General features: G+C 47.4%; 8 protein-coding genes across 9 annotated transcripts; 5 read left to right on the top strand and 3 right to left on the bottom strand.

Annotated features, from left to right (window-relative positions):
- The first annotated feature begins 9,660 nt into the window (after window positions 1-9,660).
- Window positions 9,661-12,417, top strand: LOC117836017 (probable N-acetyltransferase HLS1-like). Its single transcript, XM_034715374.2, has 3 exons — window positions 9,661-10,579; window positions 10,880-11,040; window positions 11,190-12,417. Exons 1-3 carry the CDS (start codon window positions 10,388-10,390, stop codon window positions 12,037-12,039), a joined length of 1,203 nt encoding a protein of 400 aa, XP_034571265.1. The 5' UTR covers window positions 9,661-10,387; the 3' UTR covers window positions 12,040-12,417.
- Window positions 12,418-18,634: 6,217 nt separating this feature from the next.
- Window positions 18,635-19,960, bottom strand: LOC117835446 (zinc finger protein 1). Its single transcript, XM_034714791.2, has one exon. It carries the CDS (start codon window positions 19,813-19,815, stop codon window positions 18,979-18,981), a length of 837 nt encoding a protein of 278 aa, XP_034570682.1. The 5' UTR covers window positions 19,816-19,960; the 3' UTR covers window positions 18,635-18,978.
- Window positions 19,961-21,731: 1,771 nt separating this feature from the next.
- On the top strand, window positions 21,732-26,341 carry LOC117838221 (uncharacterized). The gene is made up of 4 exons (XM_034718165.2): window positions 21,732-25,413; window positions 25,497-25,562; window positions 25,648-25,713; window positions 25,803-26,341. The coding sequence occupies exons 1-4, from the start codon at window positions 24,589-24,591 to the stop codon at window positions 25,893-25,895; spliced, it is 1,050 nt and encodes a 349-aa protein (XP_034574056.1). The 5' UTR covers window positions 21,732-24,588; the 3' UTR covers window positions 25,896-26,341.
- A 507-nt stretch (window positions 26,342-26,848) lies between these two features.
- LOC117838220 (mitogen-activated protein kinase kinase kinase 5) lies at window positions 26,849-33,920 on the bottom strand. Its single transcript, XM_034718164.2, has 11 exons — window positions 33,225-33,920; window positions 31,739-32,380; window positions 31,564-31,651; window positions 31,186-31,248; window positions 30,933-31,096; window positions 30,480-30,555; window positions 29,794-29,853; window positions 28,355-28,474; window positions 27,798-28,031; window positions 27,622-27,698; window positions 26,849-27,528 (listed from the first exon to the last, which is right to left on the bottom strand). Exons 1-11 carry the CDS (start codon window positions 33,764-33,766, stop codon window positions 27,273-27,275), a joined length of 2,322 nt encoding a protein of 773 aa, XP_034574055.1. The 5' UTR covers window positions 33,767-33,920; the 3' UTR covers window positions 26,849-27,272.
- A 1,955-nt stretch (window positions 33,921-35,875) lies between these two features.
- LOC117839094 (uncharacterized) lies at window positions 35,876-41,756 on the top strand. The gene is made up of 6 exons (XM_034719345.2): window positions 35,876-36,323; window positions 38,297-38,408; window positions 38,530-38,701; window positions 39,286-39,348; window positions 39,426-39,589; window positions 41,444-41,756. The coding sequence occupies exons 1-6, from the start codon at window positions 35,959-35,961 to the stop codon at window positions 41,564-41,566; spliced, it is 999 nt and encodes a 332-aa protein (XP_034575236.1). The 5' UTR covers window positions 35,876-35,958; the 3' UTR covers window positions 41,567-41,756.
- A 7,508-nt stretch (window positions 41,757-49,264) lies between these two features.
- Window positions 49,265-51,294, top strand: LOC117840747 (myb family transcription factor EFM). The gene is made up of 5 exons (XM_034721267.2): window positions 49,265-49,637; window positions 49,726-49,859; window positions 50,014-50,404; window positions 50,508-50,584; window positions 50,709-51,294. The coding sequence occupies exons 1-5, from the start codon at window positions 49,424-49,426 to the stop codon at window positions 50,940-50,942; spliced, it is 1,050 nt and encodes a 349-aa protein (XP_034577158.1). The 5' UTR covers window positions 49,265-49,423; the 3' UTR covers window positions 50,943-51,294.
- A 6,561-nt stretch (window positions 51,295-57,855) lies between these two features.
- On the top strand, window positions 57,856-62,744 carry LOC117839584 (serine/threonine-protein kinase SAPK8). 2 transcript variants are annotated; one of them, XM_034719957.2, is made up of 9 exons: window positions 57,856-58,276; window positions 60,337-60,411; window positions 60,494-60,595; window positions 60,676-60,729; window positions 60,827-60,919; window positions 61,166-61,258; window positions 61,523-61,627; window positions 61,846-61,944; window positions 62,088-62,744. In XM_034719957.2, exons 1-9 carry the CDS (start codon window positions 58,085-58,087, stop codon window positions 62,373-62,375), a joined length of 1,101 nt encoding a protein of 366 aa, XP_034575848.1. In that variant the 5' UTR covers window positions 57,856-58,084; the 3' UTR covers window positions 62,376-62,744. The 2 variants fall into 2 exon arrangements, with proteins under 2 accessions (XP_034575848.1, XP_072146891.1); XM_072290790.1 differs by lacking the exon at window positions 57,856-58,276 and adding an exon at window positions 58,910-58,933.
- Window positions 62,745-66,590: 3,846 nt separating this feature from the next.
- LOC117836626 (uncharacterized) lies at window positions 66,591-68,241 on the bottom strand. The gene has a single exon (XM_034716091.2). It carries the CDS (start codon window positions 68,188-68,190, stop codon window positions 66,862-66,864), a length of 1,329 nt encoding a protein of 442 aa, XP_034571982.2. The 5' UTR covers window positions 68,191-68,241; the 3' UTR covers window positions 66,591-66,861.
- Window positions 68,242-68,709: the final 468 nt, after the last annotated feature.

The following is a 68,709-nucleotide window of genomic DNA, read 5'->3' as shown; positions in this document are numbered from 1 at the left end:
CATCAAGTTAGATATACTAGTATAAATATTTCTTTTTCTGCCCGGATCGTTTTGAAAAAAGGCATTAGTATGGTCCTGTTTGGTGGGGTTTATTTTAGTTTCGACTTCACCTGTTTTGCGCAAAACGAGGTACTGTAGCATGAAATCATTTTGTAAGTCGAGACTAAAATAAATTAAAAGCTGAGTTAAACTACTATTTTTGACTTTATCGGCTTTGACTTCACCGGTGAAGCCGTTTGGGAAGCCCTCCCAAACCGAGCCTGTATATCGACAGTACACCAACGACAACATCTTATCTCTTCGTACCCTTGTCATTTCAATTTTGCTGCGTGGACAAACTCTTTTGTCTCATACGCTTGGAGCTCATCGGTCAAACGAGTGACCTGAGATAGATGAGGGAGGCAGCGTGCAGACAATAGACGATGCTTTTTACTGTTGAGCCTTTTCTATCCTCACACAACAGATACACATGTCACCGGTCAGCGTCAAAGATATGGTTCTCTGGCCGTTCGTGCTTGGCTACCTTCGTACCCACGCCGAGTGCGTACGTTGATTCTTCCTGAGCCTTTGTCACAGTGGTGAAAGTGAAACTTGACTCTCACGCAGCTGCCCAAAAGTTACCCGGGTTTACCGCCCATACGTGTCGCATGCCAAGCGCAGGACAGGAACGCACCGTTGAATTCAAGTTGAGCTGGGCCACTGGCGCCTCGCGTCATCTGCCTGATCTATCTGGCTCCTCCCGTGCATGTTGATCCTCGATCACACACGCATGATGGATACAAATATGGTTGCATGTATACTCAGAGAAATGTTAGGATATGAAAACAAGAGTAAACTGCACTGCCGGCCCATAAACTTAGCAACGAGTGTCATCTAGGTCCCAAACTTTCAAAATGCACATCTAAGTTACTAAATTTGCTAATCGGTTCGCATGAAGTCCAAATCACCATTACCCGTATTAAATCGACAACATGGCATGCTGACTATTGCGCTGACATGGACTGACTTGTGGGGCCCACATGTCAACTCCACTGCCTTCTCCCCTTCTCCCCATCCCTCACCTTCAGGCCAAGAGCGTCCCGCCACCGTTCGTCCAAACGCCGCCCCAACCAGCCTCACCCATGCGACCCCACGCCCCGAGGCCGTTGCGCCTCATGCGTCATCTACCCTAGCGGAGCAACTGCTGCGGGGCGTCCGCGGTCTGTCGTCCACTCCTGTATCTGCTGCTCCAGCTAGGCCGGCCGCCGTCCCCCTACCCCACCGGGGGCAGCTCCTGTGGGGCTGCCAGCCATCCGCCCCATGTGTGCCGCTCCTGTCGGGTCGGCCGCCGCTGCCTATGTGGAGAGAGCAGGTGGGCGACAAATCGAGAGGAGAGGGATGGCGAGCTCGGGCGGTCCCCATAGTGGAGGATGGCGAGATGGGCGAACGACGAGCTCATGCGGTGACAATCAAGCATGGAAGGACTGCCAGCGACCTCACTTGCTGTTGCCGAGAATTCACCCGCCTCTGCGCCATACTGTTGCCGCCGTCGGCACGTTGTACCCTGCAACCGCCGCTCTGGCCGTGCGCGCCCGCGGATGCCACCCACCGGAAGCGCCGACATCGACCGCAGACTCCAGCGAAGGGGGCATCCTCACCGTGCACTCACGTTCCTCGTCATCGTGGTTGGCCTGCGCGCGGGGATAGGGAGGTGAGTAAGAAGGAGATCAGACATGTGAGGCCCACATGTTAGATCCACGTCGACGTACAGTCAGCATGCCACATGGGCGGATTAATCCTGATTATGGAGATTTGGACTTACTGAGCTACCCTAATGTGCATTTTAGGCGTTCAGTATCTGAATGACACCTCTTGCCAAGTTCGTGGGCCGGCCGAACTACGCTCCCCTAGCTTAGCGTTGCGAACGAATACGTCGAACCAATACGCACAACAAAGTTGAAAGGTCTCTCCCTGCAGATCATCACCGGCCCGGGCGAAAGCTCACCTGACCAGCACGACAAAGCCGCATGAACATTCCAATCACCACCGAATGAATCACCGATTCAAAGCGGCGGCCAAATCCGGGAGGGGATCGAACGCTCACCCGGCCGTCGCAGGCCGACCGCGACGAACGCACACGTTCCACTTCGCGACCGTGCCTGTCGGGCGCGGCCGCGCGTCGTTGTCGTACGTGGTGGGCGCACTGCGCCCGCTGGCCCCTCCGGCCGGCCCAAACCGCGCTCGTCTCTAGCGCGCGTACCCCTCCTCCTGTCGCCCCGCCCGGCCGCGTCGCTCTGGCTTCTCTTGCTGCCCGCGCGCGCGAGGCGGCAGCCGGCAGGGGTGGGGTGGGATCGGATCGACCCGCCGTGCATCACGACGCGCGCGCCTGCCACCGCGGACACGCAATGTACAACGGGGCATATCGGCAGGAAGGAGGCGGCATGTCGGGGTCCATACAGAGCCGCCGTGCCGGCCGGGCGCGCGAGAGGGCCGGCCGGCCGGCCGGTATGGAGGCCACGTACGAGAGCACCCAAAATTAAGGGCCGTCTGGTCGCCCGCCCCGGCCGTGTGCCGTCCCCATCGCTAAGTCCACGCCACCACATCGCCTTGTCCTCCGCCATGCAGGACAGTACGACGTGCGCTCGATATGCACTACTTCGACCGAATTCCTTCGGCTGTACGTGATTCTTCTCATTCTCAACGTGGCATCTAACCCTCTCTAGCAAGAACAGATCAAAGTCTCCTCCGTAAGAAAAATCGATCGATCTCACCTCAACAGAGCTGCGGTGAAGGCCGCGCCGTGCTCGTTTATTTCTCGTACGTTCTCGGCACGCGCGGTCCCTGCACTGCATGGTCAAGTCAAGTTTTCTTGCCGGTTCCATGTGGTTCATGCAGAATATCGCAGCGAGTAGATCATGGCGGAGTTGGTGAGTTTACTAGGGTTAGGTGCAGCAATTTAGGCGGAGATTACTGCCACCATCTAGCTTAGCTACTCTCCGCTAGCCTGCGACTGCGATTAGTTTGACTAACTAACCGGCAATGCAAATCGAATCGACACGCTTCTTCGATTCCCATGCGGCCGTAACGTGATAAAATTCGATCTCATCGTCTCCCGGCATCTATCATTCGCCAAGAAATCAACCAAGCCGAGAGAGCGAGGTGCTAAAGACCAAGTGGCAACTGGCACGCATATCCACCAAAAACACACAAGAACACTGGCGATGCGTGCATGCCCCCTCCGCTCCGACGAGACTTCTATGCAGTAGCTGCAGTTGAGTCATGACATGTGAACCCGAACCCACGCGTCAATGACTCAGCTGCAGAGAGCTGCGGAGGATATGCTCCCCTCCGATCACCGGCCATCTGCCGAAATGCGCCGCCCGTGATACTGTCCGAGGATCGACCGGCACGCTGTCACAGACCTGTCCGAGACGCCGGGACAAATCGGATCGTATCACCTACCAGGCCTTATACAATGGGACGGTTCACGCATTTGCTCTAGTCCGGCTAGCCTAGGGTTCAGCAATCAAAGGAGCACAGTACAGTGCCGCGCTTAAGCTAAGCTCGCAGCGGTACTACGTGCTGGCGTCTGACCCGTCGATCTCCCTGTTGTTGCTAAAAGAAACGTACGTGTAACGAAAAACACACCGGCGTGTATCGGTTCCGACCGACCAAGCCCTGAAGATGTGGGTGTCATTAACTCCTCTCGTCAGAGTTAATGTGTAAAGGGACTAGTGGCAACCCGGCAGATAGCCAGATACTATCATCGATCGACGACGCGAACAAGTTTTCAGCGAGCACGGTCTCGATCGGGGTCACTTTTTTATGGTCTCGATGCATTATGAGAGACAAGTGCAGCGTTGGTGATGGTCCACAGGTCCAGGACACTTGGCCATGCACCTGATTTGCCGCAGCCCGATCTACTACAAGCTGGGACCCCGTCGTCAAAGTAACTGTTGTCCTAGACATTGTGATTCGATCTTCAAAACATGGAGCTCCGGCTAGCAAAAAAGTTCTGCTTGAAATTTCACTGGTGCTCACTGAACAAATTAAACGAGATGAGCCTGCAAAGACACCTGATTTTTATGGATTTTCCCGAATCACAAATATAAGGAGCCAAATAATGGCTAGGTTGTACGCGAAGTACTCCTCGTAGTATCGATGCTAGTAGCAGATTAGTGACGGAAGGAGAGTACTGCCCAAATAACCTAATCCATGCATGCCTCGAGCCACTTAAAGGGTAACCTTTTGCGCGCTTCTCCATGCCACTGTGGAGTCAAAGCTTAACTTGCTCGTCGGATCACACCTCTCCATCAGACCAGACAATCCATTTGGCTGTCAATTAACGTGGATTTGGTCCGGGCTAATCCGAGATTAGCAGGACACTAATCCTAGATTATCGCGAGCCTGCTTCCCTGCCTGCCTGCTGTCACCCGGCCGGTAGTGGCTTGGTATCTGCACCCCTTGGGGGTCATATATATGGTCCATGTGATGTTTTGAAGCTCGAGATCGAGCCAGGGCCCTACATTTCCGGCACGACGACAGCTGCGGCCGTTCCTGATCTCGTGTCTGGTAACTCCGTAACGGTTTTCTGGGGGGCCTGATAAAACAAACCAGCAGGATCTAACGTTTTGTATAGTGCCATCGAGGAGATTGTCTTGAGCTGGTCCTTTGGATGCACGCTAGCTAGCAAGTTGTGAGCATATATAGTCTCCCAGGGCACAAGATCGATTGCAGTGTGCGTGACTATAGTTAGTGTGGTACTTGCATTGGTTGCATACTTGCATTATTGTTAGATTCGCTACATGTAGACATTAGTGAAGTATTACGAGAAAGCTTAGATTTGCATAGTTTCATGCGATGATTGATGCCCTAATCTTTCAAGATACTCCTGCCTGTGAATGAAATTGGTGTGAGTGTGATGGCTGTGATGATAGTTATTACGTCTTGTAAAGAACAGTTGTGCTCAAAATATCCTGAGGGGCTCTTATAACAGACGAATTTTACCGAGGTTTCAATATATTTATGCTTAAAGTACGAAGTTCTTTTCAGAAAAACTATATTTGAGTTATTTAGACGGAAATATGTAGATTTGTTTATTTTTGTTTACAACGAATAGTTTCTTCCATCTAGTATAAATGAATTTTCGGCGTCGCTATACTCACTTATTCATACTTATGACTGGCTATAGCCATTGTTTTTTCACCAAAAAATGTTGATATATGTATATTCATTCTTCTATGCTAGCGCAGTTATTAGCTCCATTAGTTATTGACTATATATTTTGCATCAAGATTTGTAAAAGAATCTCAAAGAAGCAAACGAAGCAAATACCTGTTTTTTCTTAACCTTTCCTAACTACGTATATGCCTTGATGGAGCAATGCCTACACCATACAAAAATATATCATGAATTTCAAAAGAATTAAAAAAAGACATATGATGGGTTTTCTGAAAGAACCCAACGCCACGTTACAATGCAAAAATCATACTGTACATGGTTGGGACTTGGGAGAAGGAGTTGAGACAAGACAATGATGTGAATTCTTTCGATATCTCTCTGCCAGTGACCCTTTCTCTCGTCGTCCTCAAAAATTGCTTGAAACCGAAACTGGACTGGACCGACCTTTTTGAGAGATCACAAAAGCTTACGTGCAGGAGTGAGCGACAGAGATTGCACTGATGGTCACGCATCAGCCAAAGCGCTGCGCATAACCATTTGAAAATGAAAGCACCTCACCAACGGAGAGTACCAACAAGAGATCTACTGCGTATCTCCAGTTGAAAGGACGTTCAGAGAAGATTTTTACCAGGAGTTGAGGATAACATCATCATGCAAGGCTGTTTGCACATAGGCAACAGATAATCGCAGTGGTTATTGCTTAGTCCAAGTGCGCCAAAACCTAGCAGAGAGCTTGTAGCAATCCATGGATCCACGCAGCACCCCATCAGATCGATCTCATGAGGAGGTTAGTACATCAAGCGAATGCCGACGCAAGGGGAATTTATGAGATTATACCGCTATCCAGTACCGGTCGTTCTCGTGTCCCCTCCTCTGGAAAGCAGCGTGTCGAAATCGACGGCTGCGGCGATGCCCTCCATATACTCAGACGAGCTAATTGACCAACTATGCCTAGCTTAACCCCCATTGATGATTAATGTTGAAAAGAAAAAAGATCCAGTACGTGCGGGCCGTGGGGGTACTATCTCTACCCCCATTCAACTGCATGTTAACAACCACGACGTAATGCCAACAGCTCTGATTGCATCACTTCTGTGTGGCTGGACGCCAGCTGCTGCTCAAATTAAAGTTTTATGAATTGTGCTAGCTTAACGGGATGAAGCCAATTTGGTAGTAGTACGTAGCTCAGTGAACAAAAGAAGACAAATCAAAGTGGTAGAAACGGAGCCATTTTTTAAGGAAGGAAAGCAATAACCTCTGTACAAAACTAAGAAGTCGGTACACATAGCTATTACAAAAGAAGAAGAAGAAGAAAGGAAAAAGGAATAAAATAGTTTGCTTGCCCCTATTTATCAGCCATATTTCTGTTGCATGCACATGCACACACCAAGACCAAATAGGGTATAATGACTTATATTTTGGATATTTTTTATCCTAAAATGACTTTTTTTTTTTACGGAAGGAGTGAAGGTCACAAGTTCTACCAACTCTGTCATATCCTCCTAAAAAAGAATGTGATGATCAAGACATCTAAAGCATCCCACATGTTTTCTTTGACCGTCGGTCCTTGCCAAACGAACACCTAGTAGCACTTGAAGATGACCGACAACCACGACGGTGATAGACGATGCAGGTTTAGACTACTCCCATATAAGGCACATTTTGTTTCTTTAAGACAAGCTTTGACCAACAATTCCATTCAAATTTTATTTATGTGGTACAAAACTATACCTTTTAGAACGTATTTTTGAATATGAATCTAATGGCATCAAAGATGTGTTATAAAATTATGTTTTGATAGAGTAATTGTTGGTAAAAGTTTATTCTAATGAATGAAATACGCCTTATAATTTTAAACAGAAGGGTAGGTTTTCCTTGAGTAACAGTTGAACATCTTCTTTCTATAAAATCCCAACAAACTATAGAGTGTCTCATCGGAACGGAACGTAGCACGGATGAATATGTAGCATGGTATAATATATCTAGGACAACGTAGTCATGGAGGACATGACATCACCGCAGCAGTGGCGTAGTCAAGCCGGCCCGATTTGGCGTGCTATAACAAGGTTTTCACCTAAAGATTCAACATGCAAAGCATGAGGGAACATGAACACCTCGACAATACCCACCAAGGAAGGCAATCGAAGCATTATCACTGCTGGCATGAACATAAGTGGAGGCGAGACAACCTTCCGTTTGGAGACACATGCCACCATGTCGCAATCCGGTGGATCATAACCGTCACGAAAGAACACGTGTCTATGTAACAACTTCAAATTTCAAATTTATCATGTGATCCATGCAATAACTATCATCCAGACCCACAAGATGTGCCTTGCCTCCCAACAGCTCCTTAGCATAAAAGGAGCTTCGTGAAGATTGACTCAACGGTGGTGAGGGTATCCCACCACATGCATGCCGCCATGCTAAATATACAACCCAAGCATCATGACGAGAGCGTGGATACATAAATGGAAGGGAGGGTTATCTTTACCAACACGCTTATGGCGAGTCGCGCAGGCGGACAGAGGACGGGGGAGGGTGTAAGGGTGGACGTAGCCAAAGGACGCAACCACTCCTGATATCTCCTAGTAAAAGTTAATCAAGTGATTAGAAGGAAGTGGTAATTGACGATAATGATCACAGCATCATGTCGTGTCTTAAATTGAACGGCGACGGCGCGCTGTGGAGATGAATACGGCTCATGAGAATGACGGCGCCATCATGCCGCTCCGGCCATTTACCGCAGACCCTATCAACTCCCCCGCTGGCCCGCTGCTGCTCTATCTCTCTCCTGAAACCGGCCGCGCGCACTGCGCCGCCACGCGGCCTCATGCCATATGCTCTCTCGCTGCCCTCTCGAGGCTCGCCGTCCGTTCCTCTCTCTCGTCGAGAAAGGACGCGCCTTTTCTTTTCGCAGCTTTTTTGATACCTTGGCTCATGGCCGGTTGGTTGTGCAGGGGTCCACAGATGTGCTCTGCCGGCGCCGGGGACACCTTGGACTTGCTCTGCCGCCGATGCTAGCGCTTTCCCCGGGCTGATCGCGTCGAGGTCCCATTCAGAACGGCGGAAAACCTCTTGGAGCTAGGACTTCTCAGTTTCATGTAACGGCTCTGAGCTTTACGTCCAACTTTTATCACATATATTCGCATGCTCGACGTTAACATATTCGCAACTCAGATATTCCTCAGACTGAAAGCCACCTGCACATTTGCGCATCATACAGTTTATCACTTTGTCCTTTTTTCTCGGTCGGTGCCGTATGGTCGTCTTGTGTTGTGCTGCAGATAACTCAGAGCTCAGTTCCGGCGTGCAGGAGTGCTGTTCTATCGCCGTATAACACAAACTTGCTGAAAAGGACACGGTTGTATCTATGTCAGTTAGCAAACGTTCCTTTTGCCTGAACTCCTTGTTGGGTTGTCGAAATATTCTCTCGACTCCCCATTTGCACCTACTGAAAGTGAAATAACGCATCCAGATAATTAAGCAACGGTGTTTTTTTTCTTCTGGATGAACGACAAAAGAAAATTCCGGCGGGCGCGGTAACATGGTTATTGGCGCTCGATACTTTTCGCTGTGCCATGCATGGTGATCACAATATATGCGTGAAAGGCAAGAGCGTGTAAGAAGAGTGGAATTGAAATAGCCTTCATGTTCTGCTCTTTGAGTAGCTCTCTGATATTTCCTTCTCTAAAAAATTCTACCGTGTGGAAGAACAAAATTTAAGCCCATTGGTACAGACAAGTGTTCCCTATGATGAAACCAAGAAAACAACCCAATGAGCGTTGGAGGTAAGTGATCCTTTTTTTTTTTTTTGCGAGGAAGGCAAGTGATCCTTTAATTTGGAGCCATGCACGCAGTGGCATGCTCTGGACAACACCACAACTCTGTACTTCATTATTGCTCATCATACAGCAGTTTTATCGGCTTATTCAAGCCTTGTAAGCATGCAACACTACTCAAGGTTCACCAGCATCATGTTCATCCAAGTACCTAGAGGGCTAGAGCCACCCTCGTCACACATGATATATGCCACGGGTTAGCGTCACACTGAATAGCAGAGCAAAAGCCTCTGGCCCGCGCCAATTGCATAGCTAGCACGTATCCCAACCCTCGTGCAACTAATTCCCTCTCATGCACTGCTCTTAAATAAATTGCTCCTCCATCGTTTTTTGTCAGTACAAGTAGCCTTGTGCAACAACGCTTGTATTATCACTCCGGTAGCGACTACTACTGTCTAGGTTGATGTCAATGGCCATATGGTCATCAGGCATTCAGGCTTCTATTTTCTGGTGCATCTGCCTCAGTTATCTTCCATGACGCTAGCTATGTGTGTTGTTGCCTAGGGCTCTGCCGACGCCAAGAAGCATGTCGTCGCTAGAGGAGAGCTCCCCCCATACATTCATAATAAACCAAAAGGATAAAGTGGGTTTTCTCGAAACATCACCAGAAGATGAGAAGATTAACCTAGGTAAAACAAAGTGGGAAAAAATGGGAGACAGCGGGGTGGATGCATGGCCCACACAGAAAACCTTTTCACCTGGTGGGGCCAGCTACGAGGTCAGGTGCAAAACCGCCGGGTGTATATAAATAGCGCCGCAACCCGGGCTTCACGCCATCAAGCAGAGGGCAGAGCAGAGAGCAGCAGTGGCCAGCCGCCTTCCCCTGTTCTAGCTGTGGAAATCGCTACGGCGCCACTGTCACCACTCACACCACTCGCCAGTTACTCACCACATCCATCCGCGCCCAGCTCTCGCATCCCATAGGCTGCCCTGTTCTCTGATCCCACCGGTCTAGTCGTCTTCTTCCCTGCACAGCCCGCGGCTCTGCTACAACGCCCGCGCTTTCCTCCTCCGAAAGCGGCGCTGCAGCAGTGTCCTCCTGCCCTGCGCACGCAATCGAGCCCCGGCTAGCTAGGCAAGCTAGGCGCTCGCCAGTTATTGCACCGGGGATATCGCTGCCGGGTGGGCGGCGGATAGCTGCGCTGCGCCGCTACTCCGTGCGTGTTGGGGAGGAGTAATTGTGGAGGAGACAGGCACGCAAACGATCGCCCTTCGCCTCCCGCCGCGCGCCCTCACGTGATTCATACTTGCCGCCTCCTCACTTCGACTCTCCTCTCGCAACCATACCAAGCAAGCACCAAACACACCCAGCTCCTCCCTTAGCCGGCGGCGGGGGTCTTCGTTCCTGCTCCCTGCTCGAGGGAGGCCGCGCGCGCCGCCGGGAAATGGTCGAGGCGACGGCGGCGGAGATAGTGGTGGTGCGGGAGTACGACAGCGCGCGCGACCGCCGCGGAGTGGAGGCGGTGGAGCGCGCCTGCGAGGTCGGGTCCTGCGGCGGCGGCAAGATGTGCCTCTTCACCGACCTCCTCGGCGACCCACTCTGCCGCATTCGCCACTCGCCGGCCTCCCTCATGCTGGTACGTACGTGCTCGATCGCTCTGCTCCTTAAGTGGTGGCCTGGCTGCGGCCAAGCAGCTAGCAGGCCCAGCCAGATGCAGGCGAGCCGCTGGGCTCGCTCGACGTAGCTAAGCTAGCCTACCACCTGTCCTCCGCCCCGTCCCCCCATGCCTCCCGCCATCGTCTCCTTTCGCCTCGTCGCGTTTCGTTTCGTTTCGTTTCCTCTCAAGTCTGGCCGGGCGTGTGGGTCCTGGATGGAGGAACCCAACTAATTAATGGACTGCCCGAAACGCATGTTTGAACCACGCGGATATGGAAAGGTCGCGGAGATAGCAACCGGCCCCAACACCAACAGCACGGAGATCGCCGGCCTCGTCCGCGGCTGCGTCAAGACCGTCGTCTCCGGCACCACCCAGGCCAACGACCCCATCCACACCAAGGTCGGCTACGTCCTCGGCCTCCGCGTCTCCCCGAGACACCGGTACGTACGTGAAAGCCCAACAAGAAACGTACTGCACTGTGTACTCCCTGCTGTACATGATGCCATTAGTTATACCGGTCTTCGATCTGCCAATGTCGTTGTCACGGATCCTGACTCGATGTTGCTGTTGCCGTACATGGCTGCTGCAGGAGGAAGGGTGTCGGGAAGAAGCTGGTGGACCGGATGGAGGAGTGGTTCCGGCAAACGGGGGCGGAGTACTCGTACATGGCCACGGAGCAGGACAACGAGGCGTCGGTGCGGCTCTTCACCGGCCGCTGCGGCTACGCCAAGTTCCGCACGCCGTCCGTGCTCGTGCACCCGGTGTTCGGCCACGCCCTCCGGCCCTCGCGGAGCGCGGCCATCGTGCGCCTCGAGCCGCGGGAGGCCGAGCTGCTCTACCGCTGGCGCTTCGCCGGCGTCGAGTTCTTCCCCGCTGACATCGACGCCGTGCTGTCCAACGACCTCTCGCTCGGCACGTTCCTGGCCGTGCCGGCGGGGGAGCGGTGGGAGGGCGTAGAGGCGTTCCTGGCCTCGCCGCCGGCGTCGTGGGCGGTGCTCAGCGTGTGGAACTGCATGGACGCCTTCCGCCTCGAGGTGCGCGGCGCGCCGCGCCTGATGCGCGCCGCGGCGGGCGCGACGCGACTGGTGGACCGCGCGGCGCCGTGGCTCGGGATCCCCTCCATCCCCAACCTGTTCGCGCCGTTCGGGCTCTACTTCCTCTACGGCCTCGGCGGCGCCGGCGCCGACGCGCCCCGGCTCGCCCGCGCGCTGTGCCGCCACGCGCACAACATGGCCCGCGACGGCGGCTGCGGCGTCGTGGCCACCGAGGTCAGCGCCTGCGAGCCCGTCCGCGCCGGGGTGCCGCACTGGGCGCGGCTCGGTGCAGAGGACCTCTGGTGCATCAAGCGGCTCGCCGACGGCTACAGCTCCGGGCCGCTCGGCGACTGGACCAAGGCGCCGGCCGGGCACTCCATATTCATCGACCCGAGGGAGTTTTAGGCTGATATAAACATGCTTAGGTCTTTAGGGTTTTTTCCACAGCTCCTAGTGAGAGTGGCTTTTCCAGCTCAACATTTTGCGTTTCAGACATGTGCTGGTACGTTTAGGCGTAACTCTTGCTAAAACCTAGCTAGTTAACGTTTCCTTTTGTGTTAGATGTGAATACAGCTGCTATTTCCATCTACTTGGATGGAAACGGGAGCAGCTGCCTAGTTGTAACCGGTTCCTATGGGACCAGAGTGGAGACCAGCCTTTGAGTACCTTCTCCTTTTTTGTCCTTTTCAGAGAACTAGAAAGGTTCGTTAGATTTGTTTTTTTGGTTTGAAGGATATATGCATCCTTCTCCACAAAGAGACGTTGCTTGTGATCTTTGGGATTCTTTGCAAATCCATGGTAGTTTGTGTTTAGCTTAGTAGCTTACGTGTGACGTAGTGGCTTCTCGCTGGTGTCGGATCGAGCAAAGGTTAGCTGAGATCGTCGAGGTAGATGAGAGATCTCATAATGAAATGAGAATATAATCCCGAGATTTTAGTTCTGTTTTCTTTTTCATATTTTGTTTCTTAAAATGATTTGAGATTGTTTCAATATTGAATGATTGGCTTGGCGTTAGTATTAAAAATATAATTAGACCGTTGCTATCAGGAGTAAAGCTATCCAACAGGTGTACCTTTATTTGAAATGACCGGATATATACAATAGATGCACTTAACCATAATAGATGCACTTAACTATATAGATGTTGATTATAATTTAATTTATGTTGGTTCAGTTGTCAATATTATATGTCAAATGTTGGCTTTTGAATATTACTGCAACTGTAGCTGGTTTGACACTATATTAATTGGTTGAATCGGTTACATTTAGCTATGATCGGTTATTTTTGTGACATATGTGCGGTATACGCTGTTATCATAGGGATGCGCCAAGATATACAATTGTTGAAAAAATTACAATACCAAAGGACTTTTATAGGTGTTTGCCATATTTGCTTGGAAAATTTAGCCGTTAAGTTAGTTGTGTAGATGGTAATACACGGAGGATACCGTTGCATGGACTTGGATCTGATTCAGGTTTCATCATCGTCAAAGCAACAGACGACGGTTCCCTGTCATGGCAATCAAGAACCAGAAACAAACACTAGTGCAAGACTCCAGTCCTGACCCAGTCAGTCAGTCACCCGACGGACGAATTGACTTGACAAGTAGGAGACTTTGAATGCGGCAACTGTTGCGGACAGCAGCGTGAAAGGTTTCCGGCCGGGCTTATCATGTCAGGTGCTCGGTGTTCCGGCCACCGTCGATGGGCCGAGCTGATGCCGCGCGCAACATACAGGCGCGCGCACGGTCGTGTCGCCGTCACTCGTGTGTGTTTTTTCCAACGCGAAAGGACGGGGCCGGAGGTGAAAGCAAGCCAGTGGATGGGGGTGATGGAGCGGGAGAGAGCGCTGGCTGTGCGCGACAGCGTCTCCGGCCGGGCGCTCACGGTGTGAGAGCTCCTTCCTCCTCATCTCCTACTGCGCGCCTCGCCATCACATCGCGACGTGCATGTTAAAGGCCGTCACGGCACTGTAGCCGTCCGACGTGATTTGCCGACAAGGGCCGGCCCTGGAATTCACTGCACCGGTGTCACGGCGCCTCCGGCCATGTCATGCGGACGCGAGGACGCCGTACGTGTTTAATTTAAGCCCGGTGTTTTGACCTAATCTCTAATGGCACCATAGCGATCGCTACTCAATGATCATGGTGCCTCTGCAAGAACTGAAACGAAGCTGCTCGCAGAAATGGAAATGTTTTGATCCATCTGAGTATCTGACCATCTCCTAGACCTACTCCGACGCTACCCTGATCCTGGCCTTGTCCACGGACAGATGGCGAGCTCTGTTGAAGGTCAATCATCACTGGCCTTCTAAATGCAGCTCTGAAAAAGCTAGGGCTACATTGCCCTAGTGCATGTGCGGTGATGTAACTTGTGATGACCTCACATGCAGAGCTAATTCACAGAGAATCTTGACCGGGTGCCGATTGTGGAAACCGGAAATATGGGGCTGATCTGACATGTTCGTAGCCTCGGTCGTACTAGGTCAGGCTTAGTGGGTGGATCAAGTTAAGTCCGGATCATATTGATGTTTAGATGCTAATTAGTAGTATTAAATATAAATTAATGATAAAAATAATTACATAAATGAGGATTAATGCACGAATGAATCTATTAAACCTAATTAATCCATGATTAGCATATGTTTACTGTAGCATCACATGTGTTAACTATGGGAAACAATTGGCTCAATGGTTTGATCCGGTTGGCAAACTGCTCGCTGAACGAGTAGGATGACGTGTTTGTTTGGAATCTGAATAAAAGCAATAAATTCACAGTTAGGTCCATGTATACAGACCTAATGAGGACTGAGGGAACACTATCAAGGTGTGTCTTATGGAAGTTAAAATACCACTCAATTAAAGTTTCCTTGTGGTCTTTGAAGAGGGGGGTGTCATTCTAACAAAGGATAACCCGGTTAAAAGAAAATGGCAAGGCAGCACCAAATGTTGCTTCTGTAGCTGTAATGAGACTATACAACATTTGTTTTTTGAATGTCATATGGCAAGGTTTGTTTGGAATGCTGTGCATATTACTTTCGGTATTCAACCACCAAGTAGTGTCTCTAATCTATTGGGTTCTTGGCTTAGAAATTTCTGTATGAAGCTTAGAAATCAAATTCTTGTGGGAGCTAGAGCTCTTTGTTGGGCTATTTGGTTGAGTAGAAATGATGTTATATTCAACACAAACACCCCTAACTCTTGTATGCAGGTCATTTTCAGGGGACCTACCGGATAAGAAGTTGGTTACTTCTATCTAAAGAAGAAGAGAAGATTAATCTAAAAGAAAGCTATCAAAAGCTGGAAGTCACAGTGATGGAAATTTTTAGCAACTTCGGTTGGAAAGTCAAGAATAGGCTTCAGTGCTAGAGTCTGTAGTTTTTCTTTCATTTGAATGCTATGTTCTGCCATGCATTGGCGGTAGCCTAAGTGCTAATTTTTGTTTCTATTCCGTTTGGCTGTAGACATTCATTGAGAATGGTTGAGTCGGATATTTTTCCTTAATCTAAAAATGTGCTAATCATGGACATGTCTAATTGTGGTGAGTTTTGATGTATCGTGATGGATAGAGCCATGCAGAATTATTATAACGCTCGGCTTTGGACTTGGGAGTTTATGAAATACAAACTCGCCTTATTTTATATATCATCAATTTTTAAATATATGACACCATTAACTTTTTCATTCCTTTGATTGTTCAATTTTTTTCTACAGATACTTGCACAAATAAATAGTACTGCAAGTTAAATCTATGATACGATGGACTAATGTAGTGATTTTACTTTATCCAACTAATTTTTAAATAAAATTTATTGATTAAAAATTCAGCAAAAAGTCAACGATGTTCTTTTTTTAGCTTTAGTTAATTGTTTCCTCGGCGGTGTTCTCACTGTCTTGCAAGCTTGTCCATCGGCCGCCACGGCGCCACCCATCACCACCGTTGGTCAGACTTGCTGCCGATCACTACCTGGAAGCCCTCTGGGAAGAGGCAAATGTTCCCAATATATACATCATCCGAGAGATGAAACAGGCTCCCTCGTGCACATACAGAAAGGAGCAAAAAATAATGCTAGAGGGGACAAAAATGCTTGAGGACGTTTAAGATTTTCTAAAAGAACGCTGTTTGCTGGCTTGTGACTCATCTAAATATGAGATGGCTCATAACCACAACAACGAACGCTCCTGTGCGCCGCTGTTATCAACCGGACTGTACGTGGCAGTCTCTGCCACCGACCGATATTTGTGGGTCCTAATCACAGAAGATCCAACACTCTACCGACCATACGATCTTTCTGCAACAGTATTTGTAACACAAGCACATGTGGCATCTTCTATCTCAACAACGTACAAGGAGAAGATCCTCTAAAGATCACATGCCGCCTCAGATCCTGTACGGCATTATTCACTCGCTAGAAGAATCCATTTGTGAAACAGCAACGCCTTTTATCTGTGTCACACTGAGGCCCATTTGGATGGCTACATGTTCATTTGCATTATTAGTTGCATCAAAAGGGTGTGGCTGTGGCAACTGGCAAGCAACATACACAGTTTGAGGCAACCATGGCAGCCACTAGTTTTGGCTGGTTTTGTTAACGAATTTGGGTTGTAAAATTAGACTGTGACCAAAATTTAAACTTAAATTTATCAAAGATCCACTTAATTTCCGAAGGAAGACATTTAAATTATGTTAAGATGCAGGGACCCTATATGACAAGCTACTCCATTTAAAGTACAGTTGGAACACTTCTCCTAGAAAGTGTGTTTTGCTTAGAAATTATTAGAAAAATGCAGGACAATTCTTCTCGAGGACCATGAACAGATGTCCAGATAGAGAATTCTTTTCAGGAAAACTGCCGGCATCTATTGATAGAGAATAGAATGTCCAGATAGAATATCATTAATGTAATAAAAAAATAGAATGAATACACAACCAAAATCAGACAAAACCACAAGACACTAAGATTTGAGTGGACGTCACAGTATATTCTAATAAAAAGAAGCATGAACAAAATCACTAGAGATGCACCATCGCAAAAGCTTTACAATTGAACTTCGGCGTGGCTGAATCGAAGAATAGAATCTTGTAAAGCGGGTAATGTTTGGTCTTTAGGTCTATTGCACATCTTCCACGTTTCAGTGCTGCTTTCTTCATTAACTCATGGTTGTGAAAATTGGCGCATTTCTTGTGCTGGTAAGGCCTATTTTCTGACATTGATCGTGGGTTGCTGTATACAAGGTATAGAAGCGCACACGTACTACTCTTCATGCTTACAAGGCCGTCTTTAGGTTACTCAAGAATTTTTAAAGCGGGGTCCTCGCAAAGAAAAAGGGTAAAAGGAGCGGGGGAAAACTTGAAGCATCCAGCAAGCGCAACTTGAAAGAAGGCTCGAACTGCTATTGTTACTTGGCTACTCGTTTGTAGCCCATATTGTTCTCCTGTCCCCCAACAATTTGTTGGCCTATTTGCCAAGCGTTGCCCACGACGTGTGTGGACGACCCAACTCAAGCAACTGGACTAGATGGAGGCCTCTGGGGATGGCGCGGGCCGGCGGCGTGCGTGGATCGCGAGAGGCGACGAATCCCGCCTGGGGAAGAGAGGCCCATACGACGGAAAGAGAGGAGCCCATGTCGTCGTCAACGCGCGGCACACACGGCCTTGGCGCGGAAGTCCGCCCCGCCTGCGTTTTGATCGTATCGGCTAATGTAAGGCCTTGTTTGGCCCAGCACATGCGCCTCCAACCCGGAAGCCTGCAATCGAAAGAGAGACCACAGCTCAGAGCGACGTGACACTGACAGGTGGGGCAGTTTGGTATCGAGTCCTTTCCACGTCTGGCAAAGCTCGTGAGATCAGTAAGGAAGTGTATCAGAACTCTCCTTTTTTTGGACTTGCCATGTTTGGCCGGCTTTCCTTTGGCTTATCCCCACTTTAGCTCCAAATGGCATCTCCAGGAACCCCCATCGTGGCAAACCCTCACCTATCTGCAAACACAGCGCACGTCACCGTGGCGTGGACCCAGGGGATCTTCGCTGCCAACACGAAGCCAAGCCCGGGACGAAACCGGTGCGAACATATCCCCCCGCATCCAGAACGCGCCGGGCCGCCGGCCGAACTCTCCAGGACGTGTGCACCGTCGCGGACCGGTGGCGGGTCGCCCACGAAATCTCCAACGAGATCGCTCCCCGCGGGACGCGACGCCGCCACGTGAAACATGCCCAACCCCCGCCCCGGCCGCCCCGTCGTCTACGCACGCTTCCCCTTCAGTTCAACGCCCGCCCATACGCGACCGAGCCGCGGACACGCACCGGCGCACGTCGGCACCACGGTCACCCACGAGGCCACGACGACGCAGCAGCCGCGGTTCGGCGTGGAAGTGGGCGGGGGCGGAAGCATCATGGCACGTACGTACGCGCGCACGGGCGAGGCCGGCGCGCCCCCAAGCTAGATTTCCGGGCGGCTTCCAAAGTCCAAACCATGCGGGCGGGCGGCCGCGGGGAGTAGCGAGCTGTTGCGTCGAAAGCGATTTGGGCGGGCGCGAGTCGGCACGCACTTATCGGCACCGGCGGGCGGGGGGCCGGGGCGACGTCGCTGTCGGCGGCCGTTCCACCCGCTAGTGGGCGCCGTCCGTCGGCGTTCCCGAAGCCGCAACGGCCCCAGGGTTTGTTGTTCCCACTTGCGGCGGTCGTAGGGCGTCTCCGCGCCGTCCCGCAACCAGCAGGGCAAGTGGTGGGAGCTCGTGGAATCCAGGTCCGGATCAAGTTACCACCGGGATTCACGTCACTGAATACGTGAGGAGTAGTGGCCGAGCCGGCGAAAACTCTGCGAAAGGTAGAGGACGTTGCTTCAGAGAGGAGAAGCAGTCAGCGTGCTCCGTTTCTTCCTATGAAAGCAAGGGAAGGAGCCGGATGGATTGAGCTGGCAAGAGTAACAAGAGAACATGAATCGATCGACCTACTAAACTTCAACCAGACATGAAAGAAGAAAGTACTGCGGAGAAGGCACCTGATTCCAAAACCCTCAATCCATTTATACTATAAGTTTATGTTACAAAGCAATCACTAATTCACCAATCATCTCGATCTGTATGAGAATGGAGTATGAACTACGGTAGTATACTACTGACAGCTAAGGATACAGGTATTCTCTTCCAATTGGAGGAAGACACCTACGTATGGTATATGTGTGGCTATGTATGTATCTCTCACACTCTTTTTCTCTCTGTACAAGAGCTGTAACAACAAATCAAACAATAGTGCTGGCACCATACACGAATGAATGAACGAATAGTGTTCCACCGAACTCTGCAGCTAGACCAAAATCTTGGGAGGGATCAGATCCGGTTCTTCTTCACGCGGTCATCAGGAGGCGGGGCTTCTTGAAGGCGAGCGGGCTCTGCACCTCCTCGTCCTCCTCCCACATCTTGCCGGCCTTGCCGCACCGGAACACGAACTCCGGCACGGCCGGGAGGTTCAGATCGAACGCCCGGGCGGCGGAGCTGCCGTTGCCGGAGCTCCCCACCTCGGATGTCTCGGCGGCCGCCGCGGTGGCAAGGAGGTCGGTGGAGGCCGCGGCGCTCGCGCCACCGTCGTAGTGCTTCCTCTTGTGCCCGCCGAGCGCCTGCCCGGTGGGGAACTCCTTGTGGCAGATGGAGCACCTGTGGACTCTGCTCGAGGCCGCCGCCCCGTCGGAGGACGCGGCGGTGGATGACGTGGCCGGCTCGCGGACCTCGATCGGCGGCGGCGGGATGGCGGTGATTGGGGCGGGGGCCTCCACGACGGTCACTGCCGGGGAAGCCGCGGAAGCAGGTGGGGTCGGCAGCTTGACCCGGTGGCTGGTCTTGTGGCCCCCCAGCGCCTGGTAGGAGCTGAAGGACTTGCCGCAGACGGAGCACTTGAACTCCGCGGCGGCCGGCGCCGCGGCAGGGACGACAGGGGGCGGCGCCTGGACGCGGTGGTTGCCGCCGCGCGAGAGCATGAGGAGGCAGAGCGCGAGGTTCTCCTCCTCCGACCGCTGGCGGCGCGAGCGCTTCCTCTTGGCCCACCCCTGCGGCACGTGGGCGCCCTCGTCGCCGCTGGTGGCGGTGGCGCTGCTGCTCGTCGTCGTCGCTGCCGGCGCCAGCGCGGCGGCCTCCTCCTCGCGCTGCTTCTCCGGGATCACGGCGTGGAGGAGCTCCATGGAAGACATGGCAAGGAAAGCGTAGGCTTTTCTATGGAGTCCGGAGACGAGTTCTTGGCCGCTGCGACTTGTTCTCGCGGTGGCTGGCAGGCTGTGGAGTGGTGGTTGCTTGGGCGTCTCGCTCTTCGCTGTGGTGTGGTGTGAGTGGCGAGAGTGAAGCTGTGAGGAGGAGGTTTTAAAGCGGTGGCGGGTGTGCTGGGGCGTGGGAAGTTGCGTCGTAGGTGGGCGAAGTGAGGTGGTCGCCGGGGTGGGCGCGCACGCGGCACAGTGACAGGTGGGGCGCCGGGCGCGGTGGGGGCGGGGCGGCAGCGGGTGGGAAGCCGGTGGAGTGGCGGCGAAGGAGTGGGGTAGGGTGGGGTTGGGTTGGGCCTCGTCTCGCTCGGGTGGGTGGTGGAGTGGAGTGGAGGAGGCAGGCAAGGCAGGCGGGCAGGCGGCAACGAAAAAGTCGTGGTCAACGTGGAGGGGAAGACACGGGGAGGCGAGGAGGAGGAAGGAGGCGAAGCGGAAGCCGGGCAGCCCAACTTGCCCGCGCTGAGCTGAGCGGTGGTGGAACGAGAACGACGACTGGGTGCTAGTGCGACGGCACTGTGGTAGGAGAGTGTGGATGTGGGAGGAAGTGTGTGTGAGGACTGACCGAGGCGGCTGCGTCGTCGTGGATGGATGCGAGTGAGATGAGGTCGTCGTCGTCGGTTGCGGATGCATCTCGATGGATCCAGGCATACCCGACCCGATCTGACCAGTTAAGACGCAGATCATCTCGCCGATGAACGTGGCCAGGTGGGCTGACGAACCCCGGAGCGGATTAATGAGCAATTAACATTTAACAATGGTTTTTTTAAGCTTTCATAGTTCAAATAGAGTGAACACCGAGTAATCTCTAATCTGTCACGAACTTTGCTGGTGCCTTTTGTTGAACGGAAACTTTGCTGGAGCTTATACTATTACCCGTCTCCTTTGAATGTTAGTACGGCAAGGCAAGTAATTTCGTACTTTTCGTAGGAAAAACGAAGGTAACTTTTGTGTTTGAACGAGCGTCACGCTTATCTCAGAGCTTCGTTTGCTTCAGAGCCTGAGCCTCAAATGGTGTGCTAGTTTCTTTTGCTCCAGGTCAACAACAGTGCAAAATGAAAGCGAGCTAAGCGTTCGCTTATATAATAGTGTACGCCAGTAGTGGTGGAAGTGGACGAGACTGCGCAAGTGTGGAAGCATTTTAAAGCACATGCGTAATGAACATGCCAAGAATGAAATGGTCTTCGCCCCCTGTTCTCTGGCCTGGCGAGACGGTTCCATCTTCCAACAAGTCCAAACCAAACAGAACCTCCGACCCGGTAGCAAGTCAGACGGAGACCACGCGATGGGGGCCTGCGGCGGGTGCGTGCATGGAAGATTCCAGTTTCCAACAGACTGCTGCTGGTCACCTCTGAGGGGTCAATTAAAATAGCCCGTTGCCTATGAGCTTCCGTCGGCTGAAGTGGCATCACTTGCACGCGCGTGGATCTTCTGCACCAACTGGGTAGGCAAGCCGCGGCGCAGCTGCATCAACTGGGATGGCACTGGCACCAGCAGCTGATGCGCGCACTCCCACAGTCGGACGTCATACACGTAAGCAAGTGAAGAAATTACCGAGGGGGATGTTAAATTAAACCCAAGATTTTGCCTTCTCTTCAGAAAACCCCCCGAAGATTTTGCTTCCTTGGCGTTTTACGTGGCGTTTCCAGATTATCCTCCCCAACAGTATCTGTGCCTTTTGGAGAACATAACACGTGCTAACAATGGCAACTAAACATATGCGACTTTATCCTCGCGAAGCCACCTCATGTGGTCAATTAGAAGATTGCCACCACCACTAACAGATAAGCCTCTGCTATCACTCGATATGTCACGTTGCATACCACGCACCTAACACGCCGCGGATAAAAGTCGCATCCGGATTAGTAGCGGAGCAGCTAGGCAGGCAGCGGCAGGTTGGCACATGCGTGAGATAAAACAAGCCCTCGCTCCACACTCCACGGAACAGACCATCCCCCCATACGTCCCCGCAGACGCCACGCCAACGTACTACGGCTGCATCCAAGACCCGACGTCCCGCCCCGGCGCATTTGTTCGGCCGGCTGCCTGGCCGCGTCCCCGCGCGCGACCCTGATTAGCTGCCCGGCGCCGGCACAGGCGCGAGCGAGTCCTCCCCCTTGGTCCGTCCGCCCCTGGACCTTTTCCATCAAGGCGGGCGGCGGGCTTCGGTTCGGTGCAGCACGGCTCCGCGGCGTCGGCGTCAGCTTCCGTGCGAGGGCGGACGCCAGCGGGCGGGGGGCGATTCCATTGCCCCACGTGTTCCTCGCGCGTCTTTCTTTCTCCTCGCGGCCGGGTACGAACTACGAACGCACGCAAAGTACGTGGCCCCGCCTAATCGATCGAGCGATTGGATCGGTGGGACACTGGGAGGGAGGGAGAGAGCGGCCGGCGGCCTAACCACCTGCCTGCCTGCCGTGCCTTGGTTGTTTATCGTTGGGAGCTGGCTCTGGCTGGATTACTCACTACTCACTACACTGGAGTAGTAGTGGCTAGTGGCGCCAGCGCCCAGTGGCAGCTAGCAGCTAGCCACAGCAACAGCCGAGCGTTCCGTTCCGCCGGTCGGTCGCGGTGGTTGCGCGCGGGGCGACGTGTCGAGGCGTTGGATCTCACAGGCCGCGGGCGCGGGGGGTGGTGGCTCGCGGGTGCCCCACCGAGGCCGCGATGCAAATCTGAACGGGAATCTCGTGGTGGTTGCGCGGTTGGCGCTCGTGGCTGGTGATCTAGTTTTTGATGGAGAAGGCACCTGCCTACCTGGCCTGGCTGCCTATAAACGGGATTAGTAGCAGGAAAAGTCTGGGTTCGTTCGAGAGTACCAGCCTGCTCTTAAAGCACACCAGCACAGTCTGTACTTAGCTCCTTTTCTCTGTCCTGGAGGGTTCTCTTTCTTCCTCCTCTTGTTTTTTTTGGAACATTTTTTAGAGGAACTTTTTGGAACTAATTGAGTATATCGCATGGAAAGCAACCGACAACCTCAAATCTGGCCCACTATGTTCTTTTCTTCGCCGTCGGCCCAACAAGCCTGGACCAGATTCCTAAGAGGAAAAAAAATAATTTCACAAAGTAATGTATGATTTTTTTTTTGAAACAAAAGGAGGGACCGAAATGGGTGATTACCACTGTAATCATCTTTGCGTGATTACCTTTAATACCGATCCGGAAAGCTACAGACTACACTAGCTAGCTGGATAGCAAGTGTGTCGGCACCTGAGTGCTTCAGTATGTCCTAAAGGAACAACTAGAAACTTCTTCTTTTTTTCCCCTTCTTTTTCGTGGGATACTACTAGTTGTTTCAGTTCGGCTGTTTTAGTGACTGTTCTGTTTGGGGTTTTATTTCGTTGATCTCTAGTACTCATAACCTGGGAAATCAGAAGGGCCAGCAGTAATGTTGGTTGGGGCATTGGTACTAATGGAAAATCAGGAGCAAACAAAATATATGACAGCTACAGAATCTCCAGCATTGCAGTTTGCAAGACTGTCAACATGTATACGTGCTTCCAACGCCTAGGTCCAAAAAGATATAGAATTGTGCTCCTTGATGCAAGTCAAAAGAATTTAGCCAATGGAACGTCCAGGACAACATTTTCTTCTAATTTCAGAAAAAAAATAAAACACTGTACGATTATGTGCAATTGCAATTTAGGTTCAGCAGTTCATAATCGCAAACAAAAATATATTCTGTATCAATGATCTAACACAATGACGCGTTAGAATCTGTTTTTTTAGGGCGATTTGATCTGCAGGACAACTTGATCATACAGTATATATCAATGGTTGCCCTTCGGTTGGTTCGGTAATGCATTGTTGATTTAGAGCTCGCAAACTTTAGAGAGATCGAAGAGGCGCTTCCCGGCGGCCCGCTAGTCTATGTACTCCACAATAAAAAGTTTTAAAACTACACAAAAAATGGAGGTTTCGGTATACGTTGTGTGTAGGATTACCGGCCTGGCCGATACAAGTTCAAGGTTGGACGGCTCTGGCCAATCCTGGTTCTGATTTTGCAATTTGGACGCATGGACTTGCCATTCCTAGATGTTCCAAAACCAGATGGAGACAGCTATGGAGATCATGTCGAGCACAACTATATGGGCTTTGGAATGCTTCAGCGTCTGTGCTTACAGCTGACAGACCAATGATCACGCTGAAACACACACTCCCTCTGAATTTTTTTTGGGAAATAGAGTGACCAGCTCTGCATGTGCAGCTTAATATATGCGCATGTAAATGAGGCATCACAATCACCATGCAGCTGTCTCTATTTCCTTTTCAGTTTACTTGCCTCCACGATCTCTCCTCCTTTGGATTATTCTGACAAAAAACTTGCCCTGCGATTCAAACTGCCAGTTTGCACTCTCTCTTTTTTGGGTCAAACCGATCGTTCTTCAGGTTCACAAACAAGCCATTCCTGAATCAGAACCATTCCGCGTATCTTGACCACTACTCTCCCATCCTCAGACGACGAACATCTACGCGTGATTTTCTTGTCTGAAACTTGTTCGGATTTTTGTAAGCAGACTCTCTCCCCGAGTTGCACCTAGCCAGCTACCTGAGCTGTATCAGAAACTGTTAAGTTTTTGTCACAACGGCCATACAAATACTCACTGATCTCACGAGTCACGACATCCGGCCATCCACACCTACGTGCATTCAACCAAGACCAAGCCTCGATCAGTCACTCCTGCTCTCCCTGCTCAGTTGCACCTCGGTCCTCGCAGAATGTCGCAAGCCGAGCTCTCCACCTGGCTCGAGTCCCGAGACGCGCACTGGTGCTCGCAGTACCAGGCGGCGCCGGCACCGGACGAGGAGTCGGAGATCGTGGCGCAGTTCCTCGCGGCGCCGTACCCGTACCAGAACGACGACGGCGGCGAGGAGCAGGAGCAGAAGCGTCAGCACCATAAGCTGGGCGAGATCAGCGCCACCAGCTCCACGTACTGGCCTGATGAGCCCGGCCATGTCAGTGACCCCGGCACCGGGGCCTGCGACTACTGGCCTTCCAATGGCGACGCCAGCAACAGCAACAGCAGCGGAAGCGGAGCCTACTTTGATGGCAGCGGCTGCTGCTACTACTACCTCGCCGAGCCGGACGTGTCCCTCGGGATCAACACACGCACGGCGCTGCCGTGCGCGTCTTCCATCGACCTAAACCTCCTCGGCGACGGGGAGGAGGAGGGAGCCGCGAGCCTCGTCGACACGGTCCCTCCCAACCCTTCGCCCGCCGATCACTCTCATACGGCCAGCCACCGCAATGTAGGCGATGACAGCGCCGCAGCCCGAGCCGCGGTGTCGGCGCCGAAGCGGAAGGCTCAGGCCGGCAACGATGGCGGGGATCTTGGACGGCACAAGAAGAAGGAGAAGAAGACTGCATCCAAGGCGGCGCAGAAGTGCAGTCAGGAGAGTGCACAAAGCAAAGGCAGCTGCTCAGCCGACGAGTCCATGCCCAATTGCTCCGCGGTGAACCGCCGCTCGGGGGCTCACGGCGGCAATGTGAAAGCCCGGGCAGCGAAAGGGTCGGCGACCGATCCCCAGAGCCTCTACGCAAGGGTGAGTATGCTCAACAGTGCAGATTGATCATCACAGTGCCGTTCTAGTCTATTCTCAGTTATTGATTCCTGTTTTGAATGCAGAGGAGGAGGGAAAGGATCAATGAGAGGCTCAAGATTCTGCAGAAGCTGGTGCCCAATGGAACCAAAGTAATTGATAATCTTGCGCGCAATTCAGCGATGTCTAATTGGCAGTGCTGGAGTTCGCTAACTGTCATGAAACACATTTCTGCAGGTTGATATCAGCACAATGCTTGAGGAGGCAGTTCACTACGTCAGGTTCCTGCAGCAGCAGATCAAGGTAACCCAAGTAGACACGCTTTTGTTCTCTTTGCCATGCGCATTGGCTTGTTAGCAGTGTCTCACAAGATTACTTGTGTTCATGATCAGATGCTGAGCTCTGATGAGATGTGGATGTACGCACCGATCGCTTACAATGGCATGAGCTTAGGAATCGACTTGAGGATCTCCACTCCTCAGTGACCACGAGTTAAAACTCAGTTATTAAGCGCGATCTTTTGCAGACGATCTTTGTCACTGACGAAATTAGGTCTATTTTTTGACCTAGGGCTTGCCACTGCCTTGCAATAGGGCCATCGTTGTTTGTAAGATGCAATATTGATGTCAATTTCAGTCGTTTTCTTGGAGATATTTCTTTGGCTCCTCTTTACCAGATTATTTTTCACACTTCATCCTTCCACTACGTACATCAAGAGTTAACGAAATCCATAGAGGTGAAGACATGCAAGACGTGTGGCCATTTTTGTAATGATATCCTGTCAGGTACACTATTGTTGTAAAATTGATACAATCTTTTTTCCTCACCTAATTGGTGTTGACGCTGAATAATGGAGAAACGAATAATATCAGATTGCTGTAATAGAACATATCAGTCTTTGAAGAATAATGGAGCGTTCGGCAAGTTTTTATGCTGTATAACTTTTTAACATTACTAATTGGCAGCTTGGTATGTTGTTGCTTTTTGTAAGTAATGATTAGAGTTATCTCTGTTAGCCTCCAGGGCTCCAGGCTCGTACAGATCTCATCATGGATGCTGATTGCCACTCCTTACCCACTACTTACCTACGTCTGTTGAAATGAAACCTGCGTGATCAGTTAGCCTATAGCTTTCAAAGAAATACATCATATAAAATCAGTGGCGCCAGCACCCTTCGCTGTCATGTTCAATGCGCAAAAATGTTGCTTCACCTGGTAAGCAGTAGACACCAAATGGTGGTCAAGACATGGCAGCCACTGAATCAATTGCCATTGGATGAGTATTACCTCCTAGGTGACATTCCCAAGGGAATATAGCATATAAATCCTTTCGCTAACAGTCTAAAAACAATCTCCACTAAAAAACTAAAAAAGAACACACGAATGAACCCTTTCAACAACCAAATGAGCAGTCAGCCACGACGAAGAAATTCAATACGTGATATGCAACCTCGATCCCCTCTTGCTAGTTGACATATTATTGCTTGGCCCCAAAAAATCATCAACAATGATTACATCAAGTATGATCATTACACAACATCAACAACAACACATGCTACAACTACAAACCTAATGTACTATGTGTCGGCACAATCAGGACCATTAGTTTTACCTAGAGCTAGACCCTAATAAATATGTTACATGGGAAATGCAATCACTCCCCCCGAAACGAAACATTACAACATACTTCACAAGGCCCCTTCATTAGCAGAATTTCCCTGTGATCATACCGTGGCGATCTCCTTTACATGGAAAATACTTTACAAGGCCCAGAAAATCGTCAACTATGACTGGCAATACAAGGGTCAGACTGTTTACCGTGTGGCCCAGATATTGTGATAGGTGGCATGCTGTGCTTCAATGCTAAATCAAATTTATTGCTTCCTTCCCGTTAGGCTTTCGCAGAGGACTAGGCTGAGGGTATGCGACTGAAAAATGCATACCAGTTGGTGTATGGGTTGCAACGGAAAAATGCATACCATTTGGTGTATGGGTTGCAGAACCAGAACTGGAGGCTGAACTCAAAGGTGGAGGTGACAAGCTATTGGTTCCCAAGTGGGGTAGGGGTGTCGTCAATCGATAAGCCAATGACCCTGAAGACCGAGCACTGCTTGTTTCACTACCAGAATAAAGAATGCCAAGGGTTAACGATTGACAGTCTCAAATAACAACCTTTCATCAACAAACAGTGCAAGGAAACAGAAGTACTCACCCATTTGCATGCTTCCCTCTCACACATGAATCATTCTTCCAGGGTATTTTATCTCTTGCACCGCTGTGCCCAGTATCCTGTCATCAGCAAGCTTAATTATAGAAGTGCATAAAGCTTCAAAGTTGAAACTTTGGATATCGTGTGCATGTAGGAAGGAGAAAAGGGGGAAGGCTTACTGGGGATTTAATTGCTGCAAATGAGGGTGTAGAGCCATGTTGGTTGTAGGGTGTAGAGCCATGCTGGTTGTAGTGATTTGAACTTTGGATAAATGGGTGTTCAAGCAACTTGCTTGCTGTTGGTCTCTCAGCAGGGTTTCTCTTGAAGCAGCATCTAAGAAAATCCTTCCCTTCAGGTGACAGATTATCCGGAATCGGCGGGTCCGTGCGCAACACCTTAAACATTGCAGCAGGCTGTAGCACCACAAAACATATATAGTTCATGATTAAGAATCTCAAGACACCAAGTTATTATTCAGATAGCTGATGAAACCGCTCCCCATAAATGGAAACACTGAGTTATCTCACATGGCTATATTACTATTATGCAGGCAATCACACATGTACAAATTAAAAAATGCACTATTCGTTTCATACTCACAACTTTGATCAGGTCAAGGTAATATTTAAGACAAATTATTATCATTCATCAGATGAACCAAAGGTAAAGAAAGATGATCTACTCTGATTACATAAATCTAACTCAAAACACAGGGAAGCCTCCACAAACAACTTACCCCTTCAAGACCACTCCAAGGTGGCTTTCCTGTAAACATCTCAATTATCGTGCAACCAAGGCTCCAAATATCAACAGCAAGATCATACCCTGCACTTTTATCAAGCGTGGCCCGAACAACCTGCAATATAAAAATGTGCTAGTGTGACTACACATGATTACACCTCTAATTTGAAATAAGCAAGTAATCTATTCAAAACAAAATAAAATAATTCATAGATGTTTACAAGAGGTCATCACAGTATCTAATGTGAAAACTAAGATAAGTATCCACTCCACACATCAACACATAAATATACCCTACCTTGGGAAGGTTAAATGGTGATTTTTTATTACCATATTTCCCTAGTGTCCATTATTCTCATCAGATTGAAGGCACGTCTTTCTCTTTCTAACTCCTGCCCTACGATGGTTTAGGGTAAAGCAGTAGGTGATGTGTTCGAGCGCTTCTGCTGGCATGTTGTGTCAAAGTCAGAGGCAGGACAATGAGCTCCTCCTACAGCGATATAAGGTGTTTTCCCTTGATTCATAATTAAGCAAACATAGTCCATGCTAGGAAACCTTCCATCATAAGAATTCTCAGTCAGACTTTGAAAATGAAAAATATAGGTCCCCACTCCTGCTAGACCATCAGCTGGCAGCTCTTGCTGCAGTCCAGAAGGCCCGTCTCCCATTGCACCTTGTTCCAGGTTTTCTCTCCCCTCCCAGTGCCACGAGATCATAGGAAGGCCGTTCTCTCCCGGGAAAGTCAATTTGACTGTGCATGCATGCAGAGCTGTTAAGAGTGCTCCAGGCACTGGGCAGTGACTCAGCTTGGATCGTGTGGGCTTTGGGTAAAGTTTTTGCATTTAGCTTTGTTCACCCAGCATCTTTGTATTATTCTTCCCACTTTCAGGGAAATCAATTGCTAATTTTATTTACCTTTTATTCCAAATTCCAGCTAGTTATTAGAGTATCTGACAAGGACTCTTTGGTTTAGTACTTTAGCCTAGACAGTTAAAGGATCATACAAATTAACAGTGTGGACCCTTTTTCTTTTTCTTTTTTTTTGATTAACATGGTACTTTCTAGACCTATAAGAGAACGTGGCAGCTTCTTTTCATTTGCTTAACTAGGATGAAATTCTGGTGAAGACTGACTGTTTATATAAAATAGGCCTGCTAAGGTTCTCATTCACACGGGCAACTTAAGTCATTTAGTGTTGCGCCAACTTCCTGGTTCAGTTTCTTTATTCCCCTTCACATTAGACTTTCTAACAAGTACCGGTAGACTACTAGATTAACAAGTTCATTTTTTTTGGTTTGTGACAATTCATACTCTGAATAATGTATATGAAAATGAGTAGGCACATCACATGAGAATAATCAGCCTCATCGCAACCACGACTCCACGAGAGAGAAGAAAATGATGAAATTAACACGAAGAATAACCAGCTTGCACCTCAGGAGCCATCCAGTACGGGGTTCCCTTCAATGAAAGATTAGGAGCTGCAGTACTCAACTGAAAAGAGAAGAAAATGCAAGAAAGATCAACTATAAATACTGAGGGTAACTGATAATACATATGTCTACAGGACAAAAATGAATGCTATATTAATAAGGAGTTGCCCCACAGAAAGTAATGCAAAACATGGAAAACCATTCATACAGTAGATCATTCATTTGGACTTCATTTTTTAAAGTAGAAGCATTTATGTAAAATTGTATCGATCATTGTTGAAATGCATAGTAGACTTTGGATAATATATCTTTGATATCAGGTAGGATCTCGGACTCTGCAAATCGATCCTATAGTCCAATCCTATTTGAGCATCTCCAATGTGATTCAAGATCCTAATCATAGGTGGCTACTCCATATATGAAACATTCATGTTGAGCAGCATATGGTATGTATACAGCAATCATTATGTTCTCAGTTTCTCACGCGCCATTTAAGAGAGAGAAGCAGTTGATGGATGAACAAACTATTGTTGCCATGAAATGGATGAACATACTATTGTTATCTTGAATGCGGTAATGACAAATTTGATGTGAGTTTTCGCCAAATCAAATCCAGGGGTGTGCTGACTACTGGATAATTGTGTGTAATAGTGAATAACATAAACTATAGGTTAGCTTGGAACTCACATGCTTAGCCATTCCGAAATCAGCCAATTTCACTACACCATTAATATCCACTAACAAATTTGCCCCCTTGATATCCCTGCAAGAGCAAAACTATATTTACATACACAAGTACATTTTCAGCATGATGCAAGAACCCGATAAATGCAAAATTCAGCAATAGCATAGTCCAAAGAAGATAGGGTGCTTGCAGATTGGAAAATAAGAGGATACTTGCTAATAGACAAAGGTAGGGTGATGACAACCAGCCTCCAGAAGAATTTAGATAAAGCTTTTAGCTTAAGAAAACACAATAAAGTGAACAAACACTGAAACCAAAAGGGCAACAGAAGAATACTCTGCATGGATGTGTTGAAAAGTAAAGAGCTATTAATCTGTTAGGCTAAATTTAATTAGTAGGAAAAGTTGAGATATTGTTAGTTTAAAAATGTGAAAACAAGGAAATGGATAGGTTACCTATGCATTATCTTTTGGCTATGTAAGAAAGCAAGACCCTTGAGGATATGACGCGTGAAGTTACGGATGACTGATTCTGTCAGTGATCCACAATGTTGATGAACATACTTATGGATTGAACCAGGATGAACATATTCCAGGTATATGTAGAATCTCTCTTCAATCTGCAAGGGTTCAACAAATAACCATTACATATCACTGAAAACTATCACGGTAAATACTAATGCACTTAATGTGACAAAGGAGAACTTACAGTTTCACTGCCGTAGTACTGCACTATGTTTTCATGCTTGAATTGACTAAGAAACTTAATTTCCTGAAACAAATATGGGAGCCAGTCAACAAAAAAGTGTGTGCTAGCATAATCTTTATGCGGAAGAAGATAGTGCTGGGCACAACCAATTTAGCATTATTCAATAAAACTATTATCATTGGTTTGAACTTGAGAAGCATACAGTATGTAGGATAACAGGAGGTACAAAAGGAACGCAAAGAAAATATAAGCAGAGGCAAACTTATGTTACTTAAAACCCATGAAGCTATGCAAACAAATTTGGTACGGAACAATCATATAGATCGATTGTAATGATACCATTAGTGCAGAATAAATAGCAATGAAATAAGACCAAACCTGTTCTAATTGCTTCAGAGACTCAGCTGATTTAGCATCGTCTGGAATTATATTGACCTCTTTCATGGCACAAAGAGCACCAGTGTGCCTATATGTAGATGAAAGCGAATAACATTCAGAATCCAAAATGAAGCAATAAGCATGAATTCATGATGATAAAAATACAATGATGTACCTATTGGTGGCCTCATATACACATCCAAATGTGCCACTGCCTAGGAGTTTTCCTTTTTGCCATTGACCAGCCACTGATGGCGTCTCAACTTTTGGAACTACCTGGTGGCTGGCATTTGTCTGCTTTGGACTTACAGAAGCAGGAGGGAGAGGTAACGGGTGAAAACTGGCACTTCCATTGCCTTCAGGACGAGAAACATGGTTCTCCGGGAACAACTTTGGATGCATTGGTGATGGAGGTGCACTTGGATTTCTTGATCTTAAAACTGGACTTCTCAGTGGACTTGAGCGAGGAGAACGCTCCTGACCACCCGCAAATTTGTCAGGTGAGGCAGAAGGAGGTGAAGATCCCATCAGATCAGGAGACCAGAGAGACCGCGCTGACCATACATTGGTATCTTGGATGGATATTGCAGCAGATGAGAAGTCTACATTGCTCAATCTTCGGGGACTTTGCACAGGGCTCGAAAACCCACTGCTTGGTGCGCTTCTAGCAGGAATGTTCAATCTGAAGTTCAAAGTTTCATCTGAGTTCTTATCCTGGAACTTCTCTTTAAAAGCTTTTCTCCGTTGACCACAGGTAGTCCCATTTAATTGAAAGTCATTGTGCTCGTGAGTCTTTGGTAGAGTTTGGGCCACCACTCTATTATCATAGGCATATCACAATAAACATCAGGATCAACACAGCACTATTAAATTAGATTATTTCAACAGTAATTTGATGTAACAATCCTAAACTTGTTGAGTATTTCAGTTCAGCTTAGAAGCTTCACAGGAATCCACTTCAATCAAGTAAAATAATAGTGCAGCACTGAAACAACCTAAGTCGCTCATTTATTAAAATCCCATTCTAGCTACTTCTTTCCATCATGTTAATATCTAATCAAGTCACCAAGAGTTTAGAGAATCATTGTGTGCAATTTTGTGGAATGCTATATGCAGAAATCAATAGTGAAAGCATCACGTCCACATATCGTCACAACTCAAATACGTGCCAAAGTACACAAGAAATATAACTATATGGCGTATCATCCTAATACAACCAGACATCATGATCTCCAATAAACATGAGTTAGTAACATCCTACAAGGCTACAACTACTCAAGTTACTAAAAAAATCACAATCCAACTCTTATGTATAATATCTGAAATCTCCAGTCCCTGAACCCTGATATCCATATCATTAAATCACTGTATTCTACAGCAAAGGATACTATCCCTGATCTCTAAACCCATAGGCACCCCCAAAAGTGTTCTTATTCACTGCAAGATAGCCTGTCCTACTAAGTGTTTGGTATCTCACTGATGCCACAGTATCTTTTTTGAAATGTGCAGATTGCTAGTACTCATAATTCATAAACTGGCTCTGGAATCCTCAAGCTGTAAGGGTGACACCCTTGCTCGCTTCATGATCAAGCACACTAATTAATTTAGGGGTGAATTTGGCTAGCAAGGATCAAACATACTAAAAGCTATGAATGAATCACCTCCGTGTGAGCAACGGCGGCATCCTTTCACTCCCAGTCTCTAAGACTCCGGGCGCCTCCGCTGCAGGCAAGTTCCACTCCCCGTCGAGCACCCTCGTCGTCGGCGACGGAAGCGGCCTCCCGGGCCCGCGGCACGAGGACTCCCCCTCGCCTGGCAGGGGCAGCGGATGCGCCAGCATCACGGGCGTCGATGACGATCTCGCCGGCGCCACCTCCATGTTACTCGGGGACCTCGAGATCGGCGTCGAGCTCACGGTCGCAAGCCCGAACCCCGCCGCAGCGTCCCTCCTCGCCGGGGAGTCCACGCCGATCGCGGCGACCCCGACATCGAGGTCGTCAACGACGTAGCGCATCCGCCGCGCCCTGCTCAGTCGCGGCTGCGGTTCGCCGCGACCCCCGCCTCCATCGCCGCGGGAGCTGGGGCCGCTGCCCCCGCCGCCGATGAGGCGGGAGGTGGAGGCGCGCGCGGGGGACGCGGGCGTGGATGCTGAGGAGGAGTGGGAGGAGCGGGAGGGGGAAGAGGAGCGCTTCCACCAGCGCATCGGGACGTGGGGGGCTTATGGGGAGAAGAGCGAAACCCTAGTGATCATGAAGTGGCGGAAATGGCGTCGCTGGGGGAGGGGATCGCTGGGAGGGGAGACGACGACCTCCCCCCCGCCATTTGGGCTTTTTTAGTTTCTCACAGGGGGGTCTCGGGAGTCGGGGTTGGTTGGTTTTGTTTTTCTGGGAGAGCGGCTCCGCCTAGTGGCTATCGGGGGCCACGCGGCTTTGGGGCAAAGAAGTCCAGCGAGTCAATGCCCCTCTGATGCACACACATCACGTAGTGCACTGTACACGGCTTCCTTCCCGTTTCCTTTTCGCTTGCAGCTTTTTCCATCAACCTTCCTCTTTGCGGACTTTGCTAGCCACGTTCAAATATCTTTGCTTAATTTTAAGATGATTTTTGCTACTTTATGTGGTAACCATCCCGAATAATGATGTAGAGTCTAGAGATTATAAACTAATAGCATGTCATCTTGACTTTTAAGGTTTTGGATCAAGGCTCTTCTAATATCATTGATATTACCTGATTACCAAAACCATCAACCAAAACCATCAACCATGAAAGCAGAAAACTATAAACATGATAATATCATCTATACATACAATACTCATGTTATGTATATACTAGTCAATCAAATCCATTTTTTTCTTAACATATTCCTTATTGGCTTATCAATTCAGAGTATTGTGTAAGACTATTTTCAATATTTCACCGCATCATGTAGTGTTATCTAAATGCTAAACAATCGGCCACATATTGTTTATGTATTTATTCATGCTAAACAACCATTTAAATGAGTTTAATGAATATTAAATGGGGTAAATAACTGATTAACTTACGCGTATAGCAACTAATATATGTGCGCCATCATCGTGATATAGTATTTCCTTTATTTTCCTTTTTTACTTACGTCTATGGGATACACTGTATAACAAGAAGGGAGACGTGAATTAATGTTTAAGTGAAAGCATATGGAAGAAAATAGCATGTCTTTGGATTTTTTTTATGTGATGGTGGTATGAGTAATTTAGAAACAAACATTAGGGGTATTTTGGGCCAATATTTATAGTGGAAATTGGAAGTGGACACTAAAGGTATTTTGGGTTATTTTTTAAATAACAAAGGTCAGTAATCCAGAGACATCCTATATCCGTGACTAGCGTGTGTCAATTGTGATTAGATCACACAATATTGATGCTAGGTGGTTTACTTTTACCATGAGAACATTTATTAATTATATCATTTTCTAGCATGTTTCATGAAGAGTAACATGAAAATTATAAGATAAAATCCGATTTGTAATACTGCCTCCGTCCCAAATTATAGGTTGTTTTGGTTTTTCTATAAAATGAAACGGAGGGATTAGTATTATGTCTTATAACACAGTATAGGCACACAATAGAATTGATCTTACTTTTACGTAGTTATTACCATAATCTTCTTATTCAACACACGTACGGTAAGTTATGCACGAGTACTACTTGGATAGGAACTTTGAACTAATCATTTTGATAATATCAATTAATGCCATGCAATAATCCATCCAATAGGTACAAATAAGATTAACTTCATTTGAACATATCTTGGATGCGCAACGTCATGCTAGCTCTTGGGGATGCACCGGCAACCTCATCGCTAAGATAAGACAATGGATGCGCTACTTTTGGTGAGCTAGGTGGCATTGAGTTTTAGATCCGTCCTTCACTTGACTACCTAGCGCTATCTATCTATGTATCTCTCTATCTATCCTTAACGTATAGTGTACTAAAAAAGGACGTCATCAAAAACTCATTATATGACCGATCTTAAAAAAAAGGAGCGATGGCCATGAGTTCCGAAAACCATCTTGTTACTAAAGACTAGATCGTCATGAATTATTTCACGGCTACATACATATCAAGTGAAGTTATTCGCGGAACCTAGTGCACATACCATATCATGTAAGTCATACTTGCTACCAGTTCAAGGCCATACTACTCTTCCACTTCCATCCTCCGGTTAACTTGACAATTCCGGGGATAAGGAGAGGGAAAAAGGCAAGAAACCCTCTCGCAGGGCACGTGAGTGACGGCGTATTTGGGCGGCCCAACGCCCCCAAGCCGCCTCATTTCAGCCCACGCAAACCAAACCAGGCGAAACCCCGGCACCCGTGCGCCAGCCAGCCACAGACCTCAAACCGACCGGGCGGCGATGGTGTCGGACTCGGAGCTGGTGGAGCGGCTGCAGGAGGTGCTGCGGTCGTCGGACCTCAACACCACGACCACCGCCGCCCTGCGCCGCCGCCTCGAGGAGGAGTTCGGCACCGACCTCTCCCACAAGAAGGCCTTCATCCGGGAGCAGGTCGACCTCTACCTCGCCGAGGTCGCCGCCAAGGCCGAGCCGGAGGAGCCCAAGGAGGAGGAGCCCGAGGAGGCAGCGGTGCCCAAGGAGGAGGAGCCGGAGCCGGAGACGGAGGAGGGCGAGGGGGAGGAGGAGGAGGGCGAGGGGGAGGAGGACGAAGACGAGGAGGAGGAAGACGAGGATGGGGATAGCGGCGGCGCCCGGAAGAAGCAGCGGTAAGGGGCTTTTGCTCTCCGTTTCTCCCCTTGCATTTGCTGCTATGTATAGGGTTCTGTGGAAGCTTCGTCCGGGCGAATCGTGAGGGAATGTGCCGGCACCGTGCGTTTGTGGTGTTTTTTCGATGCGAATAGCGATGGGGATTCCGGATTCGAGGTTCCAGCTCGGCATTCCTTACCGGAGTTCTGGATTGCACTGTAGGAAATGACTCTTTGATTACCATTGGTGGTGTGATTTTGGCCCGAATGTGGAGTGTTGTAAGATTTTGCATGCCTTTGGTATTACTTGATTACAGCACGAAGCTGGTGCGTTTCCTGCAAATTTAGTGCAACCTCTCAGCTGTTTTATGGTGATTTCTGCTTTGTTTGGCTTGTTCCTTTTCATCCAAATCCGTTGTCTGAATGCCGAAAGAAGCATCTGTCATTGCATCTTTTGGGGTTTGCAGCTTCCATCGCCTAGTTAGGATGGTTTAGATATGATTATGTTTGTGTGAGGTTGATGCATTAGTGAGTACAGTTCGGTGAATTTCTGTATTCTGCTGTGATATTAGTTGCACCTCCCACCTTCCATGGATATGTTTTTATGTCTAATATTCTGTTGAGCCAAAATCTATAAATGTTCCTAATCTCTGCTTGCTAGCACAACATCCTCATATGCTGTGGCCATTTTACTCCTTCACTTTGCGCCCTCTGCTTAATCCATTGACATCTTAAAGTTCATCGCCACACTCTTTCTGCACTGGATAGTGTATTCTCCCCTATAAGGACTGGGGATGTCATGTGTGGCACTTAACCTATGCTAGGCACAAGAAGAGCTGCGAAAGCCACTGCATCTTCAGCGGGTCCGGTCCAGAGTTAATTTAGCTAAAGTCTAGATTGAGATAATTTAACCATAGTATCTTATTGCTGGTTAGTTCGAAAATTATTTCTATATGTAGCCCTAGTTGAATTGGAAGTTATCCCTAAATGGCATTATATAGGCCAGCCAAGCTGTATGGATTAATCAAGCAAGAATAGCAATTTATCATCCCAGTCTCCTTCTCAGCCCCACCTTGGTGATGCGGTAGCTGACCATGACTCAGCAGTGCGGATAAGGTCCAGGGCAATGCCCAAAACCATGCCTCAGTTAGCCCTTGTGATCCCTTCCACAAATAAATCCCAACATGATATGAAGTGTGAAATATTAGCTACTTGTTGTGCTGTTGCTTGGTTATTTGGAAAGATGATATGAAAAAAAAAATCTCTCGACTACGGGGGGAGGCTCCCCCGGGGCTTTGTTCTAAGAAGGTCCCGTGCTTCGAACCCAGGTCAGGATGGGACTTTCGACGACACCCGGAGTTCAACGCTCTAACCGGTGCACCGTGAGAATCTTGGCTGAAAGATGATATGAGTTATGGAGTGTCATATCTGTTCCTTTTACTACATTGAAAGGTTGCACTGGTGTTCATTAGTTCCACAGATTCAACAAAATGCCATTTCCATTTAGGATGGCATATCGTGTTTGTATTTTTAAAGTTCATTAACAGGATAGATCATCAGTGACTCTCATTTATACCAGTTAGCTTTGATTTGACTCTCATTTTTTATTTCTTTTGTCCACTATGTTCTTGGATAACTTGGGATCATAGCATAGTTCTTATATACACAGGAATATGGTGGATGTTATCAGTGCTACTGCTCCCTTGACAGATTATTCTTGGGCTTTGGCTACCTGAAGCTTTTGTCAATTAGCCCATACCATTATTCTTTCTGTTAGTTACTCTGGAACTTTAGTCTTATGACTTGAGATTAAGAAACCAACTTCTTATTATCACGGCATGCAAATTCGTGTCATATTTCTGGCGGTTTTAACTGTTAAACATGTTTTACCAGCTCTGTTACACATGTGCACAGCTTTTCTTATTGGTACTTCTGGTTCTCTGTGGATAACCACATTGTGTTAAATATGCCTATCATTTTCTCAATGTTCTTAGATCGGATAAAGGTAATGGTGGCAAGAAAAGGGGTGGTGGCTTTACAAAATTATGCAGTCTTTCCCCGGCACTTCAAGAGTTTGTTGGCGCCTCTGAGTTAGCCAGGACAGAGGTGACACTATTAACTTAATTCTGTCTCTATATCTATCTTTCAAGGGATGAATGGTAGATCAATTGATCGTGAAAAGGATATTATTATTGAGTTCTTTCTTGATGTGCTTGTTTGCTTTCAGGTTGTCAAGAAGCTTTGGGCATATATTCGAGAACATAATCTACAAGACCAAAGCAATAAGAGGAAGATTTTACCTGATGAGAGATTGAGGAAGATCTTCAATGTCAATTCCATTGATATGTTCCAAATGAATAAAGCTTTGACCAAGCATATCTGGCCATTGAATTCTGAGGGTACTAATCCTTCTCACACTAAGTTCTATGTGTACCAGCCAAGAAGTTTTGAACCAGTGCAATTACCGGTGTTTTCCCTCTCCAAGGATAGAGCTAGTAGAGTTTGCTGTGCATTGGTAAAAGGAAAATAACATAGCCAAAGATGCAGGAAGGAAAATCAAGGACGAGGATTGAATATTGAGACCAAAGATGTTCACATCTAGGATGAAAATGCAACGAAAGCTGAACTTTGATAGTTAATTGAAACCTTTAAGAACTCTATGTTGATACTTAAATTCATATGTTTGTGTTCCTTACTGTAGTTTGTTTTGGCTAGTATCAGTGTGTGACTGTGTGTACTTAATTGATCCCTGTCCATCGGAAACTTTAATGTAAGCTTATGTCTGATTTATTTACCAGATTTGCTAATTGCTTTAGTTAGGCATAGTGCCATTTATCATGTTTGCACAAGAGGAAAATGATGACCTCCATGTTCCATGCCCCATAGTTAGATTATTTTGTTAGCTGTTTTAGTTAACCTATATCTTGTTTATTAACCTTCCCAATTCTAGCACCAAAGTACTTATTTGAGTATGACTTGCCAGGTCCTGTCTCTCCTGACAGATCAACACCCAAAGAGAAGCCACAAAAGAGAGACAGGAATGAAGGTTAGAAATATTTGCTTGTCTTCATCCAATCATGAGTTTCTGTTCTCATAAACCTATTGCTGAAATACCATTTGCAGGAAAGAAGCAAAAGGGTGGCTCCTCAGGGGCTGGATCTGGTCTACTTGTGCCCCTTCAGCTTTCCAATGATTTAGTGAAATTTATTGGCACCGGTGAGAGTATGTTATCACGATCAGATGTTGTGAAGAGAATGTGGGAATACATAAAAGAGAACAACCTGCAGGTAAATTTCTTTCCCTGGATACAGCGTTGCTGTTTGTATTATCATTGTGGAATTGCTTGGTCTTCCAGATACTGATTGATATAGAGTGTTTCAGTTGTTTTGTGAGCTTTAACGCTTGTTTTATGCTTGAATACACATACCATCTGAGCTGTTGCTTGAATATGGAGTGTTTGAACTCATGGATTTTTGTTAACAATGAGTGATATTGGCTGCTAAGGCTAACAGTATTTCTTACAGCATAAGCATCTAGTGCCCTATTACCCTGGTCGAGATCGCTTGCAATTATCATCTATATTCTGTTGTATTCTTCACTTGGCAACGCATCAAAGCCATCTCAGCAGATGTTCTAGTGTGGCTAATATTCAAGATGCAAAAATAGTAGGCTGTATGCCTATCCACTATGGGTAATACGCGAGTTCCAAATTGCAGCAGTAATAACCAGCAAATTACTGACAATAACTGCGTAAGCAACTGAGAATCAGATTGATTGCCACGAATACAAACATTTTGGTGGTGTTGTAGCTATAGAGGTACAGGCTTGTACATATAGAGGTACAGGCGGATGGCCCTTGGCCATAACCATAACGCTACAGACTAGGAGTAGCGCCTAAAGAATAGGTCCTATACAAAGATCATGTACATGCATGTTTACAAACTGGAAAACAAATCCCTATGGATACTGGGAGAAAATTCTAGGGAATTTTGACACGTTTTTCTTGTTTTCAACTCTATTTTCTACTATTTATGTTGGACTTTGTGAAAGTTGTTGAAATTTTGGAAGAAAATAAGAGAACAGAATGTGACTGGGATTGGAACTGTTGTCAGATGTCTCCTGGCTTCCAGCCAAAGGATGGGGAAGTTGTTGAAAATAGTTTTTCATAACCCTGATTGCAGTAGTTCCGGTGTAAGTTCCATTGGCTACTCTATGGTTGCTCTTCTGCAGCTTCAGACCCAGTGTCGTTTTTAGACATTCAAAGAAATGGTTTAATAACTCGGATGACTGATGCATGATTGGTCTAGGTAGAGGAATTCGCCTTTCTAGATGTGCTGTGAGCTTGTCTTTTCAAATAGTTGCTAAATAGCCAAACCATAGTACATTGGTGTACTTAGCATGCCTAATGATTCAAGAATGTGAACTTGTCATATACATTTTGCTGCCACCTCTTTCAGTCAACGAACAGCAGCTCAGTAGCATCACAAGAACCAAATGTTAGGTAGTAACATTGCAATTGTGTTGTGCCGGTAAATAATATCTGGGGTGTTTCTCTGCAAAATATATATAGATGGGTAGGATGTGCACTAAAATATTTTGCCCCCCCACCTCCCCCAACACATATTCTGATCTAGCTTCTCATTCTGGTATACCATAGATAAACAACTTTGTCATGCCTGTTCTTGTGTTAACTAGTCCACCCATAAAAAAGAAAAGGGGTAATCTCAATGGTAATAGTATATTCCATAATTTCCATTTCTCTCTCTTTTGGTTGTTACTTTCCAGCCCAACCAATTTCAGTCTTACTGGTGCTATTGAGCTCCATTTCCCCTTCATTCAATACTAAGCATTTCAAAAGTGGTGCTACTTTGTGAAAAATCATGACACTGATTGAGTTGAACAATCTGGGCCTGAAATTTTCCGGTTCCTTTCTTTTATAGTTCAGCCTTTGTTCATGTATTTGCATGTTCCTCGGAGTTATTTAGAATCTATAATCATTGAGATTGGTCCTGCGGAGGTGGTAGTAGTAAGGAAGACAGAACTAGCCCTATCCATTACCCTTTCCTATCTTGTGCTTATTCATTTAAACAATAGCAAATATGTTTTTAATTGCTTTACTCCTTTTGTTTCTTTGGTGGAAGGATCCTTCTGACCGGAGGAAAATAATCTGCGATGAGAAGCTGAAGGACCTATTGCAAGTTGAATCATTCAACGGCTTCACAGTTTCGAAGCTGCTTGCCCCGCATTTTACCAAGACGAAGTAGCAACCTGCCATCCAGATCTGCTAAAACCCAAAAGTCTGGGTGATTTTGTTTTGCAGAATGTGTAATCATGGAACAGTTAGGAGCTATGTGAGCGATGTGGAATTTTAACTTGTGGGAGTTGTTGGCACTTTTCGAACAATACTGGTAGTAGGTTCCTCAATGTCTAATGAAGTTATCAACAGTTGACTAACCGTTTCACTCTCCGAAAATCTAGGGGCATAAATCTATGCGTGTGGCTTCTAGTGCGTTCTTTCTGAGTTTATGGCCCTCCATTTTATGCTCAGGGTTGAGGATGCGGTTGCTTGGTCTCCTCAAATGGCCCTAGTGCTCATGGCGCCGTAAAGGCAAATGGGAGCACAAGCGCTTGTCTCTTAGGATTGCAGGGGTTTCCACTTTTCAGTGAATCTTTCATCCTTTTAGCTCCTGATATGGATAAAGTTTGTAGCAGTAGTGCATCCGCTTTTGCTGTATCTTCTCACTGACTTGGTACTGGCTGCTTTGCTCCTCCATTTGTTTTGGGGACACAGGTGTATGGGTCACCTAGACTTCATCTGTTTCATCATGTGGGTGGTGGCATTTCAGACTGCATGAAGGATGCAAGGACTCGTAACATGATTTGCGCCGTTTTCACCTACTGATACCATCCATCGCAGTGGTTCGGATTCTTCATTTGATTCTGATCGGATTCTGAGAATTTATGGTATCAAGGGGTGCGCATTGAACGAGCAGAATGTGAATCCGATAAGGTCGGAGTCTGTTCTGTTTTAGCTGTTTGGTTGTGCGTCGGGGTCTTTGGTCATTGTCGCAGTCAGGTGGTAGTTTGATGGGGTCCGTCCATGTGGAGTGGGGTCACTGGACCAAACTGGAGCGTCCTGGTGCCCGTGTGCGAACGCATCTCCGATATTTCATGACCCATTCATATTATTCTCTTGATCGGATTCCTTCATAAACTGTCGTGAAACTGACATGAACGGCGAGTTTGTAGGGAGGAAGAAAAGAAGTGGAACCTGCAGCTTCTCAGCATGCATTTTTTCTGGTGTTTTGGGTAAAGCGACGGCCCAATTTTCTCGTTCTCAAGAGAGAACCTATGGTCCCTGGGAAACGCGAGGAATAGAACCTATGGTCCCTAGGAAACGCGAGGAATAGAGGCAGCAAAGCACAGCGACGTCTCAGTCGAGGCGTACAGGATTCTAGCGTGCGTCGCGTTGCGTCGGCATCCGTCGCAAAGATTGGGCCAGATTCCAACCAACTGGAGCTGGGCGTGAATCATATTTGCAGAGGGAAAAGAAGGGAGAAAGATCTGGTGAGAGATCGCCAAAGATTGGTGGCGAGTGCCGTGTCCGTGTGGCCCGTGCACCCGTCCCTGTCGCCCAGATGGCCTCCGGATTCGCCCCCATCGTTTGCTTCCGGTAAAATTCAGTGGACGACGAACTCAAATGTTCCAGATTCTCAGTCTCCGCTGTCTGCTCCACTAAACTTTCTTCCTTCTGGCTCCAAACGAAGACGGGTATACCGGATACCTGGCTGTCGTCAAACTTGTTCAATGTTCAGTTATGCTACTCAGATTCAGAAGAGACTAAAAAATTCAAATATTCGTTAGTATATGCTTGAAGTCTGTCCATATGATTTCCAAACAAAATTCAAGCGACCAGTATTTCGATAGCGTAAATTCATGCGTAACACTTCCATACAAGAATGAGTACTGGTGGTGCCCAATTTTGATTATCTGAATTACACAGGGACCAGTGTGGTTTACATGCCTTTTTAACAAGAGGTGACTTTGGGCCAACTACTGCACAAGAGTCTCAAAAATATCATGGACCAGACAGGAAGGAGGAGAGGTCAAAGCCGACATCTTTAGGCAGAAAGATAAGGATAAAGCGCAGCTCGATGTGCTGGTGTGCGCCGTGGAGACTTGATGGCGTTCCCTCCTCTTGCTTCAACGCCCTCCTGCAAAAGTCAAACACTTTTCTGTGAAATAAAAAAAGAGTTATAGGCCGGGCTGGAAATTGGCAGCTGGCCAAGCAATCCTTTTTATCGCCACTTTTATCGGTCCTCATCCAAGTACAGTACAGGGCTACAGGCTCTGTACTATGTACTTGCTTCCTAGGTCTCGTATTTGTACTATGTACCATGTACTGCTTCCATGTGAAGAAATATCGAGGTCAAACTTTTCTTTTATGTTGCATGAGTGGGAAATGGTGTGAATACTGTAATATTCAGAAAAAAAAACTGGTCACGTAGAACTGGAATGGAACAGGAGGGGAAAAAAATGCATTTTTGTTGTAATAACAACATCTACGTACCCTTTTCCGTAGCCATGAGATTTCAACTACTACGCTCCTATTCCTAGTTGTATAATAAGACATCAACAAATATCAAGACCAATGTGTAAACATGCTATTCCTACTACGTCAAAGGGCCGGGCTTTCTATATGTTATCAGGTCTCGCCTATCCTCCATGATTAGCTGGCGAATCTTGTGGATATGTTCGCAAGATTCTGAATGTTTGTGATAACATAACGCCAGTTGCTAATAACAAAAGAACCACATGTTGGAAACTAGCTGCTGCTACAACAGGTACAGACGTTTCCTGCATCCGAGCCAATCACGGAGCCCCAACCCCAACCAAACGCGGCCACTAAAAAATGATTTGAGAACTGCGCTCCTGCATCTCGCTCTCGGACACCTGGATACGTGTGTGGACGCTTGGCGGGGGCCAAGCTGTCGTTGAACACTTAGAGGAAGAAGGATTAGGAAGGGCCATGTTGGCATGTTGTTCTAGTAGATTCCTTTGGCCTCTCGAGGCAGCCATGGGCCGTTTTTAGGTTTAGTCCCGGTTTAGGTACGGCGAGGAATGCGACTTCTCCTTTGCGACCTCCATGAGTTCTTGACTTCTTGGAGCTGGACCCTATCTGAATTGTGGTGAGAAATTTCCAGACGGCGTTTGGGATCCATATTTCTCCAGCCTATACAGCCTTGATGACATCGTGTTTTCTCATCGTTTTTAAGCTCACTGTCAGTACTTTAAGGAGAATAATTGATGCGTTTCACCTGTAGATGACCTGAGCTCACAAGTCACATGAGTTTTGCTGCTTACCACAGGGAGTAAAACTAAACAACTTGTTGGAATATGCTCCGAATTCCTAAAAATTTCCACGTGCACCAACTAACCGTTGAAACATCTAACTTAGCTTGTTCTAAATTGGGAGGCATTTTGTGGTAGCATGCTTGCATGCATGTTTACCGGTTGCATGCATGAGTTTTTTTAGCCATTCGTTGTTTGGATTGTCTGCGTGCTCCGGCCTATATAACATAATTAGCAGAGTCATTCTGCGTTTCTATTCCTCTTGTAATTCGCTTAGGTTGAGTTAACCACTCATTGTAAATTCCTAGCATTTGTAGACCTCTAGATATATTGAATAGTGAAAATCATCTTTGTGTATTCGTGTCTTGCTTCCAAAGAAGTTTCCACGTAAATCTGTGTCTCTTGTGGTTGTGATCATACTTGTTTTGCTAATTGATTTCTAACACAGCTAACCAATACACAAATGTGTATAGCTGGGTAGGGTTGTATTTGCTCTTCTGTCATATCAGGTCAGTACAAGATACTGCAGGATCTAGATATATTATCTTAAATAAAAGGAGTTATATATATATATATATATATATAGGTTTATCGCGGGTTAAGTTTAAAAAATAACTTCGGTTAGCAATATCTAAATATATTATCTTAAATAACAAAATGAGTTGTATAAAATGAAAGCAGATGAATCTATAAATGACAAGTCTAGAGGGACTTATATTTAGTACAATCGAAAGAATTACTTGCTAAAGTAAAGTGACACTAGTTCTCAAATACCCATCGGTAAATATCCTGATCCATAGTAGGAATAATCTTCCCAAAATTCGGAGAGACCGAGAAATTTCACATTCTATCGAGTTATTACATGGGATAAAAAGCCTCTGCACAATCAGCAGGGGAAAAGGCGAGGTAGCCTAGCCAGGGTAGCAATCACAGAAAAGGCATGAGGCATCAAATGCCACTCATGCAATTGGGGAGACACTGAACCAATCAAGGAATCCAATTCAGCACTGATAATGCTCTTCTTTGGCCAGAGTCCAGAGCAGTCCACACTCTGCATTTCTGGGGCATCCCTTTGTCCTATCATCTGGCTATTCCTCCTTTTGGGTGCATCAGTGCATGGTGGCTCAAAAGAAAGAGATTCCTCAGTCTGCACGTCCAAAGTGCGCGCCTTTTGTTTTGCTTCAGAACCCAGCCTAGCGTTGTCAAGATGCGGGCAGATAGGTTCTCTCGGATTCTCATTTCATATGGTTGGATGCCGGCACTGGAAATCAATTCTTGATGAACAATTGTTTTGAGTGGCATCTCTTTGGTGATCAGCTTCTGGATGAAGTTTTATACTAGCATGAAACTTTCGTGTGGTATCTAAGAACAATCCTTAGAAAATTTGCAGGTATTGAATTTAAGAACTATGTGTACATAGCATGTTTACAACGCAAACACAGAGAAAAAGGGGTTCAATAACACCTATCCAGAGTGCAAGAAGAAAATATGTACTGTAAGAACTGTAATGTTTTTCATGTGAAAGTTTCAAGCATGCCCTAGTATACTTGAAGGATACGGTGAGTTGAAGAACTGAATCTAGATAATAGGACACGTAAACTATTTAATTACAAAATATTATTATTCCTTTTCCTATTTTCTGGAGCATAACTATATTGAAGTAGTAGTACTGTGTAAAGATGTCAAAATTAGTAGGTGCGCATACAAACTGCTAGGAACAACCGCTTTGCATGCTACGTTCACGGATGCTTTCAAGTGGCCACAACTCCGAAATGGTACCTTTCATCCGGTTGGAGATAGCAAGCAATCCACATTCTACGGTTTGGATAAGAGAGGGCAGGTACAATGGATTCTTGTGTCTGTTCCAATCTTCTCTCCAGGTCTCAAAGAGTGACATCGACATCTATCCATGGCCAGCCCATGATTCTGTCTTCTAGGTAAAGTGCTAGAAGATTAGCTGCACAGTGGAGTGGATCGAGATGCGATTAGTTGCCCAATCAAATATACTTTCTGTGTCTGTAGATATATGGCATTTTGGATGTCATCAAAAGTCTCTAATATATAGAGTAGCTTTGATTAATGCCTATTACATGAAAACAATAGTGAAAAGTCTGTAAATTAGAATTTTCTTGGCAAATTATGGTTAAAGATGATGCTACACAAATACAAAGGAAAAGGTTCTCATCTCTCTGAGGCTAATATGAACCGTACCCTAGCTATCCTAGCCGTCGATGGACCTTGAGAAGGAAGTCAGTCAAGAGAAACGTCGTCTATCACTGAAATAACACGTCATTTAACTTAGAATAAATATAAAAAATATGAGCATATAATTTATGTCGAGTTCCATCACATGGAATGTAAGCTGTTCACATAACTAATGGATATATTCGGTATTCTCCAATGTTTCCCTTGGAAATTTTGACAGCCCAGTGACAAGGAAAAGGAGTTCGGTCCAGTCACGGGAGTGAAAAAAGTGGCAAAGCAAAATCATCGATTCAGGTGCAATAAGTCCCACCTGGCCACCTCCCTCCCAAAAAATTGACGCAGGAACGAGCCAACTAGCAGTGAAGATTCCGGCTGCTGCATGCAAGCTGTGAAACTGAAACGGAGGGACAGAATTTTTCCAGAAAGGAAACGGGGGAAGAAGAAGATAAGGTGCGGCGCGCGCGTAACGTGTCGCGCGGCGACTCGGCGAGCCGGCGGGCGGGTGGAGGCCGTACGCTACCGGATGCGGCGAGCCGATCCCGCGTAACGACGACTTGGGGGTGAGGTGTGTGCGCGCCGCGTCACCGCGCACGCCCGGGCGCCCCCGACAGCGTACGCGTGGGCGCGGGCCCGCGGCCGCGGACGGTCCCCGTTGCTCCTCCGCTGGCCGCTGCCCTGCTCAGAGGAGAGAGTATCTCTGGCCAATCCATATCCAGATTTGCCCACTTGCGATCCTCTCTTCTCGCCGGGAAAGGGAAATCACGGCCGTGCCTTGTCGCGTCGGTTGGCCGGTTGCGCACGGCTGGGCGGATCATCTGTGCGCGCGGCGGGGGTTTTGCTTCGTGCTGCTAGCATAAGATCACATAGGAAGAAAAGCCAAGAGTACAATGGTCCGCTAGATAATCCCGGCCAGTCCAGGCCACCACCCATCGCAATGAATCTGCGTGATGGGATGAGATTTATTCGGTCTTATGGTTACATTCCAGCATTGCCATGGTGTAACGAGAAATTTTTCCATATCCATTGTATCGCCTCAATTATGATGCCAAGCTATATGATGCGCAATCTTGTCGCATGTCAATGAATTACCTCAATCACAACAATAACAATAATATATGCTTACGTTGTTGGCTGAACTAAGTAACCGCACTACATGTTAACACCATATGAACGTACTGAACAATTCTATTATGTAGCCGTTAGTGATGAGCTAGGAGTCACATTGCGCATGCTAGCACCGTGATATCGTAGTATGGGGTAATATGTTTTCGTTTTCAACTAAGTTTTTATTTCAGCGATCGATTGTGACACGATGTGATGATTTTATTAAATCTTTGGATACGCTAGACCAATCTATAAATCATAGAGATAGAGTTTGCGTGCATACATTTACAGGTGAGTACGTACATGTACGAGTGTCAGCATCTGCTAGCTTGGTGTACGGTACCAACCCGTGCCTCACCAAAATTAAAAAACTGTTCAAGAGCTTGCCTTTTCCTAGCAAAAAGATCTCCACATTTTCGTGGGAAAAAAATCTCCATGCCAAGCCACACAAGGAACCATCCGGAACGTACGGCTTTGTATCACCGACTTGGCCGGACTTCCACCGTGAGGACAGCCAGAGAAAACAAATGGCAGGACCACCCGTACTCCGGAGCGTTGCTCGTGCCGCCAGCCAACCAAGAATCACCCATCCATCGGCCAGCCCCGACCCGCGCGGGGGCCGCGACAACAAGCCGTGCAGGTGCATCCCTCCATTCCGAAAGGCCGTCCCTTCCGAAACGGCACTCCGCCACGGCGCCGCCCGAGCCGATGGGCATCGCGCCCGCGAGACCAGGGAACAGCCGGACGAAGAATCCTCATTGAATGATTCCCGTCTAAAAAAAGGCATCGCCATCCACGCAGGATGACAGGATCCCTCCTCTCCTCACCTTGGCACGCAAGCATTTTAACCACGCCTGTTATTACTTGCACGGAACGCAAGCTAAAAGAAAACCGAAAGGGATCGCAGCGTTAATCTCGGAGGAAAGGCAGGGGTGTTTCTGCAAGTATCTACAGAGGGGGTCGCGAACCGGGGTGCGAAATGGGGGAAGGTTGAGGGGCGTGCTGTCGGGAGAAGAGGCGTGAGAAGCGGTAACTCGAGGCCGCGCCGCAGGGTCGACGGATGGACGATTCACCGAGGAAGAAGTGTGTGTGAGAGACGTCCGGCCGCGAGCTTCTCGCGCTGGACGCGACGTGAGGAATCGGCAACGCAGCGCGCCCACCCACCCCACGCGCCGCGTGGTCTTCCTCTCTCTTCTTCTCTCTCCTCCCATCCTGCGGTCCAGCTCGCAGATTCCATTCGCCCCCCCGCCCGCCGCCGCCCGTCTATATATGCCCCCGGGCGGCCGCACCTCCGGAATCCAGATCCTCCTCCAGTCACCCCACCCACCCACCCACCGCCTTCTCCTCTTTCTTTCCTCCGCGTTGTTCTTGTTCGTCTCGGCTTCCGGTCGCTGATTCCGCGGCGAAGATTCCCGGTGGCGGTGCTTGTTGTTCGCTCGCTCGCTCGTGTGTTCGCGTGCATGGGGCTCGACGTGGCGGAGATCGGGATGGGCCTGGATCTGGGGCTGGACCTCAAGCTCTTCGCCGCGCGGAGCGCCGGTGGGATGGCGGCGGCAGCGGCCAAGGGCGCGCCGGCGGGGATCGAGGCCTGCATCAGGAGCCTCGAGGAGGAGCGCCGGAAGATCGAGGTGTTCAGGCGCGAGCTCCCGCTCTGCGTCCGCCTCCTCGCCGACGGTGAGAACATCAGTTTCCGTTTCGTTTTTCTTTTTCGTTTTCTCCTCCGCGACGTGGTTAGCTGATGCGGTGTGCGTGCGCGGTGCAGTGATCGAGGAGTTGAAGGACGAGGCCGCGAAGAGAGGCGAGGATTTGGAGTTGGAGATGAAGGCGGACGACGGCGACAAGAAGAAATGGATGAGCACCGCGCAGCTCTGGGTGGACTCTGACGCCAAATCCAAGGTAAACCTTCGCCATGCTGTGTTGTTTGGATTCCTTGTACAGTTTTGATTTATCATCAAGTGCTCGAATTTCTTTTGTGTTCTCTACTAGTTAGGATTATCAAGAGGTTTTCGATTTTTATTGAAATAGACTGTTTATACGTGTTTATTTGCAGTCCGAGAAAGAGAAACGGAGTGAGATGACCTCGCCGGAGCCCAAGTTGCTCGGTAGCCCCATGCCGATACGGGCTGTTCCGGCGGTGGCCCCCCCGCCGCCACCGTGCTTCAGAGGGGATGACAACGCTGCCAGCACTGTCGGGCTGCCTGGTCTGTCGTTGCTGCCACCGGCTGCAAAAACATCGATCTCTCCGGCCCCTGCCGTTGATGAGCACCGGCAGAACGCCACCGCAAGATTTTCTGCCCCCATGTCACCATCTGGCCCTGCACTCAACTTGCATGCTCAGACTCAGCAACAGCAGCAGCAGGCGAGGAAGGCGAGGCGGTGCTGGTCGCCGGAGCTTCACCGGCAGTTTGTTGCTGCCTTGCACCAACTCGGCGGCCCACAAGGTAAGATAAGCGACCGATCAATTAAAAAATAAAATTACTACGAGTAGCTACAAAAGTACAACGAATATTGGAGCCTTACAGACTTGTTTCATCGTGATTGCAGTTGCTACTCCGAAGCAGATCAGGGAGGTGATGCAAGTGGACGGGCTCACAAACGACGAAGTGAAAAGCCATCTCCAGGTGAGCAATTATCCGCTTAATTTGTCCAGGCATCTATATAACAGCTGTTACTTCTTTTTAATGTCCATTTCTAGCTATGCATCTTGTTTGGAAACTAATTCGATCATGTCATGTTCGTATGCAGAAGTACCGGCTGCACAACAGAAGATCGCCCGGCGTGGCTCCGGTGAGCCAGTCGATTATGCTGGTGGGTGGCCTATGGGTTCCTCAAGAGCAAACCAGCTCACAGTCAGGGTCTCCTCAGGGCCCCCTTCAGTTCTCTGGGTCAGGGATGGCCGTCTCTGCAGCCACCGTCGGTGGCGACGGCAGCAGCAGCGACGAAGATGACAAGTCTGACGAAAGCTATAGCCGGAAATGATTGTAAGGTTTGCGTTCGCGAAAGATCGGTTGAGAGTGTAGAGATAGCATCGCGGCTTTGCGCATCGGTGGCAGTAACAGATTCATCAGTCAGGGAGAGGCTGTGCAGCCAGGCCATGCATACAGGGAGATTGGGTGGTGAGCGCCCAAGAGATGAACTGATCATGAGTTGGGTTGTTGTCATATATGTACATGAAAAGCTGATACCAGTTTTCATGAGGCCTATTGACTTTAGTTTCCGGGCAGATCCAAATTTTCGCCCTGAGAATTATATACATGCGACATTCACACACTGTTGTCTGTTTATTTGTAAGTTATTATGATGTTATGGATTGTGAATACTTTGCAGCTTTGATGGATCATGTCTTTTTCAGCGTATCTGAAGATTGAGCTTCAGACGTCAGTACAGCTTCAATGAAGCTCAACAATGCAATTTACGTACCAATTAGGTTTCTGACAGAGACCAGAATCATCTGAACAATAGACCACAGCAGGGTAGTGCTAAACTTTAGCAGGATCACATTGGATGTTCGGATGCTAATTAGAAGGACTAAATATGAATTAATTACAAAACTAATTGTACAGATCGAGTCTAATTCGTGAGACGAAGCTATTAAGGCTAATTAATCCCTCATTAGCAAATCATGGGCTAATTAGGCTTAATAGATTCGTCTCACGAATTAGACTCCATCTGTACAATTAGTTTTGTAATTAAACTATGTTTAATACTCCTAATTAGTATCAAACATCCGATATGACAGGTGCTAAAGTTTAGCAGGGGTATCCAAACACCCCTTACAGCGAGCTAAAAAACACCAACATAAATCTCTGTAATCAGCACAGTATCATTGCCAATCTTTTCGATCAGCATGTTTCTGAAGTAGCTAAAATTCGCAGCGTTCTTTCGTGAGGCCGGATTGCTTCTCCTACCCTGGTTTGTTGCATGCCTGCCCGGCCTTTCACGTCGAGACGGATACCCGTAGATCTCCGATAAGTTGCACGTCGCTGTCTCGTGCATGCCCCGTCCAGCACTCTTACCTCTTCTCGCAGGGTCGGAGTCAACAATCATTAACAACTCTATCTCTGTCCGCCCATGCTTATCCGGAGCTTAGTATAACCCGACGCATTCAGAAGCACGTTGCCGCCGGGCCGGCTCGCTGCTGCTTTGAACCAAAACTTGGAGGGTTCGACCGCATCGACCGGCACACATGAAAGAACACAGATAAAATATCGCAGGGATTATTCCGATTCTGATCGGGGCTCATCCAGCATCGCTTGGTTCGCAAGGCGCTTTCAGCGTGCGAATATTCTTGCGGTTGCTTGCAGCATCTGCCGCGCGCGCCCGTCCTTTCCGCTGTAAGATGGGTGCGGGGTGAGGTGTGTGCGCGCGCGCGCGCGCGCTCGGCTGGGGTGCGGCTGGGGACGATGGCGATGATAAGCTAGTTAATTGAGCGCGTGGGTTAGTTGCCATTGGTCAGCTGGTTGCAGGTAGGAAAACGCATGGTCGCCGCTCGATGTGGCCAGTGGGATATTCGGTGCTCTCTACTCCGGCCGGTCTTTTGTTGTTGCTGCTGCTGCTGCTGGCCGCAGAGACAGCTAGCGATCGGCCAATCAGGCAGCCGGAACGAACCGAATTCGGCGAGCCTTTTTTTCTGGTGGTGCTGACTCTGATACAGATAACAGATTCGAAGAAACGAGAAACTGGGTCTTTCATAAAAGGGGGTGGAAAGAAGAAGAACCCTGTCTTCCTCTTCTCCCTGTTCCCTGAATGTGTAAGCGATAATCTCGGAGGGCGTATGAGCGGTAAAGATAGTGGAAGCTGTCGATTTTGTAAGTGGATCTGCGTGCAATTTCTTGTGTTCCGTTTATGCCATCTTTGGCGTGAAATAGTTATTACATTTTTTTAATATAGATTTAGGTCGATTGGAGGTACGGTAGCAAAAGCAAAGATGAAAAAATAGTGAAAGAACTGTTTATCTTTGATTGTAAAGACCAGACAGCGACCGAGAGCACCTTTTTTTCCCTTTTCTTTTTTGGAGTTGGAGAGTAGGTATGTGCTCATAAAAAGGATCTAGGAAGTATAAGGTGCAGTTCCACTTGTAGGTTAGGGAGACGTGAGCATGGCCAAATCATAATCCTTTTACAGTTTTACCGCATTCCATAGCTTTGTCTTTGGCATTACTGGTGTCTGCTGTGAAATTCAAGCGCCATTGCCAAACCTTTTAAGTGGTGAGACATATGGGCCGAATTATGAATGTGAGGTTGGCTGACAGGTACACTAAATTGGGCCGGGAAAAACTTCGGCTCACACACAAACACAACTCAAAATATGTAGACAAAACAAAGTAGAGAGATAATTGTAAACATACAACCGGTCGATCCCCAGTTTATACAAGTAGGCAGACAATGTTTTTTTTTCAAATCAGCAAATTAATTGCGGTGACATACCAATATACCATTCTAATTAATTTTTCTTCTCCTAATAAATGATTACGTTGAATGTCATTCTATTTTATTTTATCAATGTTTTAGGTTGACCAAATGACCCAAATGATTAAGGCCTGCATCCATATCCCAGATACTACCCATCATTTTTACATCCGGTGCTAAAAAATAGTAAAGTGGTATTTGGCCCATGGTATGTCCGGGAGAGGAAAACTATTTTCGTTTGTTGATATAACTGCATTTTGTACGCAAAGGTGCCAAATTAGTCAGAAAGTGGTGTCATGGAGAATGAAAATGGCACGCCATAGAATATTTGATTTTAAAAGAAACTTGTCATTTACATTTTCATAAAAAATAATTTTATATTTCTTATTCCAGCTTATGTATCCTTTGGGTACGCTGTGACTTTGTGAGTAAATCTCCCTTATCAATTTGTTCGATAATCAGAAATGGCATCGTGGAATAGCAAAATACACACCGTAGTATATCTCCCATTCTGAAAAAAACTATAACATTTTATATCATTTCATAAATGCATTTTTCTATTTTTATTTCAGCTTATGTGTTCGTATACATTATTACCGGATTTTATTTGGATTTATTTCATAACTTACGTTACGAAGTGGCCCAAGGGTGGATAAAAAGAACCTTGTGATTTCGCCTATGGAAAAAGGAACCTATATCAGCTTAGTTACTCAAAAAGGAACCTACAGCTATGGCATAAGCAAACTGACCAAGATAGGCCTTGGGTGGGCCTTGGGAACCCGTGCGACGACGATGATAAATTACTCTTCGCAGCATGTACAACGACAAAGATTGGGCATGGAGCAAGTATCTCATTCTGGCACTCAGCTTGGGCCCAAGGTAGAAGGCCCAAGGACATCCCTCCAAAGATCTTGCTGCATCCAAAAAAAGAGCAAAACTTTAAAAGAGGCGGTGCACAATCATGGATGGGTTAGCGACATCAACATTATTGGGATTCAAACTATTGGCCATCTCCAGGAATATATCGATTTATGGTCCCGAGTGCAGGAAGTCGAGCTGGTCCAGGACGTCGCGGACCAAGTGATCTGGAAGTTTACTCCCTCAGGGACGTACTCTTCGCGTCCGCCTATCGTGCTCAATTCAATTCCTGGCCCAGCTTAACTAGTAGCACTAGCAGAGAAGCACCAAAGGCCCTCCATGTAATTAGCACTAGCAATCGATAGTGCACGAAATTAACTAGTAGTTTCTGATAGTGCAATCGATGGTGCACGAAATTAACTAGTAGCAATCGATAGTTTATTTCAACAGTTTATTTAACACAGAAAGCTATAATTTTCATGGAACATGTAGGAAACTAGAGTTGCTTCTTGGACAAAAGATTGTACTGCCTAATTTTTGGCTAGGCATATGATTCTTGCAGAACCATGCGCTTTAAGCCAAAGGTGCAGCAGTAAAGCAGCTTGAAGAAATTGGTACACATCCAACACTCGCATCTTTCATCGACAAGAAAAGGTGAATAAACCACGAAGAAAGGGTGAACTTCGCCGGACAAAGATAGCGCACCTGCGTGTGGGTACCGTGGCTGGCGATTTAGCCTAGCCTTGCTAATGGGAGGAGGACGGCGCGAGGGGCCTGGATCTGGCGCCTCCCTGCAGATCAAGCAAGAAGAAGGGTTGAAGGTTGACGTCTCCGTCTCCTCGGCACCTCCCCTGCAGATTGGGATGAGTTGATGAGGAGAAGAAGGGGAAGGGTAATGTGGAGGGGATGGAAGGTGGGAGGTGCAAGAAGACTACCTAGATTTGCCGCCGTTGTTGGAGGAGAGCGGCGGGGGCGGGGGTTGCGGCAGACGGTGCTCGCACCGGCGGCGTCGCTGAAGCGAAGGGACAAGGGACTCCGGACTCGGCGGCAGATGGAAGAGCGGCGGCAGATCCACGGACTCGGCGACTCGCGTGCGGGGTGCTGGCAGCATGATGTGGGAGGCCAACCCGCCCCCGACCTGCATTTCAGTACACCCAACCCGCCCCAACCCGCTAACCTCTGGTACCCATTCCTACCCATCCTAAAGAAATCCGCGCGTGGACCCGTCCCGAAATACCCGTATCAACCTGCCCCACTAGCAAGGCTATTCCTGGGATCCACCTCCTTCAACCTCCGACCACTAATATAGAAACCTTGGATGCCAGTAAAGTGCAAATTCTTCGCCTGGTTGATAATTCGAAATAGAGTGTGGACAACAAATCGACTAGCGGTAGGAGGGTGGCTGAGAAACCCATGTTGCCTGTTGTATCGTAGAGAGCCTGAAACTGCACATCATCTCCTGCCCGGATGCCGTTTTTCAAGAAGGATTTGGGAACCGGTAGCGTCATGGACATCTTGCCCACAAATAGAACCACATGTGTGGAATCAGCCTGACTCGATCACAGATGGGTGGTTCCAACTTGCATCGACGACCGGGACGTCCAGGAAAGATTTGCACTCACTTATCCTACTAATAGTTTAGAAAATTTGGGTAGAAAGAAATGCTAGAACCTTTGACCGGAAAGAGCGATCCGTTCCTACCATGTTGCAGAAGATTAAGGACATGTTGCTGAAGATTAAGGAGGAGGCGTCTACTTGGGGCAGTGCAGGGGTGAGACACCTTGCAGCCATAATTAGGAGCTGCTAAAGGATGCACGCATCGGTTTGTTGTACAACTACATTTTTTCTGGTTTTGTACAGTTTGTTTTCTTTTTACCTGTTCTCGGTCCGCTGAGATTGTTACTTGTAACTCGCTGATTTACTAATAGAAATGGTACAGTTTGCGTCCGTTTCGTTCAAAAAAATAAGAGACCACATCAGGACAGGCACCTATCTATATATGTATCATATTTTTCCTAATTCACTCGTCTATCTCAATTAGCTATTTATAAATTATATAGAACAAATGAATTTTATACTAAAAATGTGGAAAAGATAGTTTAATATGGAAAGGAGCTGGACCGATTTTTTTTATTTTTCAGCCCTTTTTGCGAAAAATTCTCACAAATACGCTCATGGAGAAACCAATTCCAAAAATGAATCCTTAGCTTGGCACCATCTACGCTGGCGCCAAGCTTACATGTCTCGGCGCCAGCCATCCTGACGCCAAGGTCCATGCGCAGCTGCTGACGCGGATGCCGACGTGGCGGGAGCTTGGAGCCATCCATGGCCTTGGCGCCGTGGATCTTGGCGCCGAGCAATTTACCCCATGCCTCCCAGCGTTTCGAACGAAACAAGTATAATTGTTCCGAGGAGTGTGCAACAAACTATGCTCTAGTTCAATTGGTTAGGACATGGGCTTCTTATCCGTCTCAAACCTAGCTGGTATCACTGCAGTGACTTTCCTCTCAATCTTTCAAGTACAAAGGAATCCAATACGAGAAGCCCACGTCCTAACCAGTTAAACTAGAACATAGTTTGTTGCACACTCCTCAGAATATTTATACTTGTTTCGTTCGAAACGCAGGGAGGCATGTGGTAAATTGCTCGACGCTAGGGTCTACGGCGCCAAGCTTGGCGCCAAGATCCACGACGCCAAGGCTGGCGCCATCATGCCCCTGCCATGTCGGCATCCGCGTTAGCAGCTGCGCATGGACCTTGGCGCCAGGATGGCTGGCGCCGAGACGTGTAAGCTTGGCGCCAGCGTTGATGGCGCCAAGCTAAGGGTCCATTTTTGGAATTGGTTCCGCCAGAGGCGTATTTGTGAGAATCTTTCGCAAAAAGGGCTAAAAACAAAAAAGTCGCAGGAGCTGGACATAGGATTCATAACCTAGACTCATGAAAGAAACATGGAAAACCACATTCAAGTAGTGCTCCTCTGTCACCTAGTTAATGTGGACCACCCATCTCATGAATCTACTGTTTCTTATTTAAGAATAACGAAAGAGGTAACATTAGCATGCTCCTTTATCAAGGATACTTATCTACCATGTATATGGAATGACGAAAGAGACAAAGTAACGCATTTTTGTCACCTGCACCATGGGCCACCCCTCTCAAGGCTTTGCTAGTTCTATCATCGATTCAACATGAATGACATAAGAGGCAACTAGGCTCTACTAGGTAAGTTAAGTAAAAGATTTGCTATAATTATAATTTCTAACTAGATAAGATCAACTTCTTTGATAACTTTTCTAACCTGTTTTTATCATAATTTTTTGAATCCAAATAATGAAAATTTTGTGGTTAAAAACTAAACTTATTTTTCAAATTAGGATTAACATTGTAAGAAAGGAATGTGTTATTCTATGAGCATACTTTTCCTCTCCTTTTTTTCTCCATATTTAGTAATTTTTATAGTTATTTAACTTAAGATCACCATTTTTGGCAGTGCATAAACACACAACTAACTTATTTAGAGTTCCACAAATGAATGTTCTCCCCTGTATATCCATTTATGACACAGATCCTAAAAGATGATAACCAATAAAAAACCACTTCCCGCTGCACTCAAGCCCAAGCGGTTCGCAACTCGCACGGCGAGAAAGCCTTTCTCTCTCCTGGTCGGCCAGTGACATCACCAACTCGTCGAGGAGAGAGAAAGGGAGCACGAGCTCGTTGCCGATTTGAGAAGAGAAGAGGAGTGAGGGAGGGAGAGCGAGCGAGGGAGGGGGAAGGAGCGGGGAGCCTGCGCCCAGGGCCTCGGGTCACGGAACCCTACAAAACCCTAGTCTCCGTTGATCGCCGTCTCCGGCCATGGCAGCGCCGGCGCCGGATCGGGCCGCGCTGACGGTGGGGCCGGGCATGGACATGCCAATCATGCACGACAGCGACCGGTACGAGCTCGTGCGCGACATCGGCTCCGGCAACTTCGGCGTCGCCCGCCTCATGCGCGACCGCCGCACCAGTGAGCTTGTCGCCGTCAAGTACATCGAGCGCGGCGAGAAGGTATGGCGCTGATCCCGTTCCTCCTCTCCTTGTGGATTCGATTCGGCGCTAGTTGTGGTTGATTAATGACTTATCGATTCGACCGCGCGTTGATTGGTTGCGGCTGTGCGGTCTGCGCTAGGAAGGGGCTATTCGATTTGGGATTCCTTGTCCTGCGCGTGCTATTCGTTTCGTGGGTTAGGGGGCGCTGTAGCTTTTTGCTGTTTGTTCCATCTGATATGGTGGGTACCCTCGAATTATAGTTGTTTGTGTGTAGATTTCATTTGGGTGTGCTGTATTGGGGCTAATCAAGCATTCTCCACTTCAATCACTAAACAAGCAAAGCTATGCTGATTTAGTGCCAACCTGACAATTGAATCAGAATAGCAATTTAATCACCCTGCGTGCTTAAGTGAACCTCATAATTTTGATGCATCTTGAGTAGCTAGCCAGGTTGTTATGAGCTTGGAGTTTTGATTATCATCATCAAATAAACAATATCAGCAAGCACTCAAACAAAGATCTAAAATTGTTTGATTCTTTATTGAGTTTTAAAGGATGTGACTATGGCCACTATTTTTTTCCTTGAAAATAGTATTTGCAACCGTGCCACCCTGAGGATCGAACGCAGGTCACAAGCACCACAACTCGCACGCCTCCACCACTATGATGTCGCAGGTTATTTAGTCTCAATATATCTATTGGATTTATTTTATGTGAATTTAGTAAATATATGGTGTGGTGTGGTATAGGATTAGTTCACTATTGGCTTAGTTAATCCCGAAAAATGTTTCTCCATTTTGCAGTTGCATAAAAAAGGAAATAAAAAAGGAATTTCCTTGTTTTGAAGTATCTCCTAGGCCCCTAAGGTCCTACCCTTTTCTTTTCAGATAGTGATTAAAAATAACACAGGTAACTGACTTGTTAGGATTGTACTTCTGTGCCAGCTGTGTCCATATACTGGATTTCAATCTTACTGATTGATGTTAGCCGTTAGGCATGATCTATTGATCCTGTATAAAAGCCTACTCATCCATCTGGATTCAACATTTGTGGATATCACATCTACTTTCAATCAAACCATGGTAATGGCATATGATTCTGCCCAAGACATGTATAATCTAATTGGTAATGATGCTTCATAAGACCATAACTCTATACCACAGCTAACTACTACTTGATGCATTGGAGTGTATGTCTTATTAAAAGAAGCGGAAAGACAAAGACTATATGTCCAGGGCCCAACAGAATGGATTAAATTTCACAAAACCACATTATATTGGGAAGACTATCACAAAACCACACTTTTAAGCGATAATTTCGTGGAACCACACTTACCTTTGCATAACATTTCGTAAAATTTTAAGCATTGCCATCATATACAGTGTTCCAGTTTCACAAGCCTATCCTGTTTCTGTTAGCTAATATTGAAGTAGTTGCTGACTTGTGACACTGTACAAGAGCTGACACGTTTTGATTGCGTAGCAAGGCTGGGGATAATGTGAAATCCTTTTGATACACCATGAAGTGGAATTCATAAATAATCCCATTCCATTCAGCTCCACCCAGGCATGCAATTACATTGATGCGCATAAGCTCTTTACTGACTGACCACGTTTTATCCATGTACTCCTATATAACTAACTGGAGGTACTTGTGCAATTTTTTTATGCCATCACTACTCTTGCTGTGGGCTGTGGCCATCTGTTTTGGTAGTTCTTGATAGTTTATTGAATTTGAAACTAAGGTTAGTTGAACAGATGCTTCTTAATTCCCTTTGCTTTTGGCTTCTACACTGAGAGACCAACATCAATTCATACTAAAGGTCCAATATTATATATGATTCCCATTAATATCCTGACTTTAGGTCTAATTTTATGGAATTTCCTCCCTCTCATTCATTAGGTGTGTTTTAAATAATTCCAGTGTGCATGGTTCGTGCAAGCATGAGCTTGTTCCTTAGTCTGTTTCGTTTTATGCATTTTCTTGTTCATTCATAAATGCTAGGTAATCAGTTATCACTGCACTCAATTGTTTTACCTTGGTATTCTTTATAATATATATTTTATTATCGTGTGCAGATAGATGAAAATGTTCAGCGTGAGATAATTAACCATAGATCATTGAAGCACCCTAATATAATTAGATTTAAAGAGGTGAGTCGGGATTGTGATGCTTTATTTCCCCGGCCTTCCATCGTCAAAAGATTTCTGAAATATATTTCTTATATATGCCTAGGTTATTTTAACCCCAACTCATCTTGCTATTGTCATGGAATATGCCTCTGGTGGTGAGCTTTTCGAGAGAATATGTAAGAATGTGAGATTCAGTGAAGATGAGGTTTGTGCTTGCCACCTGGTTCATCTTTCTTGATACATCTCTTTCTTGATCCTGCCAAATGCATTTGTATGTGTTTTCAGGCTCGCTACTTCTTCCAGCAGCTTATCTCAGGAGTAAGCTACTGCCATTCAATGGTATCAGTTATTATAATGGCATATCTTGCATCCTATTATTACTGTTTACTCATTCATGCATTAAGCTGAGCTGTGGTTTTTTATCCTTATTTTCAAGCAAGTATGTCACCGTGATCTGAAGCTGGAGAACACACTGCTAGATGGGAGTGATGCTCCTCGCTTGAAGATATGCGACTTTGGTTATTCCAAGGTTCAACTTAATCTTATTGTAGCTAATATTTCTGTGTTATTTGTTACCTATGGCTGTTTAATGGTTTGCAACCCCTTTCTGAAAGAGTGTGTGCTGTGTGTCACACGCACGCACACAGAAGCACTCTGTAACATCAAGGTTTCGTAGTTTGGCTTAATGAATACACTGTCGTAGAATGATGAACATGATCCTGTGGTTTTGTTGTTTCTTTCTAATGAAATTCCATGCATTCTTCATTTTCTGCAGTCATCTGTTCTTCATTCACAACCAAAGTCGACTGTTGGAACACCTGCTTACATCGCACCTGAAGTTCTATTGAAGAAAGAATACGATGGCAAGGTACTTATGCTATCACTTTCCTAATTTATCCCGAGAAATGTGTTTTGGTAGTTGGGTATACTTTGCGGGAGTGCACTGAAGTTCCAGAAACGTGCAGTTAGTGATGGCATTGTTGTTTTTGTTGTAGTTGTTGTGCACTTGTGCACCCATGCTTAGTGGTCAGAACCTGTTGCTTATGATTTGTCTTTAGTAGTGCTAACTGCCCGGTTACCTCCTATATGAGGAAAGATTCTCCTCGCTGATGGATTTGTTTATGACAAACAGATTGCTGATGTATGGTCATGTGGAGTGACCCTTTACGTTATGGTTGTTGGTGCATATCCTTTTGAAGACCCAGAAGAGCCTAAGAACTTCCGCAAGACAATTCAGGTAATCTTAATTTGTTTTTTCATGCTTTAGCTACGTTTTGTTTCTGGATACAAGTTGAGTGCATGCAAATGCGCGTACACGTCAAATGTGTGGGTGCATCCTAGCCACATGTGTAGATGTCTAAATTGGATCGGCTACTTCCATATTTATATATGTTTCACTTTACGTGCTCTTCCATTTTAGCTAACAAATAAGCTAATAATGGCATCTTGTTGCAGCGCATCTTGAATGTTCAGTATGCGATTCCAGATAACGTGAACATATCTCTAGAGTGCAGGCATCTAATTTCAAGGATTTTTGTTGGCGACCCTGCTATGGTAAGTCCTTGTATGTCGGTAGTTATAACCAGGCTTTGATCCTTGCTATCACAGTTCCAGAAATCAGAAGATATGCTGTTTTGAATTTAGTCATATTTATTTATGTGGTTTTCATGGCATTTCTTGTTATATAAAATATGCAGCGGATTACAATCCCTGAAATACGGAATCATAGTTGGTTCCTGAAGAACCTTCCTGCTGATCTGATGGATGACGATAGCATGAGCAACCAATATGAGGAGCCTGATCAGCCAATGCAGACGATGGATCAGATCATGCAGATTTTGACAGAGGCCACCATACCACCTGCTTGTTCTCGCAGTATAAATGTCTTTGCCGATGGACTAGACATGGACGATGACATGGATGATATTGAATCTGACTCGGATCTTGATGTTGACAGCAGCGGTGAGATTGTGTATGCAATGTGAGCCACATCTCGGATAACAATCTTACCAGTCAACCAAAGAATCGATCAGGCATGGGATGCCCTGATGTTGTATACTCCGGCAAAGAACTAGCATCCTTTTGTGAAAAATCGTCCTGTGGTTTCCTTGGTTTCCAGCAAATGGACTCGCAATCCTTTTCTGTGGAACACAGATGTTGTAGTCAAACTGGGGTTACTCCCCTTTGGGAAACTACTCTCCTCTTGCTTCCTGTGTACTGAGGTTTGGATACTCTCAAGCTCCGACTTGTGTGTTACAGTTACATATGTACAAGTAGTTTTACTCTTGTTGGTCTGTGAACTTTGGACTTTGCTGGTAGTTTTACTAGGTCTAATGTAAATCTCGATTTCTGCATTTCAAAACTTTTGGTCTGGGGGCATTCACGTTCATCACTGGGTCGTGGATTTCCCCAGTTTCCTCATTTCAAAACTCGTTGTTGGCGCACATTTATATTTGCGTGTGTTGGGGCCACATAAAAATTGAGTCGGTGCACGAGGCACACCAAATATTTGTGGTCGGGGCACATCCAAAGGTGCTTGTATTAGGGGGCACATTCGCAGGTGCGTGTGGTAGAGGCACACCAAAAAGATTGAGTTAGGGTGCGCATTGGCACGTGCGTATGTCTGGTATGTTCTCACGCAGAGCCGCTGATGTTTAACAAATTTGACACCGAAAAGGGTTACACGTCCCATATACGTCTACATGCTCTCGGGAGTTTTTGTAGATCAGAAGAAGCTCTCGTGTTGCGCCATGATAATGGTCCGTCCCGGCCCGGCCGGCAGCCCAGTACGGCCCAGACTGGCAAAACTGAAGTGTTTTTGCTAGGCTTCAGCTTCACTAGTAGCACCACCGGCAGCACAACCTTCTACAGAATGCCAAAGAGGAAGCCCGGCCTGTATCTGATGGCGCTCTCTGTTTCGATTTCAGCGAAGAGTTGGCGGTAGAGATCGACAAATGTTCGAGGCGTGAACAAGTGAAGCGAGTTCCAACAACTGCCCCGAACGAAGGAAACAAAAAAGAATGCAAACAAACAAACAAGTACTAAACAGGGGACGAGAGTGGAGTAGTGCTCCAAGCTTGGCTCGTAGCGCTAATAAAAAGACCGGAGCCCGACAGCAAACTGGCGATCCAGCAAGGATTGGGAGGAGAAACCAAACAAAACAAACTACGGTTACCGAGAGACAGGATAAAGCCTAGCGGTTCCAGCGCTGTTCTAGTTTCAAGAGAAGAAATCAGGATGCAGGCAGGCTTGTATCGATGCAGCCCGGCATCGAGATGGAATATTTACACTATCCATGCGTGCTCCGACTTCCGAGGACGCCACCACCATGCCGCTGCTCCTGCTTCGCCATGCCCCATGCTAGCTCGCTCGACGGCTTGAGGCTTGCCCGGGTTCCTGATGCTTCAGGCATAGCAAGTACTCCGTGTGTGTCTGGTGGGTACGTAGAGGATGGATGGGTGCCTGGGTGGAGGACGACAGATGGGTGCAGGCTGCGTGGGGGGCAGCAACAGAACAAAAGGAAGCGATCGTCTCTCTCTCTCCACCAACCCCATGCACAATAAGGCTGCATCTCGCAGCATTCAGTAGCAGCAGCGAGGTGGTCGATCGATAGGGAAGCTATGGCGGCCATTGGTTGGGCACTGTGGTGGAGAATCGAATCACACCTGCATGCTGCCGTTTTAGCTACTAGTAGGCCACACACGCCGTGCACAGCATGCATGTACATACACCTTCCTAGCTAGGGCAGCTGGAGCAGGCAGGCAAGGGCGCAAGGCTCCGGCGGTCCAGCCTCCATGTCCCTGGCGGCATGGCCTCTCTCTCCGTACGTACAAGCACTGGTCCGTCTGAATGTGTGTATCTGCCAGCTTTGGCGTGGCATGCATGGCCAGTTCAGTCAGTCCCTCGCTTCTGCTTTTTTCCCCCTCCCTCTGGGCACTTGACTGCGCCAGCGTTCCGATATGGCTGATCTGAATCTCTGTCGCATGACTGACGGTCTGAGCCGAGTGCGTTCTTGCCTCAAAGTGAAGACAAACCGCTCGCTCCCCTTCCAGCTGGCACGCCGTGCTTAAAGGAGATGGAACGGGCACGGCGAGCTTCAAGGTACAGTTTCTGAGCTTTGGTTCTGGACAAAGTTCAGAGACAGGTTTGAACGAAAGAGCAAATTGTTGGGCAGGCATGGTCCCGTTTCGGTGCCCATCAGCCCATGCATGATGGACCAATCATATTACAGGTTGATTGTAATGCTTACGACAATATCACTACCTAAGCTAGGGCCCATGAAGCTGGGCTTACTGTTTTTACCATGGATGTATAGGAGTATATCTAGACTCGAGTAAATTAGTTGCTGTTTTTGCTAGTTACCGAAATCACTTGACAGTTTCATGGTTGGCTAATCCTCTACGTACTGGCTGCTAGGCGCCAGATGGAACATGGCTGTCGTGCGTTGGGCATGGTATCGATCAGTACTGCTCGCTAGCTAGCTTGTTTGGCAGGCGATCACACAAGAAGGAAGAGCGAGTCATCTAGATGGGAACAGAACCAACTAACAGAGCGAAGCTATTATGTTCGAGAGAGCATGGAGATGTGGAGCATGTATACTGTACCATAAGCATGTGAGCACATGTTAATTTCAATTTTAAAAGCATACATACATACAATGAACTGTATATATACTAAAATAATATGAGTGCATACTTGTTTGATTACATACATTTTGCATATAAAATTCGTATGAGCACATGCATAACTTAAAAAGTATGATTAGATTATTTTTTAGAAATTATATTTTGTGTTATTTAAAAAAATATATTGTTGTGTGTATGTGTTAAGGGAGTATGAGCACATACATGTTTAATCTACAAGAGCTAAGGGCAAAAGTGACTTTTTTGCATTAAGCTCATGCTAATATAGAGCAACACATCAGCATAAGGATGAGTTTGATAAAAAAAATGGAAGATGAGGGACTAAATTGGTCAGTCTGAAAGTTGAGGGACCAATTTGACCCTCGGTGCAAAGTTTAAGGACCTCAGTGCCTATTTTGCCTTCATGGAAGGTAAAATAGGCATTTTAGTCTCCTAAACTTTGCATTTAAGGGTCAAGTTGGTCGCTCAACTTTCATATTGGCCAATTTAGTCCCAAAACTTTTGTTTTGATCAAATTCGTCGTTTGTGCTAATATGGAGGTCCATATCATGAAACTAATGAGAAAAGTCTTTTATACCCTTGGCTCCTTCTTTCCCTCTTTAATTTCCACCGTTAGAAGTACAATAATAGTATGATCCAAAATAAATATGAGCATATATGAGTTTATCGAGAGAGCATGGAAACATGGAGCATGTATACCGTACCATAAGTATGTGAGCACATGTTAATTTCAATTTAAAGTATTCGTACATACACTGAATTGCATATATACCAAAATAATATGAGTGCATACATGTTTGATTACATACATTTTGCATATCAAATTCGTATGAGCACATGCATAACTTAAAAAGTATGAGTAGATACATTTTTTAGAAATTACATTTTGTGTTATTTAAAAAATATATTGTTGTGTGTATGTGTTAAGGGAGTATGAGCACATCCATGTTTAACCTACAAGATCTAAGGGTAAAAGTGACTTTTTTTGCATTAGTCTCATGCTAATACAGAGCACCACATCAACATAATGATAAGTTTGAAAAAAAAATGGAAGTTGAGGGACTTGGTGCAAAATTTAAGGACCTCAATGCCTATTTTGGCTTCACGGAAGATCTAAAGTTTAGTGGATCTGATATATATTTCTGCCGAACTGGATTGCAAGTTGGCAACAGCCAACTAACTAAAGGAATATTCCGGCTAAAATGGGGAGCCAACAAACAAACAGAATTGCTGCTTTTGCAGTAAAACCTGCATGCATTCAATTATGTACTAATGTACTTGGAGTTTCGATCAGCAACCAAAGTGAATTTTCCAGCCAAGTACTGATACGTACTGATGCGCACTAGCTACAAAATACTATCCTGCAGGAAGTGGAGACTTGAAACCACACATGCTGCCTAGGTTTGGCAAGCTAGATATACAACACCTTTGAAAATCCACACGAATCTTTGAATATTTATCGTGGACTTGAGAGTTGAGACCATATGATCAAATCCATGATCGTGCACCAATACAAAGTTATCCATCACTCCTACTGCAGTACTGCACGACAGCAGATCAAGAAGGAACATATGTATTACTACTAATAAAACTCCGATTAACAGTAAAATTAAAAGTTACTCCCCTTCTCCCAGTGACCAACAAAAACAACAGCAATTAACGGCCTTGATTAACCTCCCCCCGAGTGCACTTCTCACTCAAATTAAACACAGTCAAACTGCAAGATAAAGCTACACTGAAGACGTACTGAACTGATCCAGCTACTGATCACGTACTAGCTAGTGTGTCATGTAGTAACAGCCGCGCCATCCGTACGTTGGGGGCTGGATCATGGGAACGCGCCATTGGGGGTGGGCAAGTCCGGCCACGCCATGGACATCGCCGCCGGGCCGGCCCAGTACTGCATTTCCGGCGCGGGTAGGGAGATCGGCGGGAGGTCTAACCCGACCGTGGCGCTGCTCAGCGCGGCCGAGACGCTCGACGCCGGCGGCGGCAGGGAGGCCGCCGCGGTGGTGCACGGCAGGGACGTGGTGCCGGGGGCGTCGTACTCGTGCGGGCGTCCGGCGGCGCTGCTCACCACCGCGTGGAGCTGGTCGCTGTAGTAGCTCGCCGCGAGCGACGGCGACGGCGAGGGCAGCTTTAGTCCGAGGGTTGAGAGCACGTCGTGCTGGCCCAGCGGCCCCATGCCGAGCTGGGAGTCCATGTGCGGCGGCGGTGTAGGGATGGGACGCGACGCGGCCGGCGGCCACAGCGACGCCGGCGCGCCACTGGCATTGCCCGCGCCCGGCAGAACATGGATGGGCAGGTGGGCCATGCTGTCGAGGCCGAGGAGCCTGTGCATGTTGCTGCCGCCGTGGCCGCCGCCGCCCTGCACGCCCCTGGCACTGTTGAGCAGCGCCATGAGCTGCGCGGCGGCCGCCTGCTGCGACGACGCCCAGGGCACGGGGCCGGCGCCCATGCCCAAGCCGACGCCGAGGCCCAGTGACGGCGCGCCGCCCACGGCCTTGCAGGAGAGCGCCGGCTTCGCGACTGGCGTCGGCATGGGGCGCGGCTTGCGGCAGCCGCCGCCGATGGGGACGTTGCGGAGCGCGCCGCCCTTGGTCCAGTACCGGCGGCACGTCTTGCAGAAGTGCCGCGGCTGGGTGAGGTTGTAGTTGTTGTAGTAGCAGAACTTGGTGTTGGACGAGTTGCACCGGGGGCAACGCAGCGGCGCCTGCTCCGCCCCTTGCACCTGCTGCTGCCCCTGCGGCGAAGACGTCGCCGACGTCGACCGCTGCTGCTGGTGCGGCTGCTGCGCGGAGGAGCGTGAAGACGTCGACGAGGACGACGTGGGCGACGGGTTGGAGACGGTGGGGTGCAGCAACATGGGCAGAGATGCCGGGTTCCCATCGTTCACGCTCTTCAGCTGGTCCATGGCTGCCCCTCCGAGCAGTTCTTGGATCATGGTGATGGATGGCGAAAACTCAAGCTCGAAAAGGCTTCTTGAAGCAGAAGGGGATGGGTTCTTTCTTGGAGATGGCAAAGGTGGAGTGGTGTGGTTGCTTTCAGGTTCTTGCTTTGTGGTATGAATCAGAGGATGGGTTGTGGGGTGGGGTAGTGGTACTGGGGTGTGGCTTATAAAGAAGTTGGAGCTGGGTGAGGAGAAGGGACACGCCATGGATCGGATTGGATTGAGCTAGGGCTAGCTGCTTTGTCTCCGTGCCCTGTTGGCTTTGTCTCTGTTCAGAACTAAGCTTTGTCTTGATGTGTAATTACCTTGGACACTTTGTTGGCTGCATGTGGGTAGAACCAGGGTTTTAGAAATGTAACAAGGTGGAACGTGGGGACCACCGTACCAGCAGTACCTTGGAATGATGAAACGTAGGGTTTCGCTTCACAGTTTGGAACACTGGCATGTTCTAGTTCTAACTGACCAAGTTGTCTCCGTTTGGGGTCTCTTTTTTGTACCCATTTGCAGGTGATCATTGTTCACCTTTACCACATTATCTAGCCTAGACCCTAAATTTTACATATCGATTTTTACGTACGACATGTACACTTTGCCTTTCCTGCAAAATGTACGCAATGCTGAGTTTCCACTCGCCCGTAACCTCCTATCCGCACGGTAGATTTTTTCCCACTCCCCAGCAACGCACATCGGCCAGCCTTCTCTTTCCTCGTCTCTTTGACTCTTTCA

This window comes from Setaria viridis, chromosome 9 (genome assembly GCF_005286985.2).
Source record: "Setaria viridis chromosome 9, Setaria_viridis_v4.0, whole genome shotgun sequence".
In the NCBI taxonomy this organism is placed as follows: Eukaryota; Viridiplantae; Streptophyta; class Magnoliopsida; order Poales; family Poaceae; genus Setaria; species Setaria viridis.
This window is presented reverse-complemented; position numbering and strand designations above follow the sequence as displayed.

Excerpts from the sequence above, each read along its gene's own strand:
- LOC117839584 (XM_034719957.2), top strand. The coding sequence starts at position 58,085 with ATGGCAGCGCCGGCGCCGGATCGGGCCGCGCTGACGGTGGGGCCGGGC. Across the intron at positions 58,277-60,336 it reads ACATCGAGCGCGGCGAGAAG|ATAGATGAAAATGTTCAGCG; the intron begins GTATGGCGCTGA and ends TATCGTGTGCAG. Across the intron at positions 61,259-61,522 it reads AGAAAGAATACGATGGCAAG|ATTGCTGATGTATGGTCATG; the intron begins GTACTTATGCTA and ends TATGACAAACAG.
- LOC117839094 (XM_034719345.2), top strand. The coding sequence starts at position 35,959 with ATGGTGTCGGACTCGGAGCTGGTGGAGCGGCTGCAGGAGGTGCTGCGG. Across the intron at positions 36,324-38,296 it reads GGCGCCCGGAAGAAGCAGCG|ATCGGATAAAGGTAATGGTG; the intron begins GTAAGGGGCTTT and ends CAATGTTCTTAG. Across the intron at positions 38,702-39,285 it reads CTGGCCATTGAATTCTGAGG|GTCCTGTCTCTCCTGACAGA; the intron begins GTACTAATCCTT and ends ATGACTTGCCAG.
- LOC117838221 (XM_034718165.2), top strand. The coding sequence starts at position 24,589 with ATGTCGCAAGCCGAGCTCTCCACCTGGCTCGAGTCCCGAGACGCGCAC. Across the intron at positions 25,563-25,647 it reads TGGTGCCCAATGGAACCAAA|GTTGATATCAGCACAATGCT; the intron begins GTAATTGATAAT and ends ACATTTCTGCAG. Across the intron at positions 25,714-25,802 it reads TCCTGCAGCAGCAGATCAAG|ATGCTGAGCTCTGATGAGAT; the intron begins GTAACCCAAGTA and ends GTTCATGATCAG.
- LOC117840747 (XM_034721267.2), top strand. The coding sequence starts at position 49,424 with ATGGGGCTCGACGTGGCGGAGATCGGGATGGGCCTGGATCTGGGGCTG. Across the intron at positions 49,638-49,725 it reads CGTCCGCCTCCTCGCCGACG|TGATCGAGGAGTTGAAGGAC; the intron begins GTGAGAACATCA and ends TGCGCGGTGCAG. Across the intron at positions 50,585-50,708 it reads AAGTGAAAAGCCATCTCCAG|AAGTACCGGCTGCACAACAG; the intron begins GTGAGCAATTAT and ends GTTCGTATGCAG.
- LOC117838220 (XM_034718164.2), bottom strand. The coding sequence starts at position 33,766 with ATGCGCTGGTGGAAGCGCTCCTCTTCCCCCTCCCGCTCCTCCCACTCC. Across the intron at positions 29,854-30,479 it reads ATTTCGGAATGGCTAAGCAT|TTGAGTACTGCAGCTCCTAA; the intron begins GTGAGTTCCAAG and ends TTCTCTTTTCAG. Across the intron at positions 27,699-27,797 it reads TTGCAGCAATTAAATCCCCA|GATACTGGGCACAGCGGTGC; the intron begins GTAAGCCTTCCC and ends TGCTGATGACAG.
- LOC117836626 (XM_034716091.2), bottom strand. The coding sequence starts at position 68,190 with ATGGCGTGTCCCTTCTCCTCACCCAGCTCCAACTTCTTTATAAGCCAC.
- LOC117835446 (XM_034714791.2), bottom strand. The coding sequence starts at position 19,815 with ATGTCTTCCATGGAGCTCCTCCACGCCGTGATCCCGGAGAAGCAGCGC.
- LOC117836017 (XM_034715374.2), top strand. The coding sequence starts at position 10,388 with ATGGTCGAGGCGACGGCGGCGGAGATAGTGGTGGTGCGGGAGTACGAC. Across the intron at positions 10,580-10,879 it reads CGCCGGCCTCCCTCATGCTG|GTCGCGGAGATAGCAACCGG; the intron begins GTACGTACGTGC and ends GGATATGGAAAG. Across the intron at positions 11,041-11,189 it reads CGCGTCTCCCCGAGACACCG|GAGGAAGGGTGTCGGGAAGA; the intron begins GTACGTACGTGA and ends TGGCTGCTGCAG.